Genomic DNA, 60948 nt, shown 5'->3' on the forward strand with positions numbered 1-60948 from the left:
GAGTTTGTTGCGGGGGAAACCAGGAAATGGACCAAAAACAAAATGAACTTATCGGGAGATGACGGAAGAAGACGGATTCAATTTTACGAGCTGTGGTCGTGAAGCGATTTGCTTCATGGGGTGGAAAATTTTCAATTATAATTTGGTTCAAGGGCAGCTTGGGCAACTTGATTTGAAAATTTATCCCGTTCAATAAATTTTTAAACTCTTGATTATTTGCACGATCGTTTTAGAGAATACTAATGATCCAGGGTATCTGATAATTTTCTTTTGAACTTAAAAATTAAATTATTTTTTTTAGGATTCATGGAACAAAAACCAATTTTGAGCAATTTTAAACCATAAAAAAGTAAAGGCAAACATTTTTTCGTTTAGTTATGATTTTGTAATAAAGTGGACCGTTTTTGAGATATAGCCACAAAAAGTTAGATTTTTACAAAAAAAAATGCAATTTAGTGCCCATGAGTGACCATTTCTGAAAGTACTATTTGTTTCGAAAGGTTCAGAAAACTTCCTGAAATTTCGCCTAAAAACATTGAAACAACAAAAAAAAATTGAACATTTGAGCAACTCTCTACGAAATCGGCCGATTTCGACCATTTTTATTTTTTGTATTTTTTGATTTGACTCAAACTTTGTGGAGGCCTTCCCTATGACCAAATAAGCTATTTTGCGTCATTGGTTCACCCATACAAGTCTCCATACAATTTTGGCTGCTGTCCATACAAAAATGGTATGTAAATATTCGCTAAAATCAAACTTTCGGTGGCTATATCTTGAAAACGGAACCCTTTATCAAAAAATCTGTTAAGTACTTTTCGATTGCAAATTCAATTTTGCATTAAAAAATAATGTCAAACTTGTTTTTGCATGAAACTTCAATTTTTTTTCCAAAAATCACTATTTTTTCAAAAATTCATAACTCGGCGGCAGATTTTTCGACCATGTTTTTCTATGGCTCAAAAGTTGCGGATTTTTGTCCCCTAAAACATATAAAAAAATCTCGAAAATCAAAAAATACGTATTTTGAGAATTTGAGTTTTAGTGAAAAAAAAGTTTATAAAAAAATCTGCAAATTTTTTTTTCCGTGTACCTATTTTTTCACAAAAGTCCTCAACAATACCTACAACTTTGCCGAAGACACCAAATTGATCAGAAAATTCACTCAAAAGTTACAGCTGTTTGAATATTTACGTACCATTTTTGTATGGACAGCAGCCAAAATTGTATGGAGACTTGTATGGGTGAACCAATGGCACAAAATAGCATATTTGGTCATAGGGAAGGCCCCCACAAAGTTTGAGCCAAATCAAAAAATACAAATAAAATCCATTTCCGGTTTTGGTAGAGAATTGCTCATTTGTGAAATTTTCTGATATTTTAAAAATTTTGAAATCAACCTTATATTTTAAATTAGTAGAAAATTCAATATTTGACCCTTTGCAATTGATTTTTAAAGGATCAGAAAATTTCACGAATGTTTTTTAGCTTTGAAAATTGGACCATAAGATGCTGAGATATTGGCAGTAAAACATGGGAGGTTGTTGGAGTGAGACCTACAAAACTTTCATTATCCTGTTTCTTTTATCCGCTCAATTCAATGTTTCTTAGACAAGTTTATAGGATATTTTCTGAACCTGTAAAAATATCTTCTGAAATGGGAACTAAACCGCATTTTTTGTGTATTCCGAAAACTGTCCACTCTAACAACATTTCTGTATAGATTTTTTCGATTGAAAATTCAACTTCATATTTTAAAATTGTTATAAAATAATGATTGCAATTTTTTTTAAACGAGTTATATTGAAACACGAAAAAGTTACTCGAACTTATATATTTATTTAGTAATCAAGACATTTTTCAAACAAATTTCACAATTCTTAGAAAGAACAGTAATCATGTTTCAAGCGTTCTTTGATTAAACAAAAAAATAAAATTAAGAATACAATTTTAAATACAGTTATCAATACAACTTATCATACATTTTTTGCAATTTTCAGTTAAAACGAGGTATTCAAAACTAAATGTTTGCCAATTTTAAAAATACACATGGAAATTTTAAGTATTGTAAAGCTTTCGCTTTTTTTTTTTTTTTTTCAAGGATTGATTGTTTATGTTTGTAATCTGAATGAAAATAATGAGTGCTTCCATTTTTGAAGTATTTTTTTAAATTAGTTGTTAATTTTCTGGTTTGAAGGAAATTTTCAATAGTTTTATTTTTTAAATTCATCAAATAATTTTCGATTGTTGATATTAACTTTTTTATAAAGAGTTTTTTGTTTGAAATCATTCTTTAGATAAGAAAAGCCTATTATTTTAGTTTCTGGAAAAGTCTGGAATTTAAAAAGGGATTTGAGTGGTCACCCTGGAACTATGTTTTAGATCGCAAAAATTACAGATTTTGTCAAATCGAGTTCTGAAAAGTTCTAGGGTCATCTAGATATCCTTACAAATCACTGGAAAATAGAACCGTCCCGATTGGTTGAGTTATGCCCGACTTTTTTGGGGGGTTGGGAGTTGAAATGTTAAAAAAAGCCAATTACAAAAATATCAATTATCAAACACAATTTGCGATAAAGTTTAGCTTCAGTTAAACCTCATGCAAACACATGATTTTTTTATGTATGCTGTGTTATTTTATCATGAGATGAGGTGATATAGGGAAACATACAAAACACTTGTTTGTTCATTACACGAGTATTCCATTTTATTATTGCTCACTTCCTAAAACCAAGTCCACCTCCTATAATTCATCCTTAGCCACTTCATTCACCATCGACCCCGCCGGATGGTGAGCCTTCAACTTCCTCCAAAACTCAGCCCGTTCCTCCATGAAACCCTGCTCGACCGCGAAAAGCGGCTCCCGGTCGGGGTTCAAACTACCAATCCGCAGGTATGTTAGCGGAAACCGATCCGTCGGTGGCCACCGGGGCACCTTTCCACCATCGGAATCCACCGGCGTCGGATGACCCGTCCGGGCAAAGTCAACCCACAGCTTGGTGATGGCGCGGCGAACCTCAAGCTCTTCGGGGGTCGGCACGGCCGTTACAAACAGGTCCTTCGCGATTGGGAACAAAAACTGCAACTCCTCGGCGTGGCAAACCCCTGAAAGAAGAGAAAATGTTTGGTCTTCATTCCATGGCTTCCATGGTAAATTGGCTGACCAGCAGGGGTCCACTTACCGTAGTAGTTCTCCTTGCCACCCTCGAAAATCTCGGTGAAGCTGGCCGCCGTGCGCTGGGCAAACAGGTACACAAACGTGGGACCCACCGGAGTTTTCCGTCCGCCCTCCAGCCGGATGCGCAAATATTCGTCCATTCCGGCGAGGAACCAAGCGTCCGAGTAAAGCTGCCAAAAAAAGAAACTGTTAGTCGAAAGAGACCAAATGAAAAAAAGGGGGCAAACATTTAATTAAATCTCTTCCCCCTCTTCTAAGGAGAGCGAGCACCGGTGCTGGAGGTCAACGTGTAACGAAATTGGTGGACTTTTTCTTTTTTGTGGGAACAAATTTTGGACTTTTCATTTCACAAACCGGTTGGTTAGTTTGCAAAGACAAAAATGGCTCCATTGGAACCGACCTGCGAACGGAATGTGGAGGACACTAATGAAATTTTATCTGATTTCGGGGAGTCTCGCTAAACAGAAGATATGAATATTGGCTTAATCAATTCAATCTAGTGTTGTGAGGGTTCTAAGTGTTGTCAGTAAAACAAGAAATTTGGATAAAAGATATAAAAAAAGTAAGAAATACATATCAACTGCCTCTGTCAAATGACCCATTTTTGATAAAAGAACTAAAATACTCTTCAAATATTTCGTGAAGATTCAAAATCTGGTCATACCTTGTCTCAAAATGTGACCCAAGGAGATAATAACGTAGATCTGGTGACCCTGCATTAGCTATGAGCACATAAGTGAGATTTTGAACAAGAAAACATCTGTGTCTCGAATTCAAAAATTGTATGCTATAGTAATTCTCTCGGTTTTTTTAAATCGTTTTTTACATTAAAAAAATATGATTTTCAAAAACAAGTTGTCAAATGGTACACAATTTTTAAAATCTTCTATACAAATTTAGATTTTTGCAAAAAAATAACCTGAAAATAGACATAACTCGGAAAAGGTGCACATGATTCAAATTTCACTGAAAATTAAAATATATTAATTGAATAAAATTTAATTTAATTTTGAATTTTATTTCCTTATATTTAATTTATTTTATTTATTTCTCCGCCAACTCACACAGCAGTTGCCCCGACCCATCTTCGATTTGCGTGAAACTTTGTCATAAGGGGTAACTTTTGTCCCTGATCACGAAACCGAGGTCCGTTTTTTGATATCTCGTGACGGAGGGGCGGTACGACCCCTTCCATTTTGAACATGCGAAAAAAGAGGTGTTTTTCAATAATTTGCAGCCTGAAACGGTGATGAGATAGAAATTTGGTGTCAAAGGGACTTTTATGTAAAATTAGACGCCCGATTTGATGGCGTACTCAGAATTCCGAAAAAACGTATTTTTCATCGAAAAAAACACTAAAAAAGTTTTAAAAATTCTCCCATTTTCCGTTACCCGACATTAAAAAAATTTGGAGCATGTCATTTTATGGGAAATTTAATGTTCTTTTCGAATCTACATTAACCCAGAAGGGTCATTTTTTCATTTAGAACAAAATTTTTGATTTTAAAATTTCGTGTTTTTTCTAACTTTGCAGGGTTATTTTTTAGAGTAAAACAATATTCTACAAAGTTGTAGAGCAGACAATTACAAAAATGTTGATATATAGACATAAGGGGTTTGCTTATAAGCATCACGAGTTATCGCGATTTTACGAAAAAAAGTTTTGAAAAAGTTACTACTACGAAAACAATTAAATACTCAAAATTTTGACAGAATTACGTACTTCGACGGTAACATTTCAAAAGGCATCATGTACATTTTGACACTTTCTGGGTTATTGAATAATCTGAAAGTACTCCTTATAAGCTACCTCTCCACCAAAAATGAGCAAAAATTACTTCAGTAAAGTCTGTTTAATCATGATTTTAAATAAAGTAACATAAACAAAATCTCTGCCATCAGCAGTCCCTGTTTATATAGCCCTGTCAACCTGTCAAATAAAAAACTACAGAACCTCGTGACGAAAAAAAAGCAACATGAACAAAGCGCCATGTACATTCGGCGAAGAAAAACGAATCATAACAAAGCGTACCCCTCAATGACAGCAGGGTGATATAAACGTTGGTGATTTCAAAAGAAGTTATGTTTGTTTTTCTCAAATAAAATTACGGAAATAATGTTTTATTGAATTTGGATGATCAAGTATCAATAAAAGCAACGTTTTTCATCGTTTGTTATCATTAGAACATCTTATTTTGCTTTTATATTAAAATGGGAATTGAAAATGGATGTTCAACATATAAATGCGTTTTTCTCAAAAAGGATGGTGTGTACATGACGCTTTTTGAAATGTTGGCATCGACTTTTGAAAAAAATACTCAACATTTCAGTTTTTATTATACGGGTATCATACAATCGGATTTTTGCTTATATAAAACTGAAATTTATATTTAAAAAAAATTGAAAACATGTAGCGTTGTGAAAATTTTGAGTGTTTTCAAAAATTTGTGTTATTATTTTTGGATTGTATGAAAAAATCCCGAACATTTGATGCCCAATATAAAAAAAACTTGAATTATTAGTTTTTTTTTCGAAAAAAGGTGAAAAACGTGAAATTTTTTACTACATTCAAAATTTTTTGTTATAATTTTTGAATTGTATGAAAAATTCCGATCATTTGTAAAAAAAATCAATTTTTTTTTTTCGAAAATACGTAGTTTTGTGAAAATGTTGAGTATTTCACAACAAATTATTATAACTGTCGAAATGAATGAATTTAGAGTGACATACTTTATTGATGACGCCTATTGTTTTTTATATGTCATTTATTCATCAAAATTGAGTTTTAACTGAGTTTTGAATATTTGAAATTTATTCTGCCACTGTTAATAATTGTGTAGATTCGAAAGCTGTAATTTTGGAAGGAACCCAGAACTGGGCATCGGCATACGAGAGGATAAAGAGCACGATTCGGTAGTAAAATGGTACTGTGTGCGGACGGAGAGGGTAAATCCCGAAATTATCGAGAGTACTTTACTCATGGGTTCATCTTCAAAAAAAGTTCATCTGTCAAAAAAAAGTACCGGTACCGAGACTCCAACCCAAGACCTTCGGCATATTGAAACGTGCCTTTGCCGTATGGGCCACCATGGTTCGGTGACTAAGTGGTGGTCATTTGTCCATATAAGCCACTCAATATGATGAACTGTTTCAATGAACGAATGAACACGCGAGAGGACTATACTCTCGCGAAATAGCACTTTCCTCGCGTTTCTTTTCGTGAGGACTATCTTCTCGTTCTTTAACTTTGGGTGTACAAAAATGCTTGCGATGTTTTTTTTTTAATTCTGCATTGAAAATACTCAACTTTTATTAACTTCTACTTTGAATTGCATTTTCAACAGTAACAAATTTTATAAAACTTTATCTTTATTTTATACTCATGGAAAATATGATTTTTGAAGCATGCAAACAGTAATTTGTAGTCTATTTTCGATTTAAAAACATGTTTCGAGATCCACGCTTTTTTTTTAAATTCCCCTAAAAGAGCACGCAGCTAGCATAACCTAAACTCAAAAATATGAACTAATCTCAGTTGAAAGGTTTTCCAAATCTCTGAATTGCAGATGTAACATCCTGGAGCAGAACTGTGAAATTCTAATGAAACACTAATTAAAAAAATATATTTAGTATCCATGCACCATTACATGAACAGGGAATTGCTCTTTTTTATATGAAAGTAAGTCACGATTGTCATTACTTTGCCATGCTCATTTCCGAGAAATAAATGGCAATTGAGCTAATATTATCTCTAGAAAATCGGAAATTACAACGGATGCGCTGGAGTTGATTTGCCGAGCAAAGGTAGCGATTTCATTTCCCAATTTAAATTGATTTTCCAACCATCTCCTGTCTCCATCGCAAAATTCATTCCGAACAAAGCTTCGCGAAATCAATTGATATTATTGTAATTTGTTTGAGTTCCCTGCAAAGTTCCCCCCTTCACCAGAACCGCCGCCCCCACTTCACTTACGTTCGTTAGGTTCTGTTCCGTTTCCTTAATTAACTTTCGGCCGTTAAAGTAGAAGCTTCCGATCGCACCGGTAATGTCCTCGACGCGGGCCCGGTCCGGAAGGTGGTGGTTGTAGTACAGCGACACGGGCAGCGCCCGTTCCCAGTTTTCGTTCAGGCTGGCCCGCAGCTCCGACAGGTTGATGAGGGCTGTGGGGGGAGGGGGGTTGAAGAAAAAGGTGGAAATTTAGTAAAATGCGAAAGTAATGAGTGCGAAAAAAGCTGGCTCATTTTTGCACGTTTACGCGTAATGGCGTGAAAATTGTTATGGAGGCTACTTGGCACCTCTGAGGAATCAATTTCATTTTTTATAAGTCACGTTTCAATATTTTTTGTTTAAATTTTTTAGATATTAACAGTTAAGCAGTTCTTTACGGAATCGGTCTTTTTTCTTTAATTTTAATCTTTGTATTTTTTAATCCGTCTGAAACTTTTTTGGTGCTTTCGGTATGCCCAAAGAAGCCATTTTGCATCATTGATTCATTCATATAATTTTCCATACAAATTTGGCAGCTGTCCATACAAAGATGATATGTGAAAATACAACAAAAAACTGTATCTTTTGAAGGAATTTTTTGATCGCTTTGGTGTCTTGGGAAAAGTTGTAGGTATGGATAAGGACTACACTGAAAAAAATGATACACGGTAAATTTTTTTTGTGATTTTTAATTTCACTTTTTGTCAATAACACTTGATTTGCAAATAAATCATATTTTTATTTTTTTATTTTATGATATCTTTTAGAGGACATCAAATGCCAACTTTTCAGAAATTTCCAGAATGGGCAAAAAATCTTTGACCGAGTTATGATTTTTTGAATCAATACCGACTTTAAAAAAAGCGAAATATTGATCTCTTTTTAACTTCAATTTTCGATGTCAAATCGAATTTACAATCAAAAAGTACTTTAGTGAAATTTTGATAAATTGCACCGTTTTCAAGTTAATGCCATTTTTAGGTAACTCTTTTGAAAATAGTCGCAGTTATTCAATTATTTAAATTAGTGTCCATGTTTGTCCACTATTGAAAAACATATTTTTGAAAAGCTGAGAAAATTCTCAATATATTGCTTTTTTGAACTTTGTTGATACGATCCTTAGTTGCTGAGATGCCATGCAAAGGTTTAAAAACAGGAAAATTGAAGTTTTTTAAGTCTCACCCAAACAATCTACCATTTTCTAATGTCGATATCTCAACAACTAATGGTCCGATTTACAATGTTAAAACATGAAATATTTGTGAAATTTTCCGATCTTTTCGAAAACAATATTTTCAAAAAATTTAAATCAAGACTAACATTTCAAAAGGGCCAAACATTCAATATTACGCCCTTTTGAAATGTTAGCCTTGATTTAATTTTTTTGAAAATATTGTTTTCGAAAAGATCGGAAAATTTTGCGAATGTTTCATATTTTAACATTGTAAATCGGACCATTAGTTGCTGAGGTATCAACATTAGAAAATTGTGGATTGTTTGGGTGAGACTTAGAAAACATCAATTTTTCTGTTTTTAAACCATTGCATGGCAATATCTCAGTAACTAAGAAGAAGAAGAATTTTCTCAGCTTTCCAAAAATATTTTTTTCTAAGGTGGGCAAACATGGGCACTTATTTAAAAAAAAATGAATAACTGCGACTATTTTGAAAAAAGTTACCTAAAAATGGATATAACTTGAAAACGGTGCACTTTATCAAAATTTCACTGAAGTACTTTTTGATTGCAAATTTGGTTTTATATTGAACAATGAAGTGGAAATTTTTTGCGACCAATATTTCGATTTTTTGAAAAAATCTGTATGGATTCAAAAATTTATAACTCGGTCAAAGATTTTTTGCCCATTCTGGAAATTTATGAAAAGTTGGCATTTGATGTCTCCTAAAACTTATCAGAAAATAAAAAAATATAAAAATAGTGTTTTTTGCAAATCAAATTTTAGCGACAAAAAATTAAATTAAAAATCACCAAAAAAAAATTACCGTGTATCTTTTGTCAGTGTAGTCCTTATCCATAAATACAACTTTGCCGAAGACACCAAATCGATCAAAAAATTCCTTCAAAAGATACAGATTTTTTGAATTTTCATACGTCATTTTTGTATGGACAGCTGCCAAATGTGTATGGAAAATTATATGAACAAACTAATGATGCTTCTTTGGGCATACCGAAGGCACCAAAAAAGTTTCAGCAGGTTTAAAAGTAAAAAAAAATCGAATGACCGAAATCTCAGAGAATTGCTCAGTTAATTAAATCAAAAAAATTAAAAAATCTTCCAGAATAACTATGCAGATGAAGGTTAAAAATAAGCAAAAGGTCTGTAACTAATTGCTTGATAACGATAAGTACACTCTGCCTAGTTAGTCTCCACTAAACGACTCATTTGAATTCTTTCCTCTGAAACGGTTGCCATTGCAGTACCATGTGGTTTCTGCTAACCTTCGCCAGTGTCCTCTTCCCATGGCCAGTGCTAGGTAAATCGGAAGCTTTAAATTTAAAGGGCAAACAGATATCATGTGAGATCCATCTCCATTTCAGCGGCCACTTTCAATTGCACTCAATGCAAATCCACCATCAGCTGGACGGATTGCGCCCAGAACGCGACGGTCCAGGATTGCTCCGGAAAGGACGGTTCATTTAACGCCTGCTTCCGGGCAGAACTAGCGATTGTCAAACCCGCCAACTCCACCACCTTCCAGCAGGGTTGCACCACGCGGCAGAACTTTTGCACCGATTGGGACACCACCAACGTGACCGTCCGCCAGTGCTCGCTGTGTCCGCAGGGAAGCCCCCAGGAACCGTGTTCCGCCAGGGCTGGCCAGCTTAACGCGATTGATTTGGGCGACGGCGAGCAGGTGGAAATCAACGTAATGGTCACGAAACATCCCGCCATGGACGAAACGGAACAAATTGTGGCCAAAGCCCCCAATGGACAGCCGATTGTGTTTTTGTTTATGAACAACAGTGCGAATCCATCGACGGAATGGCGGCATCCGGTGGGACCTCCAAAAGTGATTGATTTTTCGAAACTGCCGGGATCGTATGAGATTTTCCCCTACGGGTGGAACGAAACGGTTACGGGTGGAGCTGAGCGGGTTGGGTTTGAAGTGTGTTTTACAGTGCTAGTGGCGATAATAACGATTGCTGTAACCAATTACTGTTGACATTTTGCGATAATAAAGCTTAAACTTAATTCGTAATTTCTGATGGATTTCTATGACTGTAAATTGATATAATTGATTATTAAACCCTTTTAATAGTAGTTTATGCAACAAGTTGCAAAAAGAGGATTTTTTCAGCACGAGTCGTACATTTATCCAACGAGGTTCACCGAGTTGGATAAATACGAAGAGTGCTGAAAAAATCAAGTTTTGCAACGAGTTCCATACAACATTTTTTGCAATTCCGAAAAACACCCATTGAGTGAAATTTTAAGTAAAATTTTCATGTATTTTGTTAATAAATCGTTTAAATAAAAAAAAAGTTGAAAAGTGTTACTTTTCGAAACAAGTGCTGAAAAGTTCAACTTTTCAGCACCCATTTCAGTGCTGAAAAGTAGAACTTTTCAGCATTTATTTTGAAAAGTGTTGCTATTCGATTCTTTTATTTTTGGTACAGAAAAGTAGGCTATTTCGTCGTTCAAGAATGACAGGAAAAATAAGTAGTTTCACGACGGAATTGCAAAAAATATATTTTGCATTTTTTTAATGCAAATTTAATATATTTTTATTTAAAGGTTTTTAAAAGGTAATCGCAACATCCTAGATGAAAACTGGGCTTGACGGTGGAAAATATATGGTTCGAAAAATCAGTGAGCAAAAAAAACCTTTTTTCAAAAAACTTAAAAATTTCAATGAAAATATGCATTTTTCTACATTAATAATCATTTGAAGCATGTTTGAAACTCGTTTAAAAATATTTTTAAATTTTAATGAAATTCAAATGTAAAGCACCCCAAAAAGATTTTTTTCCCAAAAAAATCGTCAATATTTAAATATTTTACAATTCGGCAGGTGTATGATGCATTTCAAACCACTTTTTGCATACAAATGTTGAAACTGTGAATTGCAATTTCATTTTTTTGCCTTCCTCACCTTACTGAGGAAAGGCTATAAAATCACTCGAAAAATAAAACTTCTTTATTCGACCTCGTAGACCCACCTTCACGTATATCTATCGCCAAATCAAATTGTCTGTAATTGCGTGTGTATGTCTGTAAGTCCGTGCACCGAAAAATATGCACACGATTATCTCCGGACTGGCTTAACCGATTTGGACCGTTCATTCGATCCGTCTTGGGGTCCCACAAGACCCTAGATAATATTATGAAGTTTAGAAAAGTACTTCAAAAGTTATGCTAAAAAAACGATTTTAACAAAAGTCCGGAAGATTGTAAGAATGTTATACATTTTTAGACGAAGTTGACTTTATAGCTGTCGGCCACCATTGCTAGTACCAACCACTAGTGTCTTCATTTTTATCTACAAGGACTTCGCCGCCCTGGGCTCCTAAATGTATGAAAGTATGGCACGGAGCGACGGCGCCGAATACCCATATTTACACAAAGAATTTTAGAGCGCCCGCCGCGGGATTCGAACCGGCGACCTCTGGATTGTGAATCCAGAGCGCGGTCCGATTGATCCACACGGGCGGGACTTTTTTTAGAAATGTTTTTAAAAGACCTTTCCAATGAGCCTGAAACACCGAAGATCTGATAGCCATATCAAAAGTTATTAGCACTTAAGTGGTATTTATACACTATAAAGAGGCCGGATCTCGGATATTTCGTTAAATGATGTTCGGGTCCATTATGCGACCCGTCGTCAGTTAGATAATTGAAAGACCTTTCAAATGAGTCTAAAACATCAAAGTTATGATAACCCTATCAAAAGTTATATGCACTTAAGTGTTGTTTATACACACAGATATTTTGATAAAAACGCTGTCCGGATCTATCATGTGACCCATCGATAGATGGGTAATAAAAAAACCTTACCGACAAGCCAAAAAGATTGAAGATATGGCAACACTATCAAAAGTTATGAGCACTTAAGTGTAAATATAACACTTATCAGAGGCTGGATCTCAGATATTTTGATGAAAACGTTGTCCGGATCTATCATGCGCACTATCGTTGGATAGGTCATCAAAAGACCTTACCGATGAGCCAAAAAGATTGAAGATCTGAAAACCCTATCGAAAGAAATGAGTAATTAAGCTTAATACATTAAACATGTTAAGGGGGAATGATGCAATTCTGAATGAAGATATTCACTATATGAATGTGAGGAAAGAACCAACCACCTAAAGATGCAATGTTTTTTTTTATTTGCAGCGGCCTAAAAAAAATTACAAGGCATGGTTTCAACATTTAAATGAAAAAAATCATTTAAAATACAGTTAACACCTGCCTGTTTATTTTGCAATCATTTTTCAAAATATCTAAGCATCCACAATTTTTTTTTTGCCGAAAAAACGGACAACGGAATTTCACAAAAATTCAAAATATTGTTGATAAATATGATTTTAAACGGAGGAAAATGCATTTCGAAATGTTTTTAGTTAATTAGACTTCTAACTCCATTAAAAATTAAAAAAAAATGTTGCTAAAAACACTTTTCCCTACATTTGAATCATTTGGAAATTTGATTTAAATTTGCCAAAAAAATACCCCGCTCATTCCTTATTGAATTTCTATATTTTTGTATACCTCCTCAAGCAATGTTGAGTAACTAAAACTTATTTTTTTTCAGTTTTAATATTTTTTTAAAGTTATTGATTACTGCATTTACGAGAAACAAAAACAGTATAATTGTATAGAATTTTAAATAAGATTAAACAAAAAATATTTTTCGCAGGTTTTCTCATTCATTCACTTTAATAATTAAATATATCTGAGAATTCTCAAAAAAAATCGCAAATCGACTTTTCACTGTATTTGTTTAACTGTATAAACATTGACCATGTCTTAATAAACCATTTTGCATTATTAGTTTCTTCATACAAGTCTCCATGCGAATTTGAGGGCAGTCCTTAAAAATATTCGAAAATATGTGTTTCGAGGAGAAGGAATTTTCTGATAGATTTGGTATCTTCTGCAAAGTTGTAGGTTGTAGTTGTAGTCTAAATAAAAACTATTTTTATTTTTATTTTATTGAATAGCTTTTTATCAAAAAAAAAAAAACATTGTTTTGCATGTTTTGGTGAACACAAAGTGCCACATTTTAAGCTATAGGGTGTGACGGACGATTTGTTATTGGTCAAGCATTTTTTTTTTTTGTTTTAAATAGTGTTATTTGGAAAGTATTTAAAATGCTCAAACAAAACTTAATCGAAAGTACTTTTGTAAAATTTGATAAAGTAAACCTTTTTTGAGTTATAGCCATTTTTAAGGTAAAATTTCAACAAAATTGTCCTTTTTTAATTTAAAAAAAAAACAGTGTGCATCCTTATCCTGCATTGAAACAATATATTCAAAAACCTGAAAAATATTCTACAATTTTGCAAAGAATGAAAATTACCAAAAATGATTTTTTTAATAGTTCCACCCAAAAAAAAACGAAACTATTGGCACTACGCCCCCCGGGGCATGGCCTTCCTCTAACGTGGGATTTCTGCTCCAGCGCCTCTGACGAGACAGGAGAAACCGGGACCGACGTTTTACTTCACCATCCGATAGAAGCTCAGTGGATAAGGCGGGAATCCACCCAATTGACCCTCAATTTTCAGTCGATGATATCTTGGAAATCATTGATCAGATTTCTAATGTTAAAAAGTAAAACATGTGTGACATTTTTTCAACTCCTTAAAAATAGTAGTTTATGCAACAAGTTACAAAAAAACAACGGAATTGCAAAAAAAAATATTTTCGACTTTTTAAATCATGATTTACATTGCAAACGGGCTTAAACTTAGTTTAGCCCTTTTGAAATGAAAGTCCAATTTTAAAAAATCTAAAATGCAAAACAAAAAAAAATTACTGTTCGAATAAACAACGCAATTTTGAAAGATTGTTACGAAAGATAAAAATAGTATCTCGATGCCTCTGTGCCCTTTTGTACTAAGCTTGCTGGTTTTCCTATCTAGTTAGCATAAGAAAGCACAGAGGCATCGATCTGTCAAAAGCATTGTTGGAATTCGAGCGAGAAGAAGGAAAGCATTTCTCGCTCGCGAACGAGGGAGAGAACTTGTAGTACTTCTCTCTTCTCGCTCGCGCTCGCATTTTCGTTCGCGTTCTCGCTCTCGCCGCGAGCGCCTCGTGCTAGACGTTCGTCCCAAGCTAGAAATTTGTTTATCAGGCTTATGAATACGAACCAGGCGATGGTATAGAGGTGTAACTTCAATCGCTGTGTTGTTTTTTGTTCGTTTCTAACACGTTCAACTTCTCGCGAACGGGCAATTCTGGCTCGCGAGAAAGCCCGTTCGCGAGCGGAGGAGAGCACGGGAAATCGGTGAGTTTCTCTCGGCAGCTCGAGACTCGCGGCGAGAACTCGAGAGAGAGAAAATTTTCTCGCGAGAGCGCAATAATACCAACACTGGTCAAAAGGAAACAAAAAAATACTCACAGGCACTCTTCAGCGCTCCCTCGTCCAGCGTCAGCCCGGTCATCCAAGGTAGACCAAGCGCGTGCGGTTCGTACTCATCGCGGGGATGTTTGGTGATGAACGCCCCCGGGAGATCCGGCTCCACCACCGGCGGAAACGGTATCATCGGATCGGTGTCCCAGGTCTAAAATTCCAAATCAGTGTTAATTTATTTGAAATTTTACTGATTGTTCAGGGAAAACTCACAAAGAACCCGTAGAATGCCTTGGTAACTTCCGCCGCCGGAACCTGTCGCAGACAATCCATCATCTCGGCAAACTTTCCTTCCTTTCCTTGGGGACATTTTAGCATCTCACCCAGTTCAACGGACCTCTTGCGAGCCACTCCAGTGTGCGCAGGTTGCGCCCACGCATCCAGATTAACTCCGGACTGCGAAATTACCCGATGGAACAGCCCCTTCGACATTGGTGACATCATATGGTAAGTTCCACTAGCTCCACCGGCACTTTCCCCAAAGATCGTAACCGAGTCCGGATCACCCCCAAAGGCGGCAATGTTGTCCCGAATCCACCGCAGAACCAGATTCTGATCCTTGAGACCGTTGTTCCCGGGGCAGTCCTCCTGTTCGGTGCTCAGGAACCCAAGTGGTCCCAACCGGAAGTTGGCTCCAACGTACACCACGTCATGATCCAGCAGGAAGTCCGGTCCGTAGAACATCCTGTTTCCGGAACCGCACTGCCAGCCACCGCCGTGGAAGAACACCATCACCGGAAGTGGACCCACCTGCGCAGGTCGCTCCGGAACGTACACGTTCAACTGCAGGCAGTCCTCGACGCCGGAGATGTCCATGTCACGCCGGTAGGGGTCGCGTTGGCTGCAGAGGGGCGCATCGGTTAGGGCGGTCCTAACACCTGTCCAGTCACCGAACGGAAGGGGGGCCTGTGGATGAAGTGGGCAGAGAAATAAATAACTCTGATTAGTTCAGGGCGGCAGCAGCTAACAGTTTAAAATGCAGTTAAAAAAGCTAAATCAACACCAATTAGCATAAATTTCACAAGGCAATTCACGAGTTCTCGGGTGTTCATGGGTAGAGAAATATATCTGAATTGATTTGAAGCTCGTCCATTAAAGTGGTAACAATGGTTTTCAATAACTTCAACTAAAATGAGGCCCCTTTTATGGGCGACCCCCATACTGCAAGGAAACTAGTCAAGCGGCCTGGCACTTTTAATTTAATGAATAATAATTATATTTCAACCTAGACCGTGTTTGGCCACCATTCCACCAGTGGTGACAATTTGAGCAATGCATTGGTGGCGATGGCACCCCACAGAGTGCACAAGTACAGGTATGAAAACGCGCATTGCAATTTATGTACTTGAGTGTGTGTGGATTTAAACCAGAACATCGGGGAGCGAAATCGAATTTCGAGCGAGTTGAGCGACCAGACGCGAGTAATGAATAAGTTTTGTGTTTTTATTCATGAAATGCCTGCAAAAGTAATGCTTAGTGAATTGAGTTATTATGACAAGGTAAAATGCTCAACGAAGGCGTTGATTTACTTGCTAGAACTCACTGGGTTTCGGGTTTCACTTGACTTTTCGTTGTTTTTTTATTGTTTTGTAGTATTTTTGAAAGTCTGTTTTATGTTTAACTTGCTTTTCCGATATGTTAAAGTCTTTTTTATAACGGTCAAACATTATCATAATTTTTTTTCCGTAAATGAACACTATTGAACATTGAACAGTCACTTGAAGTTTTTTTTTTTACAATTAAAATCATTGTTTGCAGCATATACAAAATTAAAACCTGCATAAAATTAAACAGTGCTCAAAACTGGTCTAAAACGTGATTGCCGAGCAATAAACACGTTTTAGACCAGTTTTTAGGACGCTGTATCTTTAAATTTTAGAGAATTTTCTCAACTTTAACGCTGTTGTGTTGGTTTGAAAAAAGTAGTAAGGTGAGGAAGGCAAAAAGTATTTTTTCCGTGTAGGGGTCATCTATAAACCGTGTGAGGGAGGGTGTTGGCGATTGTTTGGCGATTGAACAATTGTCTGCTTTTCCTCGTTTTTAAATTTTGATTTTTATCATTTTTATATAAAAATGATAAAAATCAAAATTTAAAAACGAGGAAAAGCAGACAATTGTTCATTGATTGAAAAAAAACCAAAATAATTTTTTTTCGAGATTTTTTGTGAAATATCGAAAATGTAGTAAAACAAAAATTTAATACTTATTTTTAATGCAAAATTAAGATGTAATCGAAAATTACATAACGTCTGTTGTGTGCTATCTTGTTACAACGACCATATAGTTTTAGTCAAAAAAATCGATTTTTAAAGTTTGATGATAAATATTTTCAAAACTATGAATGATAAAGCCAAACTTTTTGAAGCAATCGGTTCGTATACTATCGCTTAACAAACGCTCCAAGTTCCAACTAATTTGGTAACACCAGTTAAAAGATACAGTAAATTATGTAAACAAAATCTGAAAAGCACGTGTCACAAATGTGCTTTGAAAGTAAAATTGTACTACGTGTCACAAGTGTGCACAGAATTCCCATACAAACTAAAATAGGCTTAAATCAATAGTTTAACCGACTTAATCAGTATATTTTCAAAAACAAAAGATTGCATTGTCTTTAGAAAGTGTGTATCAACAAATCAAAATAAACATGAAACAAGCAAAATTTACCACATTTTCCAACAACATGTATGACGTGTCACAAGTGTGCACGATCATTTTGATGATAAATTGGTCTAAGTCACAAGTTTGTATTGCGATATCCGGGAAACGGAAGCGAGTTCCCAAAATCGGGTTTAATGCACCTTGTAGTGTTTGTTAAGTATAGCAAAACGTCATTTTCGACCAAAATGGTCTGTGTCACAAGATAGCACACAGCAGCCGATAACACATTTTTCCATGAAATGCAGCGTTTTAAATTTAATGGATTTATTTTATTTAGATATTCATCCTTTTTCAGTGATGAGGCTTGAATTCAAACTTTGATGATGCTTTTTTTTTGTTGAAATGTTACAAAATATCATGAATGTGTAATTTTTATCACTTAAAAAACCGGTCAATCGTTTTTTTGTAACTGTTTCTTTTCTTTAAACTTTGAACTATTGGAATTTGTTTGAAATTATCTATACAACATTTAAGACTAGGACAACTATGAGCACCATTAAAAAAAATTAAAAATGGTATCAAATTTTACATGGTGGTACACCTTACAAAAAAAAAATCTGTGAAATACTTTTTTAATTTTCAATAAGTCATTTCGCCCCAACTGTACACAAATTCGAAATCAACTTATTCTGATCATGCTCAAATTAAGCAGAGCTGTTTATGCTATTGACCAGAGTTGCTAGGTTGCCTGATAAATCTGGAAATGCCAGATTTTTCTAGTGTCTGCCAGAATTAAGAATCGCCCTTCATGGTGCCAGATATTGTCAGATTTTGCCAGATTTATCCCGGCTCGTTTTGAACTACTTTTTGGTTAAAATGAAAGAATTTAGCTGAAAAATAATGTTTTTTCTGATAGAACATAAAAAAAAAACACATTTTTGAGACCATGACATCAGTTAACCCATCTGAAATCTACAATCTTTTGAATTTATTTAGATCCTCCTTCCCCTTCATCATTCAGAATTATTTGATTTCAGTTCACCAGATTTTTCCAGATTTTTATTCGATACTTTGCCAATTTTTTTCAAATTTTGACCTGGTAACTCTGCTATTGACACATTCAAGAATCCCGAATTTGAGCAAGATCGGACCGCACCTTCTTTTTGGACACCAGCCCAAAATTAAGTTTTACGATTTTCGTCATTCTTAAAAAAATGGATTTTAAATGGCCATATCTTGGAAACAAAAAATGAGCTGCAAAATTCGTCGGCTTTTTTTTAAAGGAAATTGATTGCTAAATTGAATGACGTCATCAGATCTTCGATTTTTTTTATCAAACTTTGGTGCATATTGTGCAACTGAAAACTTTGCATGCAATTTTCTCAGTATACATGCGATTTATTTTCACCGTCGTGTCCCCAGACTATTTTACATAAGAATCATGTTTTTTCTTGATGTTGCAGGATTTACATACAACACGATGTATTATGTGCATTTTTGCATAACTTTCCATTTTTCTGATTTGTGTACAATTATGTTTTGCCTTTGCTGGCTTATAGCTAAAAAGTTGCCTTTATTTATCCTCCAAACCATATAAAAAAAATTGAAAAAAGTATGATGCGAAAATCGACTTCTATGTCAGGAATTCCGTTCTCAAGATACAGATTCTATTATATTTGGATATCATTTTTTTATGGACGGCTGTCATCGGTTAAATTAATTAAAGTCGCAACTTTTGGTACCCTAACATGTATATGTCATTGCTGAAATTTTGAAGTTATCGCAGTTTTAGTGAAAAAGTTGATTTTTTGCCGATTTCGTCATTTTCCTGTTTTTGCGCGTGGCGCGTCGAAAAACCCAGTTTTTATTTTGAAAAAACCATTTCTCGGAAACGTACAGTTCAACATCGCAAATTTTTTGATATGTTATATGAAATTTTCCGAGGATTCCGATAAAAATATTTGGTCCAGACACGGTCAAAACGCCACTTAAAGTTTTCATAGGACTTTTTCACATGTTAACACTCCTCCGTCCAAGGCGGAAAAAAAGTTGGAACGCTAACTTCAACTCGCTGGTTCTCAGCCAAAACTCAACCAATCTGGATGATTCCTTTTTCCAGAGATTTGTACGGATCTCCAGATGAGCCTAGAACTTTGCAGATCTCGATTTGATCAATCCTCTAATAACTACGACTAAATTAGTCGGAGCAACTTTTTTTCCGCGTGTATTTCCGAAAAGCGACTCAAGCGGGAACATTTTTGCTACGCTGCAAAAACACAATAACTTTGCTAAAATGTTAGCAAAACCCATAAAATTATATATCAAAATTTCCGTTATGATCTCAGGATTATGATGAACTTCTCAAATTTCCATTATTTTCACAAAAAAAATCACAAAACTACGTAAAACTACAGAAAAAATAAAAATGCCTCATTTTATGACTAGATCTTTATGGTAAAATCATTGATTTCATTGATTTTTTTATGAAAATGTTTCAAATGATCTAAATTATATGTTTCCGAATCATTCTGAGTGTGTTTTTTCCTGAATACTACAAAGTTTTACCAAAACTACGTAAAATACAGAAAATTTGATACATTCCTTTAGAACTTTATTTGCTTCATGATAAAATTATGATTTATTTTATGAAAATGTTTCAAATGATCTAAATTACAAGTTTCCGAATTATTCTGAGTGTGATTCTTACTGAGTACTACAAAATTTTACCAAAACTACGTAAAATACAGAAAATTTGATATTTTCCTTTAGAACTTTATTTGCTTCATGATAAAATTATGATTTATTTTATGAAAATGTTTCAAATGATCTAAATTACAAGTTTCCGAATTATTCTGAGTGTGATTCTTCCTGAATACTAAAAAATTCTCCCAAAACTACGTAAAATACAGAAAATTTGATACTTTCCTTTAGAACTTTATTTGCTTCATGGTAAAATCATTGATTTATTTTATGAAAATGTTTCAAATGATCTAAATTACAAGTTTCCAAATTATTCTGAGTGTGATTCTTCCTGAATACTAAAAAATTCTACCAAAACTACGTAAAATACAGAAAATTTGATACTTTCCTTTAGAACTTTATTTGCTTCATGATAAAATCATTGATTTAGTTTGTGAATATGTTTCAAATGATCTTAATTACAAGTTTCCGAATTATTCTGAGTGTGATTCTTCCTGAGTACTACAAAATTTTTCCAAAACAACGTAAAATACAGAAAATTTGATACATTCCTTTAGAACTTTATTTGCTTCATGATAAATTCATTGATTTATTTTATGAAAATGTTTCAAATGATCTAAATTACAAGTTTCCGAATTATTCTGAGTGTGATTCTTCCTGAATACTAAAAAATTCTCCCAAAACTACGTAAAATACAGAAAATTTGATACTTTCCTTTAGAACTTTATTTGCTTCATGGTAAAATCATTGATTTATTTTATGAAAATGTTTCAAATGATCTAAATTACAAGTTTCCAAATTATTCTGAGTGTGATTCTTCCTGAATACTAAAAAATTCTACCAAAACTACGTAAAATACAGAAAATTTGATACTTTCCTTTAGAACTTTATTTGCTTCATGATAAAATCATTGATTTAGTTTGTGAATATGTTTCAAATGATCTTAATTACAAGTTTCCGAATTATTCTGAGTGTGATTCTTACTGAGTACTACAAAATTTTACCAAAACTACGTAAAATACAGAAAATTTGATATTTTCCTTTAGAACTTTATTTGCTTCATGATAAAATTATGATTTATTTTATGAAAATGTTTCAAATGATCTAAATTACAAGTTTCCGAATTATTCTGAGTGTGATTCTTCCTGAATACTAAAAAATTCTACCAAAACTACGTTAAATACAGGAAGTTTGATACCTTCCTTTAGAACTTTATTTGCTTCATGATAAAATCATTGATTTATTTTATGAAAATGTTTCAAATGATCCAAATTATAAGTTTCCGAATTATTCTGAGTGTGATTCTTCCTGAATACTGAAAAATTCTACCAAAACTACGTAAAATACAGAAAATTTGATACATTCCTTTAGAACTTTATTTGCTTCATGATAAATTCATTGATTTATTTTATGAAAATGTTTCAAATGATCTAAATTATAAGTTTCCGAATTATTCTGAGTGTGATTCTTCCTGAATACTAAAAAATTCTACCAAAACTACGTTAAATACAGGAAGTTTGATACCTTCCTTTAGAACTTTATTTGCTTCATGATAAAATCATTGATTTATTTTATGAAAATGTTTCAAATGATCCAAATTATAAGTTTCCGAATTATTCTGAGTGTGATTCTTCCTGAATACTGAAAAATTCTACCAAAACTACGTAAAATACAGAAAATTTGATACATTCCTTTAGAACTTTATTTGCTTCATGATAAAATCATTGATTTATTTTATGAAAATGTTTCAAATGATCTAAATTACAAGTTTCCGAATTATTCTGAGTGTGATTCTTCCTGAATACTAAAAAATTCTCCCAAAACTACGTAAAATACAGAAAATTTGATACTTTCCTTTAGAACTTTATTTGCTTCATGATAAAATTATGATTTATTTTATGAAAATGTTTCAAATGATCTAAATTACAAGTTTCCGAATTATTCTGAGTGTGATTCTTACTGAGTACTACAAAATTTTACCAAAACTACGTAAAATACAGAAAATTTGATACCTTCCTTTAGAACTTTATTTGCTTCATGAATACTACAAAATATCACCAAAACTACGTAAAATACAGAAAATTTGATACTTTCCTTTAGAACTTTATTTGCTTTATGATAAAATCATTGATTTATTTTATGAAAATGTTTCAACTGATCTAAATTACAAGTTTCCGAATTATTCTGAGTGTGATTCTTCCTGAATACTACAAAATTCTACCAAAACTACGTAAAATACAGAAAATTTGATACTTTCCTTTAGAACTTTATTTGCTTCATGATAAAATCATTGATTTATTTTATGAAAATGTTTCAAATGATCTAAATTACAAGTTTCCGAATTATTCTGAGTGTGATTCTTCCTGAATACTGAAAAATTCTCCCAAAACTACGTAAAATACAGAAAATTTGATACATTCCTTTAGAACTTTATTTGCTTCATGATAAAATCATTGATTTATTTTATGAAAATGTTTCAAATGATCTAAATTACAAGTTTCCGAATTATTCTGAGTGTGATTCTTCCTGAATACTAAAAAATTCTCCCAAAACTACGTAAAATACAGAAAATTTGATACTTTCCTTTAGAACTTTATTTGCTTCATGATAAAATTATGATTTATTTTATGAAAATGTTTCAAATGATCTAAATTACAAGTTTCCGAATTATTCTGAGTGTGATTCTTACTGAGTACTACAAAATTTTACGTAAAATACAGAAAATTTGATACCTTCCTTTAGAACTTTATTTGCTTGATGATAAAATCATTGATTTATTTTATGAAAATGTTTCAAATGATCCAAATTATAAGTTTCCGAATTATTCTGAGTGTGTTTCTTCCTGAATACTACAAAATATCACCAAAACTACGTAAAATACAGAAAATTTGATACTTTCCTTTAAAACTGTATTTGCTTCATGATAAAATCTCTGATTTATTTTATGAAAATGTTTCAAATGATCTAAATTACAAGTTTCCGAATTATTCTGAGTGTGATTCTTCCTGAATACTAAAAAATTCTACCAAAACTACGTAAAATACAGAAAATTTGATACTTTCCTTTAGAACTTTATTTGCTTCATGATAAAATCATTGATTTATTTTATGAAAATGTTCCAAATGATCTAAATTACAAGTTTCCGAATTATTCTGAGTGTAATTCTTCCTGAATACTAAAAAATTCTCCCAAAACTACGTAAAATACAGAAAATTTGATACTTTCCTTTAGAACTTTATTTGCTTCATGATAAAATCATTGATTTATTTTATGAAAATGTTTCAAATGATCTAAATTACAAGTTTCCGAATTATTCTGAGTGTGATTCTTCCTGAATACTAAAAAATTCTACCAAAACTACGTTAAATACAGGAAGTTTGATACCTTCCTTTAGAACTTTATTTGCTTCATGATAAAATCATTGATTTATTTTATGAAAATGTTTCAAATGATCCAAATTATAAGTTTCCGAATTATTCTGAGTGTGATTCTTCCTGAATACTGAAAAATTCTACCAAAACTACGTAAAATACAGAAAATTTGATACATTCCTTTAGAACTTTATTTGCTTCATGATAAAATCATTGATTTATTTTATGAAAATGTTTCAAATGATCTAAATTACAAGTTTCCGAATTATTCTGAGTGTGATTCTTCCTGAATACTAAAAAATTCTCCCAAAACTACGTAAAATACAGAAAATTTGATACTTTCCTTTAGAACTTTATTTGCTTCATGATAAAATTATGATTTATTTTATGAAAATGTTTCAAATGATCTAAATTACAAGTTTCCGAATTATTCTGAGTGTGATTCTTACTGAGTACTACAAAATTTTACCAAAACTACGTAAAATACAGAAAATTTGATACCTTCCTTTTGAACTTTATTTGCTTCATGATAAAATCATTGATTTATTTTATGAAAATGTTTCAAATGATCTAAATTACAAGTTTCCGAATTATTCTGAGTGTAATTCTTCCTGAATACTAAAAAATTCTACCAAAACTACGTAAAATACAGAAAATTTGATACTTTCCTTTAAAACTTTATTTGCTTCATGATAAAATCTCTGATTTATTTTATGAAAATGTTTCAAATGATCTAAATTACAAGTTTCCGAATTATTCTGAGTGTGATTCTTCCTGAATACTAAAAAATTCTACCAAAACTACGTAAAATACAGAAAATTTGATACTTTCCTTTAGAACTTTATTTGCTTCATGATAAAATCATTGATTTATTTTATGAAAATGTTTCAAATGATCTAAATTACAAGTTTCCGAATTATTCTGAGTGTAATTCTTCCTGAATACTAAAAAATTCTCCCAAAACTACATAAAATACAGAAAATTTGATACTTTCCTTTAGAACTTTATTTGCTTCATGATAAAATCATTGATTTATTTTATGAAAATGTTTCAAATGATCTAAATTACAAGTTTCCGAATTATTCTGAGTGTGATTCTTACTGAGTACTACAAAATTTTACCAAAACTACGTTAAATACAGAAAATTTGATACATTCCTTTAGAACTTTATTTGCTTCATGATAAAATCATTGATTTATTTTATGAAAATGTTTCAAATGATCTAAATTACAAGTTTCCGAATTATTCTGAGTGTGATTCTTACTGAGTACTACAAAATTTTACCAAAACTACGTAAAATACAGAAAATTTGATACCTTCCTTTAGAACTTTATTTGCTTCATGATAAAATCATTGATTTAGTTTATGAAAATGTTTCAAATGATCCAAATTATAAGTTTCCGAATCATTCTGAGTGTGATTCTTCCTGAATACTACAAAATATCACCAAAACTACGTAAAATACAGAAAATTTCACAGTTCTGTAAAAAAATCATCTGTTGTAGGAAAATTTGATAAATTTTTTTATGAAAATCTTTCAAAACACCCATGAGCAAGTCACTGAGATTTCGGTCATTTTATTTTTTGTTTTTTTAATCCGGCTGAAACTATTTTGGTGCCTTCGGTATGCCCAAAGAAGCCATTTTGCATCATTAGTTCGTTCATATAATTTTTCATACAAATTTGTCAGCTGTTCATACAAAAATGATATTCGAAAATTCAAAAATCTGTATCATTTGATGAAATTTTTTGATTGGTTTGGTGTCTTCGGCAAAGTTGTAGGTATGGAAATAGACTACACTGAAAAAAAGTTATACACGGTAAACAAAAATTTGGTGATTTTCAATTTCACTTTTTGTCACTAAAACTTGATTTGCAAAAGACACTATTTTTATTTTTTTTTTATTTTCTGATATGTTTTAGAGGACTTCAAATGCCAACTTTTCAGAAATTTACAGAATGGGCAAAAAAAAATCTTTGACCGAGTTATACATTTTGAATCAATATAGATTTAAAAAAAAATCGAAACATTCGTCGCAAAAATGTTTCATCTTCATTTATCGATGTAAAATCGAATTTTCAATCTTAAAATATGTTAGTGATTTTTTTATATAGTGCACCGTTTTCAAGTTATAGTCATTTTTAGGTAACTTTTTTGAAAAGAAGTCGCAGTTGTTCATTTTTAAAATTAGTGCCCATATTTTTGAAAAGCTGAGAAAATTTTCTATATTTTTGAACTTTGTTGATACGACCCTTAGTTGCTGAGATATTGCCATTCAAAGGTTAAAAAACAGGAAAATTCATGTTTTCTAAGTCTCACCCAAACAACCCACCATTTTCTAATGTCGATATCTCAGCAACTAATGGTCCGATTTACAATGTTGGAATATGAAACATTTATGAAATTTTTCGATCTTTTCGAAAAAAATATTTTCAAAAATTTAAAATCAAGACTAACATTTCAAAAGGGTATAATATTGAATGTTAGGCCCTTTTAAAAATATTTTCAGCTTTTCAAAAATATTTTTTTCAAATGTGGGCAAACATGGGCACTTATTTAAAAAAATGAATAACTGCGACTTTTTTTCAAAAAAGTTACCTAAAAATAGCTTGACTTGAAAACTTGCACTTTATAAAAAAAATCACTGAAGCTCTTTTCGATTGCAAATTCGATTTTACATCGAAAAATGAAGATGAAAGTTTTTTGGGAACAATATTTCGATTTGTTGAAAAAATCTGTATTGCTTCAAAAAATCATAGCTCGGTCAAAGATGTTTTGTCCATTCTGGAAATTTCTGAAAAGTTGGCATTTGATATCCTCTAAAACATATCAAAACATAAAAAAAATAAAAATAGTGTTTTTTTTGCAAATCAAGTTTTAGTGACAAAAAGTGAAATAAAAAATCACCAAATTTTTTTTTTCTGTAGAGAACTGCTCCCATACAATAAGTTTCCAAAACAATGCTCTACATTCTAATACCAACATAAAATTATAAAAATTATAAAACTTTCTGTATTTTACGAAGTTTTGGTAATTTATTTTTAGTATTCAGGAAGAAACGCACTGAGAATGATTCAGGAACTTATAATTTAGATCATTTGAAAAAGCATTATGAAATAAATCAATGATTTTACCATGAAGCAAATAAAGTTCTAAAGGGACCATCCATAAACCACGTGGACACTTTTTTGGTAATCTCGAACCCCCCCCCCCTCTTCGTGGACAATTGTCCATACAATAAAAATCTTTTTTGTATGGAGCGTGGACAATCGCCATACCCCCCCCCCCCAAAGTGTCCACGTGGTTTATGGATGGTCCCAAAGGAAAGTATCAAATTTTCTGTATTTTACGTAGTTTTGGTAGAATTTTTTAGTATTCAGGAAGAATCACACTCAGAATAATTCGGAAACTTATAATTTAGATCATTTGAAACATTTTCATAAACTAAATCAATGATTTTATCATGAAGCAAATAGAGTTCTAAAGGAATGTATGAAATTTTCTGTATTTTACGTAGTTTTGGTAAAATTTTGTAGTATTCAGGATGAAAACACACTCAGAATGATTCGGAAACTTATAATTTATATCATTTGAAACATTTTCATAAGCTAAATCAATGATTTTATCATGAAGCAAATAAAGTTCTAAAGGAAAATATCAAATTTTCTGTATTTTACGTAGTTTTGATAAAATTTTGTACTACTCAGTAAGAATCACACTCAGAATAATTCGGAAACTTGTCATTTAGATCATTTGAAACATTTTCATAAAATAAATCAATGATTTTAACATGAAGCAAATAAAGTTCTAAACGAATGTATCAAAATTTCTGTATTTTACGTAGTTTTGGGAGAATTTTTTAGTATTCAGGAAGAATCACACTCAGAATAATTCGGAAACTTATAATTTAGATCATTTGAAACATTTTCGTAAACTAAATCAATGATTTTATCATGAAGCAAATAAAGTTCTAAAGGAAAGTATAAAATTTTCTGTATTTTACGTAGTTTTGGTAAAATTTTGTAGTACTCAGTAAGAATCACACTCAGAATAATTCGGAAACTTGTAATTTAGATCGTTTGAAACATTTTCATAAAATAAATCAATGATTTTATCATGAAGCAAATAAAGTTCTAAAGGAAGGTATCAAACTTCCTGTATTTAACGTAGTTTTGGTAGAATTTTTTAGTATTCAGGAAGAATCACACTCAGAATAATTCGGAAACTTATAATTTAGATCATTTGAAACATTTTCATAAAATAAATCAATGAATTTATCATGAAGCAAATAAAGTTCTAAAGGAATGTATCAAATTTTCTGTATTTTACGTTGTTTTGGAAAAATTTTGTAGTACTCAGGAAGAATCACACTCAGAATAATTCGGAAACTTGTAATTAAGATCATTTGAAACATATTCACAAACTAAATCAATGATTTTATCATGAAGCAAATAAAGTTCTAAAGGAAAGTATCAAATTTTCTGTATTTTACGTAGTTTTGGTAGAATTTTTTAGTATTCAGGAAGAATCACACTCAGAATAATTTGGAAACTTGTAATTTAGATCATTTGAAACATTTTCATAAAATAAATCAATGATTTTACCATGAAGCAAATAAAGTTCTAAAGGAAAGTATCAAATTTTCTGTATTTTACGTAGTTTTGGGAGAATTTTTTAGTATTCAGGAAGAATCACACTCAGAATAATTCGGAAACTTGTAATTTAGATCATTTGAAACATTTTCATAAAATAAATCATAATTTTATCATGAAGCAAATAAAGTTCTAAAGGAAAATATCAAATTTTCTGTATTTTACGTAGTTTTGGTAAAATTTTGTAGTACTCAGTAAGAATCACACTCAGAATAATTCGGAAACTTGTAATTTAGATCATTTGAAACATTTTCATAAAATAAATCAATGATTTTATCATGAAGCAAATAAAGTTCTAAAGGAATGTATCAAATTTTCTGTATTTTACGTAGTTTTGGTAAAATTTTGTAGTATTCAGGAAAAAACACACTCAGAATGATTCGGAAACATATAATTTAGATCATTTGAAACATTTTCATAAAAAAATCAATGAAATCAATGATTTTACCATAAAGATCTAGTCATAAAATGAGGCATTTTTATTTTTTCTGTAGTTTTACGTAGTTTTGTGATTTTTTTTGTGAAAATAATGGAAATTTGAGAAGTTCATCATAATCCTGAGATCATAACGGAAATTTTGATATATAATTTTATGGGTTTTGCTAACATTTTAGCAAAGTTATTGTGTTTTTGCAGCGTAGCAAAAATGTTCCCGCTTGAGTCGCTTTTCGGAAATACACGCGGAAAAAAAGTTGCTCCGACTAATTTAGTCGTAGTTATTAGAGGATTGATCAAATCGAGATCTGCAAAGTTCTAGGCTCATCTGGAGATCCGTACAAATCTCTGGAAAAAGGAATCATCCAGATTGGTTGAGTTTTGGCTGAGAACCAGCGAGTTGAAGTTAGCGTTCCAACTTTTTTTCCGCCTTGGTCGTTCGTGTAAGTACGGGATGCCTTGGACGGAGGAGTGTTAAGCTAGATTTTTGAAACTTCTTACTATTTTTCTCAAATAGCCAAACTAATCACATTTCTTTTGCATTCTTTTGCACTAAGACAGCTATAATCGGATAAAATGACGCGGAGATATGATTTTTTGGTTTTTGCGAAAAATTACGAAAATTGTCATTTTTTGAACCACCCTAGCACGATGTAGGTCACCCTAATGGCCGAACAAAAAAATACGGGCCTAATTATTTTGGTCAAGGCCAATTTGTAGCCCGATCGGAGAACTTTTTTTTTTCGGTTTAGGCTCTTTTCAAATGGAATTGCTGAAATACTTTTGAAAATTTCAAAGTGCACGTGTTTTTTGGCGACCCCGAAGTTCATGTTTCCCCTCGAGTTAAACCTGCGCGGGAATTTTTGTTAATTTTTGTAGTTCATGTGTAGACCCTAGCTCCCACGGGTCAGGACTCCGGACGTGGCCGAGATGCCACCAGATTGAATGACTGCTGAACAGGGACTGAGGCCGTGCTGCCGTGCGCTGACAGCTGTGTGTGTTGACGTGCGGAGACAGGGGGTTGATGCCCGTGCACGCATATTGCGAACCATAGACAGGGGGGCGCTATACGGGCCCACACATCTCCCCCCTTCTCTAGAAAAAAATACAGCAACGCTGGTGCTTCTCATTTGAGGGTACCTTCCTGCTGAAAACTGACATGCACTTTCCTCTAAGCTTTAAATTCGGGACAAGGATATAATCTTCAAATCATTGTGGAGACGCTAAATTGTTGCCGACACCCTTGCAGCCACCACGATGAACACGCCTCGACGACGACCGTCCGATGAAAGAGGAAGACGCTGCTCGCGAATTGTTTTTTTATTTCGATTATTATCGATTATCCTTTCTTTTGATGTATTTCCCAACACATTTTTACAAAACCATTTCTTTCTTCTCTCTTTCTTCCACTTGTTCGCTATGGTGCCATACACATTTGTACCTCCCCACTTTTTCTACTTTAACTCTTTCCTTACCTTTACCAGGCATGAGCCAGCGAGTGTTCACCAGTCGTTGCGGCCTTTCAGTGAGATCACAAGCCAGAAAGGCCTTTCAGTGAGAGATCACAAGCCGTTGATGTCTTCCGTTTAGCTCACAAGCCAGACAGGCCTTTCAGTGAGTGTTCACCAGTCGTTGTGGCCTTTCAGTGAGTTCACAAGCCGTTGTAGAATCGTTGCGGCCTATTCAGTGAGTTCACAAGCCGGAAGGGCCTTTCAGTGAGAGCTCACAAGCCGTTGTTGAAGTCGTTGCGGCCTATTCAGTGAGTTCACAAGCCGGAAGGGCCTTTCAGTGAGAGCTCACAAGCCGTTGTTGAAGTCGTTGCGGCCTATTCAGTGAGTTCACAAGCCGGAAGGGCCTTTCAGTGAGAGCTCACAAGCCGTTGTTGAAGTCGTTGCGGCCTATTCAGTGAGTTCACAAGCCGGAAGGGCCTTTCAGTGAGAGCTCACAAGCCGTTGTTGAAGTCGTTGCGGCCTATTCAGTGAGTTCACAAGCCGGAAGGGCCTTTCAGTGAGAGCTCACAAGCCGTTGCTATCTTCTCCGAATCGTTGCTTAGACATGCACTTACAAACCTTTCCCCCACAGGTCTTACTGAAGATATTCACAAGCCAGTCTACGCCAGACATGATAGAACATTCACAAACCTCCTCTTCCATAGGCCTTCCAGTGAAGCTATCTCTACCTCTGGAATGAGTGACATTTACAAGCCATTTCCTTCTTTTCCCCGAAAAAGATAGGAAAAAAAACTTCGACCGCTTTTTACACAGCCCACATTTTAATCTTCTGTATTTAGCGGTATTTAGTTACCGAGAGCTTAAATTACTAAGCAGAAGGAACATTTTGTTCTTGATTTTTCCTTAAACTTTATGTTGTGGTTACGCACGACCAAACTTTTTTCAAAATATGAGCAAAAGTCAATGAAATTACTAAATTGGGATCTGCAGACAAAGTCACAGATATTGTACAGATATCAAAAATCTGGCATCACTTCCAAAAGTGTCAACATAAATTTTCTTTCTCTTTCTCGCAGTTCAACTTTTTTTCAGTATCCCGCTCATTTTTCTTACCACAGCAAAACAAACTATGCTAATGGTGCAGAAATCAAAAATTTCAGCCAAAAGTCCACGCTCTCCGCGCGACAGGCAAACCAAAATTTCGATTTTGAGCAGCATCCGGCCGATCCTCCTCTACAACCGAAAATCAACTCACCAATTTCCTTTTTTTACTTCACTCACCTGTCACTTAACGCGCTTGGCGTGCACCGAAAACGAAAAAAAACTAGAGCTAAGCGAAAACAACAAACGCTCTCCTGGCAGGATTCGCCATTGTGTAGACCCTAGCTCCCACGGGTCAGGACTCCGGACGTGGCCGAGATGCCACCAGATTGAATGACTGCTGAACAGGGACTGAGGCCGTGCTGCCGTGCGCTGACAGCTGTGTGTGTTGACGTGCGGAGACAGGGGGTTGATGCCCGTGCACGCATATTGCGAACCATAGACAGGGGGGCGCTATACGGGCCCACACAGTTCAGTGTAGTTAAACTCTGCTCAATTTTTAAATCACAATCAAAATCGCATATCACTAAGAACCATTCTTCTCACAGGTAGGCCACCGTAAATTCTCATGAGAGTAACCTTTTTTGTCATATCCTCACACCTTAAAAAGCAGTTTATGCTGATGGGATGAGAACACCGACGACGATGACGATGATGATGATGTTGATCGAATCGGCTTATGTGCTAATTTATGCCAACCCAACTCCCACCCCGCTTCCCCATCAGCACAGCCAGGTTTTAAATTTCCCACCCGTGGCAAACTGGGTTTAGATGAGGGGGGAGACCAGACTGGCATGTGTTTTTGCACCACTGATGTGGAAAATTTAGTGCTAAAATGGGAAAATTATCATGTCAACACAATTGACGCAGTGTCATCCTTTGTGAGGGGGTGGGTGATTTTGAAGGGGGGAAATAATGATGTTTGCTTTTAATTGATTTTGGAGTCACATGTCACATTTCTGCGCTAAATTCAACGAAAATTTTAACTTTGTAACTGTTTCAAATTTAAGTCATCACCTGCTTCATTCACGCAGGGCTCAAAAAGTTCTAAGAAGCTTACTATTTTCGAAACGCGATGAGAAATCAATTATGGAGCAAGTAATTAAACTTTTAAATGGAAATTTATGCTAATGCCTCAAACGGGAGCACAAAAAAAAGATTGGGGGTGGGAAAGACAAAAGCACACGACGCCGACGTTGTCAGTCTGGTGGAAATTATTACGTAAATACCACCCCCCTAATTGGATTATTGTTTTCGTTGGCCCCCGAGCGTTTCAATTAGGACTACTTTGGTGAATTAAGATAAAATAACCGACGAACCCTCGCGTGTGGGTGTATGTGCGGGAACGTGCCAATTTAATTGAGTCGGAAGTCGATGGTGGCTGAGGGTGTGTGTGTGTTGGTGACTGCTTCCGGATTAGCTTCACTCGGATTTGAATTTGAATTTGCGATGATTGCATTAATTACCATTCGATTGATCTCGAGCTGAGCCTGCAAAAAGCTTCTTTGAGCGGGATAACGTATTGAGCGACGATAGGTAATTATGTATTTTCGAAATAATCTCTGTGAAACGAACTGCCGAAAATTCTCAAAACAAGTATCTCAAAAGTACTTAAAATTCCACCACATCTTGTTAAGAGCAAACCCCACTTGAAGCGATTACGAGGAATACAAAACAATTATAAACTTCCAAAAATGCTAAACCCCAACACCCACAAATTAATTTCTATGCAAAAACCACCAAAAAAGAAACTTTTCCACTTGATCCCCGCAAGGGGATGCTGGCCGGAAAAGTTCAGAGTTCGGAGTTGTCATTTTCCTTAAAAATTTTATTTGTCAGCTCGCTCGTTTCCCCACTTTGTCACGGATTCTTACGGTATGCTTTTCTAAATGTGAATTTATTAAACTGAAAAAAAAAAACAACTTTCAGTGCTGTTCGCCCCGAAGCAAAGCGCAGAAATTTCAAAGTTACACAGAAAAAAAAATGATGGTAATATTCATCAGGAAATGGTGACAGATTTTGCGGCAAAAAAAATTATTAATTTTACCCCAGAAAATGATGAATTTTCATCAGTTTTTGATGAATATTCATCAGGTTCACATTTTTACACATTTTTTATGTAATATTAATCATAAAAAGAGGTAATATTCAACCTACCAAATTTTCAACATTCCAAAATTCAACTTTTTTTTCTGTGTATTTTAACATTGCACAAGAATGTCCTTCTTTTCTTCTTGCCTTTGCTCCGCAAAACTCTTAGAACGTCACTTACACCCTCAACTGCCTCATGATGGGATGAAAACGGTAATAATGACAAAAATGAATATACAAGGCATTCGCAGGTAACGAGATAAAAGCTGTGAGCGAACCAACTTTTTGAAAAATGGCGAGGTGGGTGGGAGTGGTGCAATGGAACGCAACTTTTCCCCCCTCTCAAGCCAAATTCCTTTCCCTCCCCCCACCAATTAAGAGAGGTGGAATGAAAAGACAAATAGCAACCAGCGCAAAATTGCAACCTTCTCCCACCTACTACTCTCTCAGTGACGATATGAATTTTTGCGCATAAATTCAACTTAAAAAACTTTACTGGATGTTATATCATTGGTGCTCTCTCGTTCATTGTTTTAGCTGGGTTTCCTTTTTTAGTTTCAGGTGCAGGAGGAAAATTTTGAGTGAATGATGAGAGCATGAACTGCAAAAACTGTAGTGGAAAAAAAACCGAAAAGAAAAGCATGAAAATGCGATAAGGATTCCTGCAAACAGCATACCTTGAGGGCACTGCTTCTTGGCTGGGACGGGGAGGGCACTGAGAAAAATGGGAAAACTATTTTGATCTTGACCGTTTTTTGGAAATTCGATTTCTAAATCTACAAAACTCCAATTAAACCAGCTTAGGCAGCCAAATTAGAAACAAGATTATTAGTTTTCAGTCGTTAGGATTTCCTTTCAAAATTCAAAAAAGTTTTAAAAAGATACAGCAATTCCATTTGAAAAGGTCACAAACCAAAAAAAGGTCTCCGATCGGGCTCAAAATTTTGATGGGGGTTCCTTGGCCAAAATATATATTTTTTTGTTTCTCCGTTAGGGTGACCTACACCGTGCTAGGGTGGTCCCAAAAGTGTCAATTTTCGTCAGTTTTCGCAAAAACGACTTTTTTCAACAAAATATAACTCCGCACCTATTCAACCGATTTTAGCTGTATTAGATGCAAATGAGAAAGGGTTAATTGGCCTTTCAAGGAAAAATAATTTATGAACCGAAAAAACAAGCCAAACATTTGAAAAAGTTGTATGGAAACTTAAATTAAAGTTTTGACCGTGTCTGGACCGAAGAGCCCATGTCTGAAAATATTTTTATCGGATTCCTCGGAAAATTTTACAAAACATACTCAAAAACTGGAGATGTTTATTAACAGGATTCTGAGATATGATTTTTTGAAAATAAAAAGTGGGATTTTCAGCGCGCCGCGCGCAGGTTCAAGAAGATGACAAAAACGGGAAAAAAACAACTTTTTTCACTAAAACTGCGATAACTTTAAAATTTCAGCGATACATGCTTTCTCGGGGCTATCCCCTGAAATCAAAGATTGACCCATCACTAGGGCTTCATCCATAAAGTACGTCACGCTAAAATCAGCCAAAATTTACCCCCCCCTCCCCCCTTTTGTCACACTTTTCCAATACTTATAACATGCAATGTCACACTTGCTCAGACCCCCCCTCCCCCCCTAGAGCGTGACATACTTTATGGATGACGCCTAGGCTAAATTCCGAATTTGAGCTCACTTTGACCGCGGGAACCCCTCCCTCAAATTGCTTGAAGTTTGTATGGGAAAAGTCGTCAAAATGTATTGAGAAAAGCAACTGCTACAGTTTTTTACCTGTGGAGGGCGCATAGTCGTCCAATCTTTATCAATCCTGAGATGTATGTGTCCCGAAGACACCATATTTTTAGTTTTTTTTTTTTTTTGCTGAAATGTTATTAGCTTCTGAAAATGGTCATTTTTGCGTAGATGGCTCTAAATGAACAAAAAAACACTTGAAAACCAGAAATTATGTTGAATAAATCAAGTTTCATATCAATAGAAACTAAAATTCAATAAGATCTATTTATACTTTTTCTCATTTTTTTTTAAGCTTTGTTCATGTTTGAAACAATAAGTCACAATAAAAACTGAGACAAGAAATCAAATGGTTTGAAAAAAAAATTTAAAAATAACTATTTTAAACACTTCTTTTATTTAAAAGAATGGAAATTTAATCGAAAAATGTTTAAGTTCAATCTTTTTCATAAACTTTTTAAGGAACTGCTCATGTTTGAAAGAATGAAAACACTTACAAAAGGGACCATCCATAAACCACGTGGACACTTTTTTGGAAATTTAAACCCCCTTCCCCCCTTCGTGGACAATTGCCCATACAAAAATTTTGTTTTGCATGGACCGTGGACAATCGCCATAACCCCCCCCCCCCTCCTAAAGTGTCCACGTGGTTTATGGACGGTCCCAAAAGAGCATTTCTCTACGAAATCGGCCGATTTCGACCATTTTCATTTTTTTGTATTTTTTGATTTGGCTCAAACTTTGTGGAGGCCTTACTTATGACCAAAGAAGCTTTTTCGTGTCATAAACGAAACGAAGTTGACTTTATAGCTGTCGGCCACCATTGCTAGTACCAACCACTAGTGTCTTCCTTTTTAACTACAAGGACTTCGCCGCCCTGGGCTCCTAAGTGTATGAAAGTATGGCACGGAGCGACGGTGCCGAATACCCATATTTACACAAAGGATTTTAGAGCGCCCGCCGCGGGATTCGAACCAGCAACCTCTGAATTGTGAGTCCAGTGCGCGGTCCGATTGATCCACACGGGCGGGACGTCATTGGTTGTGTCATTGGTCCACCTATACAAGTTTCCATACAATTTTGGCAGCTGTCAAAACTAACATTTCAAAAGGGCGTGATATTGAATGTTTGAGCCAAATCAAAAAACATAAATAAAATCCATTTCCAGTTTTGGTAGACAATTGCTCAAAGAGAAAACTTATAGAAAAATCATAGAGATAAGAATAAAACATTTCAATTAAACATACAACTCTTGGAAAAAGTTTGAATGATTGATAAAATTGCATTGTTTGAAATAAAAAAATAGAAAAATTCAAAGAGAAGTAGAAATTTAAAAATTTAATCAATGTTCAAACCTTTTCTTTTGAAACTTTTTAAAGATTCATGTTTAAAAGAATGGAAAAACATAACACACAAACTGAGACAAGAGTAAATTATTTTGAAAGAATTTAAAAATATGTTTGAATCCAAAAATAAGCGAAAATAAAACTGTTGAAAAACTGATCATGTTTAAAAGAATGCAAAACTCACCAAAATATTACAAAAACCATCAAAAATCATTTTGAATGAATATAATATAATTTGAAATATTTTAGAGCACAGAGTTTTTCTCACACAACTTTTCAAAAAAACTTCTGATGTTTGAATGAAACGAATAGATTTTTTTTTAATTTTCAATGAATTAGAATTTTTCCAATTTTCCCACTTTCGACAATTGACTTTTTGTCTTTTTGCCTTTCGATCTTTGTTTCATTTTGCCCTAAGGGCTTCATCAAACGGGGAAAGGGTTCCAGGTTAAACGGAATTTGCTACATAATAAGAATATAAAGTTGTACTGGAAATCGTATTTCGTGGCTTTCTTGAACTGGTAGGTCAGCTGGTCCTGACATTAATTTTTGATGTTCAAGAATATTGTACAGATTGTACTGGTCTTCATGTTTGGGGGCTCAAAAAGTACTTTTCCTGTTGTAGAAATGTCGTCACAGTGGCCAAATCTGAATTTTAAGGTGGATTTCGGGAAGGTATTTTTTTTTTGTTTTGAGTTTGTGGTCAAAAAGACCAACAATACCGTATGTATTTTTTTTTTTTTTTTTTTAATTTATATTTATTCAGTTTTCTTTTCCATGTACATTCATTCAGTTAAAATATTATTGAGTGTCCAATCACAATCGATGACTTTTCACCTCAATTTTAAATACAAGCAACTTTCATTTATTCATGAAATATTGTAGCTTTCGCTATTCAGTGATTTCAAATGCAGGAGGTCCTACATGTACAAAAGGGAAAAGGGATACCTTAAAACTAACTTATAAACTATATAAAGAGCGGATCAATGCAGCTGAAGACTGCAATGATTTTTGTCGAAATGCATCAATTATCTTATTGGACATAACATCCAAAGTGTCAACTTCGGCTAATTGATGAAGTTCACTGGTGCTGAACCAGGGAGGAAGTTTCAGAATCATTTTCAGAATTTTGTTCTGAATCCTCTGAAGTTTTTTCTTCCTGGTTAAGCAACAGCTTGTCCAGATCGGCACAGCATAAAGCATGGCAGGTCTGAAAATTTGTTTATAAATTAACAGTTTATTCTTGAGACAAAGTCTAGAATTCCTGTTTATAAGTGGATACAAACATTTAATATATTTGTTACATTTAACCTGGATACTTTCAATGTGATCCTTGTAAGTAAGGTTTTTGTCAAAAGCAAGTCCAAGATATTTCACTTGATCCTCCCACTTTAAATTTACCTCATTCATCTTTATAATGTGATGACTTTTTGGTTTAAGAAAATCAGCCCTTGGTTTGTGAGGGAAAATAATAAGTTGAGTTTTTGCAGCATTTGGAGTAATTTTCCATTCTTTCAAATAAGAATTGAAAATATCCAAGCTTTTTTGTAATCTTCTCGTGATGACACGAAGGCTTCTACCTTTGGCGGAGATGCTTGTATCATCAGCAAAAAGTGATTTCTGACATCCTGGGGGCAAATCAGGCAAGTCAGAAGTAAAAATATTGTATAAAATTGGACCCAAAATGCTTCCTTGAGGGACGCCAGCACGTACAGGTAGTTGATCAGATTTGCTATTCTGATAACATACCTGCAGAGTACGATCCGTCAAATAATTTTCACGATATAAATCGGAAAATTAAACCTTTTTAATTTCGCAATCAAACCTTTATGCCAAACACTGTCAAATGCTTTTTCTATGTCTAGAAGAGCAGCGCCAGTAGAATAGCCCTCAGATTTGTTGCTCCGAATCAAATTTGAAACTCTCAGCAACTGATGAGTAGTTGAATGCCCAAGGCGAAATCCAAACTGCTCATCAGCGAAAATTGAATTTTCATTAATGTGTGTCATCATTCTATTAAGAATTATTCTTTCGAATAATTTACTAATAGATGAAAGCAAACTAATGGGCCGATAGCTTGAGGCTTCAGCAGGATTTTTGTCCGGTTTCAAAATCGGAACTACTTTAGCATTTTTCCAACTACTGGGAAAATATGCCAAATCAAAACATTTGTTGCAAATTTTGACCAAGCTACTTAAAGTTGCTTCAGGTAATTTTTTAATTAAAATGTAAAAAATGCCATCCTCGCCAGGGGCTTTCATATTTTTAAATTTTTTGATAATAGATTTTATTTCATTCAGATCCGTATTAAAAACTTCATCTGATGAAAATTCTTGTTCAACAATATTCTGAAATTCTATTGAAATTTGATCTTCAATAGGACTCAAAACATTTAAGTTGAAATTATGAGCACTCTCAAACTGCTGAGCAAGTTTTTGAGCTTTCTCCCCATTAGTTAATAGAATATTATCACCATCTTTAAAAGAAGGGATTGGTTTTTGAGGTTTCTTAAGAACTTTTGAAAGTTTCCAAAAAGGTTTGGAATAAGGTTTAATTTGTTCGACATCTCTTGCGAACTTTTCATTTCGCAGGAGAGTGAATCTGTGGTCAATAACCTTTTGCAAATCTTTTTGAATTCGCTTCAGTGCAGGATCACGAGAACGTTGATACTGTCTTCGGCGAACATTTTTCAGACGAATCAAAAGCTGAAGATCGTCATCAATAATGGGAGAATCAAATTTGACTTGGACTTTAGGAATAGCTATATTCCTTGCATCCAAAATTGCATTAGTTAAAGATTCCAAGGCTGAATCAATATCAGCTTTGGTTTCTAAAACAAAATCATGATTTAAATTATTCTCAATATGATGCTGATACCTGTCCCAATTAGCTTTGTGGTAATTAAACACAGAACTATTGGGTCTGGTAACTGCTTCATGAGAAAGTGAAAAAGTTACTGGAAGGTGATCAGAATCAAAATCACCATGAGTCACTAAAGGACCACAATACTGACTTTGATTTGTCAAAACCAAATCAATTGTTGATGGATTTCTAACAGAAGAAAAGCAAGTTGGCCCATTCGGGTATAAAACCGAATAAAGACCAGAAGTGCAATCTCTGAATAGAATTTTACCATTGGAATTTACTTTTGAATTATTCCAAGATTGGTGTTTGGCATTAAAATCACCGATGATCAAAAATCGAGATCTATGCCGAGTAAGTTTATTCAAATCCCCTTTGAAATAATTTTTATTTTCCCCAGTGCATTGGAAAGGCAAATATGCAGCTGCAATCATAATTTTCCCAAAAGAAGTTTCAAGTTCAATGCCCAAACTTTCAATAACTTTTAACTTAAAGTCACGTAACGTGCTATAAGTCATGCTACGGTGGATAACTATTGCAACTCCACCGCCATTTCGATTCATTCTGTTATTGGTTATAACTTTATAATCTGGATCACTTTTCAAATAAGTGCCAGTTTTTAAAAATGTTTCGGTTATAACAGCAACATGCACGTTATGAACTCGTAAAAAGTTGAAAAATTCATTTTCTTTCGCTTTTAAAGAGCGAGCATTAAAATTCATAATATTGATGGAATTACTTAGATCCATGATTAAACTTCAGGGTAAGAACAACATCATTCGCAAATTTTAATCCAATCTGGATTGCTTCCATCATGGATGTAGCATTACTCATTGTTTGAATCAAACCAAACAGTGAGTTTTGCAAAAAAGTCATTTTTTCAAACGTAACATCGCCGAGATCAGAAGATCCCAAAGCGTTGCCAGCAGAAACATTTTCAAATGAGATTTGAGGTACCTGCCCAATTTCAGAAAGATTGGTAGAGGATTTAAAATTCTTGGATGAACCCGAACCCGAAACGACGTTAGCATAAGAAATGCCATTGTTGTTACCTAACTTTTCCACGGTAGGGGTATTTCTAGAATTGTTCGAGTGAGACAGCACGAACGTTTGATTTAAAGATGCAGGTACAACCTGACTTTGAGAAAATTTCGGTTTGGATTTCGGCTGATGCTTAGCACGAGAATCCAAAACCTTTTTTCTGATGGGGCAATCCCAGAAATTTGATTTGTGATTTCCACCACAATTTGCACATTTAAATTGGGTGACTTCTTTCACGGGACAACTGTCCTTGTCGTGAGAAGAATCCCCGCAAACCATGCATTTTGGAACCATGGCGCAATGATCAGTACCGTGACCGAATGCCTGGCAACGCCGGCACTGGGTCAGATTCTGGCCATTACCGCCATGTTTCTTAAAATGCTCCCACTTTACCCGTACATGGAACAAAAACTGTACTTTGTCCAAAAGTTTCAAATTGTTGATTTCATTTCTGTTGAAATGAATCAGATAAAATTGTGAAGTCAAACCAAAGCGAGAAATATTCCCGTTTGATTTTTTCTTCATTGGTATTACTTGGGATGGGGCAAAACCAAGCAACACCTTAAGTTCGTTTTTGATCTCATCCACCGACAAGTCGTTGGAGAGACCTTTCAGGACCGCCTTGAATGGACGAGCATTCTTGGTCTCATACGTGTAGAAATTGTGTTTGTGGTTTTTCAAATAACCAACAAAAGTTTGGTGATCTTGTAAAGATTCCGTCAACAAGCGACATTCTCCTCTTTGACCAAGCTGGAACGAAACCTTCAAATTGCAAGTTTCCTTGCAATTCTTCAGTTGCGTTCGAAAGCTGGCCAAATCGGAGACGGAAGTCACTACAATTGGCGGAGCCTTTACTCGTTTCTCGACGGCAGAAGGCTCAGTACGAGGAGAAGGATCCTTGTCAACAGTTTCGGATAAAACACCGAAACTGTTTGTCAATGGAATTGGAGGATTGACCTCACTTTCAGAATCAGAATCAGACCTCAGAAGAGGCTGTTTTCTTTTTCTGTTTCCGTTAGCCGGTTTAGCGTTCAAACGCTTCACCGACGTAACGATCAAATCTTCAGAAGATTTGCGTTTACCTTTGTTTTGACGCATTTTGCAAGCAAAGTTCTCTTAAAAAGATGGCTTCGTTTGTAAAATACAACAAAATTTCAGGTGGGGTTAGTCTTGAAAAGACTGTTTAGAATTTGGGAAAATAACTCAGGTAGTCTTTAAAAAGACTGTGAATTTTGTTTGAAATAACTCTGAGCTTAGGTAGTAAAAATACCGCAGCTCTAGTGTCCGTTCACCTCGAAGGTTCGCAAGACACTGAATACCGTATGTATGATTTTGTTCATACTATGGTAATGTTAAAAGATTGCTTCCAAATAGTGAAGAAGATTTAGTAACAAATCTCTTTTGCTCCCTGTTGAATAACGTTTCTACAACTCTTTTTATGTCCAGAATTGTAATTTTTCCTAACACTTGCCAAAGTCACTTGTAGCAAATCATATTGCCAAATCTATCATTTTTTCTAAGAACCCAATGACTTCTCCAAAATCATCAAAACCCCCATTTCGTCAAAACTGTTTTCTGCGTGCAAATCCCTTCCCAAACTTGTCGGCACGTTCCACGTCTCAAGTGATTGAGAGAGAAAAGCTGCTGCTGTTCTTTCTTGCTTTCTTTCATTCATTCATTTTTATTCTGCTCGACGCAAAATACAATTATTATGTTTTCACTTGCACATTCATCTCGCCAAATAATTCACTCAAAGGGATTTTCAGTGGCGAGGGAGAGCGCGAGGGTGGGGTTAAAATAATGCCCAACTTGATTCTCTTGGCACTTCTGCAAGACCCCCTGACAGCAATAAGTAAAAGAGCTACTTTTCGGCGCTGCGGTCGGATGATCTTCGTCGCAGGGAATAAAGAGAGGGGGAATTTCCATCCAATAACTTTCAGGGGAAAACAATATGAGTAGCAGCTCAGCTTCTTTCTAGGAGATGAGCGGCAGACAAGAGACAAGTTGAGATAAGAGAACGAGGAGAAGTTGAGCGCAGAAATTCATAAAGCAAAGCACGGATTTCGGTTTATTAACGCCGTGGCACCCTCTTGGCTCGATGGATGGATGGTGATGATGAAAGTTTTGTTTGCTAATTCGTAAAGCCACTCCAAGTTTTACCCCTTTCTCTAGCGATGGATGAGATGGAAGTGGGAGTGGAAATTAAGGGGAAAATCTTCACAGTTCTGCACAGTTGGTACGAGTAGCTTTGTCCCGAATAGTACCATTGTTTTTTGTTTTTTGTTTTTTGTTTTTTGTTTTTTGTTTTTTGTTTTTTGTTTTTTGTTTTTTGTTTTTTGTTTTTTGTTTTTTGTTTTTTGTTTTTTGTTTTTTGTTTTTTGTTTTTTGTTTTTTGTTTTTTGTTTTTTGTTTTTTGTTTTTTGTTTTTTGTTTTTTGTTTTTTGTTTTTTGTTTTTTGTTTTTTGTTTTTAGTTTTTTGTTTTTTGTTTTTTTGTTTTTTGTTTTTTGTTTTTTGTTTTTTTTTCCCAAACCAACACCACTGAACGCTCTTTTAGCTCTTTCCCAACAGATTTATCTTGAAACGCTCGTTCAGTCGTGAGCTGCTAATTCAGTGTTGCCAAAGGACTGTGCGATGGCAGCTCGTTTTTCATGTCCCTAGCCGTAGCGTATTCCTACGAGGAGGGCCAAGTGCGTCTCAAGAAAACCCAAATCCCAATCCCACTCCAACTCGTCGGGGTGGCTTGCTCGAACGTGACTTGGGCGAAAACACGCGCTTATGAAAATTCCCTCCCAAAAACCAGGTGAAAATTAGCGTGGCTGTTGTTCTCTGTCATCCTCGTTTCTTCTCGGGGGCAAATCTTGTCCTGCCACCCAGTGCTACAACTTCAGAAGCAGCAGCAGCAGATGCCCTGGTAATTGCTGAGGTAATTTGTTAAATCTAATTGCTCCACGCAGCAGACGGCAGAGCTAAATTGGGTTGCCAGTACTAATTTGTGATTCCTTAGGAGGGATGATATTTTCTTTGGGCTCGGAGTGGGTGAGGGGACGGAGTGTGACTTTTAAGTGTTGAACAAATATGCAAATGTAAATATGAGTGTGCTGGAACTTTTAATTAGAGAAGAAAGCTTCGTCTTGATTCGCTGCTTTTCTGAAAATGAAAAAGTTGTTTCAAAAGGAGTTTTTTTTTTATTTGAAGCGAGCTTTTCACTTGTATGGAAACGCAAAACCACCAGTTGAGTTCATAAAACTCAAATAAAACTTTCCACTTGCAACACCACGCTCTATTTATCCTTTCAGAACTGAGCTACCAACTACAGGACTGTTCCGAGGAGCTTAAACTTCTGTTTGCGTGTGGTTTTTCCCCCCCAAACCTGCTCTCGAAGCCATTCATCATCATATCCGAGTGCCCTGGTTCAGTGCATGTTTCACTGCCATTTACGGCGCCACGACTTTACTGACTTTACTCCTCTTGACCACAACAACCTGGCCATGGTGCGGTAGACGGTAGCTTCCCCCCGGTGTACACTTGCTTATCGTGGTTCCTGGCATCATCAACAGCTTCGTTAATTACTATCCGAGTCTGAGGGGGGGGACCAACAGCACCGTTGACCTTGACCGGCGGGATGTTTTTTCGCTGTTAGTCTAACGCATTAGCGGGTATTAGCCCTCAAGTGCCTGAAAATGTTTAAGATTTCTTTAAAATGATACAAACTACTTTTGGTCGACTGATCGTAAATGGTCGAATGATCAAAAAGTAATAAATGTCTCCGTTAATTCACACAGCAAATGCCCCATCTCCTCTTCGATTTGCGTGAAACTTTGTCCTAAGGGGTAACTTTTGTCCCTGATCACGTATCCAAGCTCAATTTTTCAATTTTTCGTGGCGGAGGGGCGGTGCGATTCCTTCCATTTTTGAATATTGGAAAAAAGATGTGTTTTTCTACAATCTGCAGCCTTAAATGGTGATGAGATGGAAATTTGGTGTCAAAAATACTTTTATGTAAAATTGGACGCCCGATTTGATGGCGTACTCCAAATTCCGAAAAAACGTACGTTTCATCGAAAAAAAACACAAATAAAGTAAAGAAAACCCTGCCATTTTTCGTTTCTCAACCGTAATTTTTTTTGGCACAAGTCATTTTATGGGAAATTTAATGAACTTTTTGAATCTGCAGTGACCCAAAATGTCATTTTTTATAGTTGGACAATTTTTGAATCTCGTTAGGGTGGTCCTATACACATTTCCCTTGAAAATTAGACATTTTCAAATGAAGATATCTCGAGTTTAAAGAAAAATACCAATGGGATTTTTTCAGCGTTTAAAGTAATAGATCTCCTCTTTCGAATGCAACCTGGCGCTAAAAATTTGTCTTTTTCAAATATTTAAGTTTTAAATTTCCATCTTTTTCACCTTAAAATGGCTCTAACTTTTTACCCTTAAGTTCAAATTGACTAATCAAAAAATAAAAAATATATATATTTTTTAGCTCTAAAAGTGTCCTGAACATCACTTTACTCTTAAACTTAACCCTGAATTGCTACCTTTAGAAAACTATTTTTTGTAGGTTTGCTGAGATGCCTTTTTTTAAACTTATATTTATTCTGATTTTCTTTTCCATGTACATTCATTCATTTAAAATATTATGGAGTGTCCAATCACAATCGATGATTTTTCACCTCAATTTTAAATACTAGCAACTTTAATTTATTCATGAAATATTGTAGCTTTCGCTATTCAGTGATTTCAAATGCAGGAGGTCCTGCTTGTACAAGTCAGGTGCTTTTTATAAATTTGGTCGTAGAAGGCGTAGATTACGAGATATAATTTTGGTGTCTTCGACAAAGTTGCTTGGGTTAGCCAACAACTTTTTAGAAGTCGAAAAAATTCCCAAACATATTCTTGAAATGTTCGATTTTCAAAATCACCCTAATCGTGAACCACCCTAACTTTCAACCAAACCAAAAGTTACCCCTTTCTATTTGCAACAAATTTTCTTTGGTGTCTTCTCCGAAACTTCACTATTTTTTGGAAAATCAATTTTCCACTTAATTTTGCGATCTGGACCACTGTGGAATGGTTTAACTCAGGTACCGTGCTTTCGATCATAATTTGGCTAAAATACTTTATAATAATACTTTGGTCAGATTATAAAGCACTATAAAAAAAAACCAGCTTAAAAAATCCAAACCAGCCGAAAAAATCGTCATGCACTGCAGCTCAAAAGTAGCTGATTTTTCAAACGTTTCTATAGAAATTTATTATGGACAGCTCCAAAGTTTGTATGGAGACAAATGATGCAAAAAAGCCTAATGAGACAAAAGGAAAAATCGCGAATAAAATGAGAAAAACTAGAAAATTGCTCATTTATTGATTTGAATGGCAAAATTAAGATACAGATTTAAGAAGAAATTTTCTATTCAATTTGGTGTATTTGGTAATGAGGTAATAAGGAGTAAAATTTAAAAAAATACACTTAAAAATACGCCTTGATTAGATTTTTAATCAAACAGGATAATTAGAAAAACTGTATTTGTTTTAGTAGAAAGAGATAGGAGAACATTACCCTTTTTCAGCCTAATTCTATTATCGGCCTATCATCTTTGATCGTGAATTACAGCTTTCATAAAGTGTTTTTGACTGTTCCAAAGTAATAAATAGCTCACATTAAATTGAGGAAGCAACTCTCCATTGTTGATACATCTGAAAATGTTGATTTAATAGCGGAAACGGCAAAAGTGATAAGAATTGGTCGAACGGCTTAGGGTGATTAAAATGGGTATATTTCCCCTATGTTTTGTGCTAAGCAAAAGTATGGACAGAAGTTTTAGTCGGAGATAGACCGTTAAAAATATGTTTCACAGTTTACGTCCGTTGACTTTAAAAGAAATCAAGGGAAGATGTGGGAGGGGATTTGATTTTAAAATAATAATTAAACTAAAATTTCAAGCTAAGACTTAAAAATTTGAAAGCAAAATTGTCCATAAACAATATTCCAGTTGTATTGCAATCATTATTTTCCCAATAATCTCAGGTCTAGCAAAAATAACACATAAGAAAAAATAACCTCTTTTATCAGAATTTCACTAATAGTCAAATTCTTTTGAAAAGATACAAAACATGCTAAATATGATTGAAAGTGCAGAAAGATTGATTATAAATTGTCTTAAGTTGCAATTGTTTTTCATTTCTAATAATGAATTTTTAGAGCAATTTTATGTTGCACTTAGGCCATTGCAAATATTTTATAAAGTTTATGTCACCCGACTCTGAAGTCGAGGGAAATTACAGGTCACGGTTTCTACATTCGAATGAAAAAGGTGCAGGTGGTTATGTTACACATGACCAGTATGACAAAGAACTTTGCAAGATGATTGTTGAAATTTTCGATTAGAATGTCCGGTCCAAATTTCTCCATGATTCCCATATAATTACGTCCTATCAAACTGAGGGGACGGAAATTGCAAGTGGAGCTAAAATAGAATTCAAGGTGAAATCAATCGACTTTCACTCACCACTCGAAAGTTACCAAGATGCTGAAATGTTTTTGCAAGGCTGTTGCAAGCAATCGGCGGCAGGAAAGTAAATTTTAACAGCAAACATCAAAACTGCCCTTTTCAGGGTTCTAATTGATTACAAAATAGTTTTTTTTTCAATTTCCAGAAACAGATTTTCGCAGCGGCACAAAAAAAAATGCTTCGCAGCAATCTATTTATTACTTCAATTTATTTTTACTGCTTAGTTTTAGATAATGGCCAAATGCAACTTTTCATGTCCAGTATCGGAAACCATAAAGTTTGATACCCATATTGCCCCAACTCTTATGGTTCGGCAAATGTCCGCCATCGGAACATCCGCGGGGCCTTCGGCCACTTCGCATAGTGGCCACTACTGCCGAAATGTCAAATTTCATGTCCAGTATCAAAAACCATAAAGTTTGATACCCATATTGCCCTAACTCTTATGGTTCGGCAAATGTCCCCCATCGGAACATCCGCGGGGCCTCCGGCCACTCCGGATAGTTGCCACTATTGCCGAAATGTCAAATTTCATGTCCAGTATCAAAAACCATAAAGTTTGATACCCATATTGCCCTAACTCTTATGGTTCGGCAAATGTCCCCCATCGGAACATCCGCGGGGCCTCCGGCCACTCCGGATAGTTGCCACTACTGCCGAAATGTCAAATTTCATGTCCAGTATCAAAAACCATAAAGTTTGATACCCATATTGCCCCAACTTTTATGGTTCGGCAAATGCCCCCCTTCGGAACATCCGCGGGGCCTTCGGCCACTTCGCATAGTGGCCACTACTGCCGATATGTCAAATTTCATGTCCAGTATCAAAAACCATAAAGTTTGATACCCATATTGCCCCAACTCTTATGGTTCGGCAAATGTCCCCCATCGGAACATCCGCGGGGCCTCCGGCTACTCCGGATTGTGGCCACTACTGCCGAAATGTCAAATTTCATGTCCAGTATCAAAAACCATAAAGTTTGATACCCATATTGCCCCAACTCTTATGGTTCGGAAAATTTTCCCTCATCGGAACACCCCCCGGGGACTCGGGCCCCTCCGAATTGTGGCCACTAGGTGTGAGCAAACTCGTGTAGGGCGACAGGTAGCTGCACTGCAGAAACCAGATGCACACAAATGAAGCGCTCCAGCCCGCGTTTGTGTGTATGCGTAATTCGGTGCTCTTTCAAGCACCAAACTTGCCTCTCGATTTCCCTTCCGCACACACAAACACTCACTACCGTACACACCAAACTCTCATTACTGAATTCAGTTAATTTTACTGAAATCTGCACTGCTGAAATTTTCAGTAAATGAAAACTTGCTTAAATTTCAGCAAACTTTGACAGCTCCATACAAATTTTAACTGAAGTTCAGCGAAAAACTAACTGAAAATTTCAGTTGTGCAGTTTTCAGTAAATATTAACTGAAAACGAACATCAGAATTTGCTGTGTACCCAACCAGATTTTTGAAGAATACTCTTTCGTGTGAATTGGCTCTGAAAAGGGCCATTTTAACGTCCTATGACGTTGATAAAACCATGCGATGATGACACTCCAAGTTTGCTCCAAGTTGCCGGCAATTTTCCCTCCAGCGCCTGCTCTGCCTCTCTTTCCAGAACAATTCTCTCCTTCCTCTCGGCGGCTCTGCTGTGCTGCTGCTGCTTCTCGATCCTCCTCGTGCAAAGCTTCTGACTTGTTTGAGCTTCGACCGGTGGCGCGGCGCTCTTTAATAACCTCGCTTGGCTGCAGTGTTGGTATTATTGCGCTCTCGCGAGAAAATTTTCTCTCTCTCGAGTTCTCGCCGCGAGTCTCGAGCTGCCGAGAGAAACTCACCGATTTCCCGTGCTCTCCTCCGCTCGCGAACGGGCTTTCTCGCGAGCCAGAATTGCCCGTTCGCGAGAAGTTGAACGTGTTAGAAACGAACAAAAAACAACACAGCGATTGAAGTTACACCTCTATACCATCGCCTGGTTCGTATTCATAAGCCTGATAAACAAATTTCTAGCTTGGGACGAACGTCTAGCACGAGGCGCTCGCGAGCGCTCGCGGCGAGAGCGAGAACGCGAACGAAAATGCGAGCGCGAGCGAGAAGAGAGAAGTACTACAAGTTCTCTCCCTCGTTCGCGAGCGAGAAATGCTTTCCTTCTTCTCGCTCGAATTCCAACAATGCTTGGCTGTGACGGCTCGACACTTTCGAAGCAGTGGCAGAGAGCAAAATTTGCTGCTAGATACTTGAATCTGATTAATGTGTTCGGGAAAGGTTGCGCTCAACCAATCAGCGACCGGGATTACTCCGGTCTGATTTTTTATTTTCGTCTTAACTTTTAAGTACTTCAACAAAGTTTTATCAACTTTACGAGGTAGTCTACTTGTACTTTAAGACTTCCTCTTTCGTTTGGTGGGTAAAACATAAAGATTGTTTGATAGGGGGGGAAGATATAAGCATTTGAAAGACGACACAAATCGTTACACTTTCGCTTCGCGAAATTTTGGATTGACACCCGTAGACAGTGCCCTTAGGACAAAGTTCTTTGTCAAAAAATATTTTAAAATGCATTATACACCTGTCCCGTTGTTTTGCAATGATTGGTTTCCAAAATTTCTAAATATTGACGAAAATTTTATTTTTGCGGGAAAAAAAAAGTTTTTGCGGTGCTATACATTGTAATTTCATAAAAGTTCAAAATATTTTTAAACGAGCCAAAAAATTCTACATATGATTATCATCATAACATTTTCTATTTCCATTGAAATTTTCAAGTTTTTTGAAACTAAAAATAATGTTTTGCTTTCTAATTTTTCGAACAAATTTTGAAGGGGGAAGACATAAACTTTGAAAAATATTTGCAAAGGCCTTATTCACTTCACTCATTATTCTAAGGACCTCTACACCACCATTTAAAACATTCAATAAATGCTGTGAGTAAAAGGGTTAAACACCATTTTACATAATAAGTCCTTTCCGGAACATGCATCCAGCTTCGCTCTACCCCTCAAAAAGGAGTGAAAAGTAAAATAAATTGAAATTTAATACGCGCTATTCATTTCCCCCTGTAACCATCAAGGAACTCAGCTCCAAAAGCTCTGAATAAAATTACGCTGGAAAATGCATACATTCTTGAGCTTTATCAACGCGATCCACACCGTCGACGACGGCGTTGATGAGGATGAAGCTTTTAATTGCGTTTTGCGTCAACTCGCGCTTTTATGGCGCACACACACTTTGAATAGATGAGAGAAGGAATCTTTATGACATAGTCAGCGCTAAGGGGTTTTGTGCAAAACTTGATGCACTCAAAAAAGGTTTTGGCTAATTTCACAAAATTATTTGCTGATAGTAATTAAAATTTACCAGATTTTTTTAGACTGATATTTCAAAAAATCAAATTTATGGCATATATTTTACTGGAAATAGTAAGGGTGCATATTCCTGATGACTTCCATCGTTTCAACGAGATGAATGTATGCTAATGCAGATAAGCTAAAAGGAGTTCTCAAATGTGACTGAGATTGTCCTTGCCAGTTTTATGACACTTTAGAAAAAAGAACTTTAATTAGGATCTTTATGAACGCTGACTTCAACTTTAATGGTATTTTTTATGGGTTCGATTAGTCTTGCAATCTAGAACTTTTATTATCATGTTATTCAAAGCGTTCAATTTGGTTATTTATTATATTTTTAAAATAATTTAGTTCACCTCAAAAACATCGCAAAATATACGTCTCAATAAATCAAACTACCATTAAATAATTGCGTCAAACGAAACCGGCTTCGGGCATCCGTCCACCGGTAATGCCACCAGCACTATAATTGACACCCCCCCCGGGTGGAGAACCCTCAAACCCTCAACCTTGACCACATCTAGCACGTGCTCCTGGTCCTACCACATTTTGCATGCTTGCACTGCAATTACATTTTTGCTCCTAATGACACTTACCAGCAGTGACCATTGGGCGGTCGCGATCGTCCACGCCGTGCTCTTTTGACGGAGGTGACGTTTCGGTTATTTGATTAAAATGTCACAAACAAAGAAGTACAACCTCGAATTTTCGTATCACCTCATGAAAAATCATGAAAATTATTCTCAAATTCAGGAATTTTGAGCACGAATACATGAATAAAATTCAAGATTTCATGAACAAAACTCACGATTTCGTGAACTTATCGTGAAAGTTTATTTACGCTGACTAAATGTCAATTGCACCAAGAGAGCACGTAAACAACTAGTTGATAATTGTCGCCCAAGCCGCAGAACGTTCGGTTCGTTCAATTACCGCGGCAGAGTGTCCCTCCCTCGTTAGTTGTCCGACCTGCGTAATACAGTTGTAACCCCCGCACTGCTAGATCGACAAACGATGACGTCGAGGACCGGTTTGATTGACCGGTTCAACACTACAAAAAACACACAGAGTTACACGTGGCGAGGTGCCATAATGGCGTTCCGCTCTCCTGTTTGTTTACCATCATCTTAACAACTTTGTATTTCGCAACCGCAGCAGTCGTTGAACCAAGCGGCGAATGCGTCATGACAAATTGATTGTAAACAGCAATATAACAGTGTCATATGTCAAAGATCGCGGCCATTATGGCGAACAGCACTTTTGATGGCGGCCATTATGGCACATTCGTGACAGGTGGTAATTTGGGTAATTTAAGCATATTTGGCATTATCGATCGCGTTCTCAAAAGTCATAACAGTTAGATGCCAAAAACAAATCATCTTTTATGTTCGATGTTATAGACATTTTCATGTTTTTTGTATGGATTTGAAAAAAAAATCAAGCTAGAAGGTGTCCAAGTATCGGAGTGTTGCTGGATGGAGTTTTATTGCGGTAAAACCATTGATCAATCGATTTGTAATCTCAACAAATCATAGTCAGAGACAAACAGGCGTAAGTCTTCCATAAATTTTGTGCGCTTCGCTAATTCCCCCAATGGTGACTCAACGATTTCCGTCTGTTTGTCTGTGGTGCGGTTGTGGCGACAAGAACAAGTTAATTCTGCAAAACCATAAACTGCAACCACCACTCGTGACAGGGCAGAAGTAAATACAGCCGCGTACGCGCACGTGTGTGTCTTAATCTGTCAAAAGCAAGTTATTATATCCCGGTGCGGCGTGACTTTGCGAACTTCATTAGTGGAAAATGGTGCCCTGATAATGTGTTGGCTAGTTAATTATGATTCTTTTCGCAGGAGCATCAATGTGGTTATATGCCTAACAATCCACGTAAAGTGACATTTATTCCAAAACAAAAGAAAGCCCAAATTTGAAAATGTCCAATCTCAGCATGTAAAAAAAATACTTTTGATTCTAAAAAGTTCTAATTATTTTTAAAGAACAAATTAAGAAAATTTCACAAAACTTTTATTTTTCGTGATTTTAAATCAAACTAATAGGTAGTGTCCGCGATATCGCGATTAAAAGAATCACCGCCAAATAGATGCTATTAAGAAAAAAAAACATGTTTCTATATATTTTACTGAAAGACCCTTATTACAACCACAGCCATCATAACTTTGCCGAAGACATTAAATCGATTAGAAAATCCGATCTCAAGCTACAGATTTTCAAATATTCGCATGCCCATTTTGTATGACCAGCTCGCAAAATTGTATGAAAAAACTCCTTATGACATAGGGAAAGTATCGACAAAGTTTCATCGTAATAAAAAAATACAAAAATTAAAAAACTTCAAAAAATTTGCCCGATTCTGGAATATTACTCATTTAGAATGTAGAAATCGAACGACCCCGAATTTAATATAAATGTTCAATTTATTAGATTATTATTATGTTGCCCCGACCCCTATTCGATTTGCTTGAAGCTTTGTCCTAAGTGGTAACTTTTGTCCCTGATCACGAATTCGATGTCCTTTTTTTGATTTCTCGAAACGGAGGGGTGGTAAGACCCCTTAAATTTTTGAACATGCGAAAAAAGAGGTGGTTTTCAATAATTTGCAGCCTGAAACGGTGATGAGATAGAAATTTGGTGTCAAAGGGACTTTTATGAAAAATTAGACCCCGGTTTGATGGCGTACTCAGAATTCCGAAAAAAACGAATTTTTCATCGAAAAAAAAACTTAAAAAGTTTTAAAAACTTTGCCATTTACCGTTACTCAACTGTAAAAAAAATTGGAACATGTCATTTTATAGGAAATTTAATGTACTTTTCAAATCAACATTGACTCAGAACAAAAAAAAATCATTTTAAAATTTCGTGTTTTTTCTATAACAATGCAGGGTTATTTTCAAGAGTATAACAATGTTCTACAAAGTTGTAGATCAGACAATTAAAAACAAATTTATTTGTAAACATAAGGGGTTTGCTTATAAACATCATGAGTTATCGCGATTTTACGAAAAAAAAGTTTTAAAAAAGTTAATCATCATCAAAGAAAATCATTGGACGTTCATCGTGAGAAAAAATCCGAAGGGAGTATGGCTCTTCTCTCTCTCGCACGAAAGATCGGTAAAAGGAATCTAAAAAAATCATCATCTTGTTTATTCGGCGGAATTTCTTTTTCACTACTACACTAGCAAGTGTAACGTCACACGTCGAAATATGACCTGTCACTAGAGCGTCCAATTTCCCGGGGTTACAAATTTCCCGGGAAACGGGAAATTTTCAACCAATTTCCCGGGAAATCCCGGGAATTCCCGGGAAATTTAAATTTATTGAAAATTGTTTTGATCTTGGTTCTGCTGCAACTAAGTTGTTTAGAACAGCGACTGAAAGGCTAAAACAAGTGTGAAGATCAATTAACAGCTTAACTGCATGTAAAAAATCATAAAACTGCAAGAAAATGTTATTTTTTTCTTATTTTATAAGCTCCAATAGTACAATAAATCAAAAAATAATGTCATTTATTTTTTTATCAAGGTAATTAGACAGTGAGTAGTGGAACAGCATCTAATTCCGTCGTACCTCTTATGTTGGCAGGTCAGCACTTTGACGTTCAATTACAACTCATTGAAGGCGATTTCAACTGAAATAGAGTGATAAATAGCTCAATAAGAAGTGAGCAAGCAAGTTACTTTTAAAAGTTTTGCAAAATTAGTTGTTTAAATAGAAAAAAAATAGCAAATTGGATGGAGTTAGGAGCGAGTGCTTAACCTGCGAAACCTACGAGAATTTCCCCTAAAATGAATCCATACTCCACAATCATACAAATTATTTTCTTGCCTCTGTGACCAGTAAAAGAGAGCGTGGTTTGATACAAAAAGTTGAAAAAAAAACATGCAGAAATTATGTTTTTCATGACAAATAACTTTTCTAAAAAAAAAGTCATAATGGTTTCAGTTCTTGGACAAAATGGCAAAGCAAAAATCAAACTTCTCTTGTTTGTTTTACTTCAAACAACTCAATGTTTTCAAATATTTGGAATTAACATCATGTCACAATCAGTCTTACATGTTTTGATATTTAACCTTCTAACACCCATTGTTACAGCAGTGCTCCATTTTTCTTTTACTACATATTATAATTTCTTGTATACCAGGTATTTAACGAATTGAAATAATTCTTCTTGCACAAAACTATTTTAATTTAATCTTAATTTAATATATTTTTTATGAAATAACTCCAATTATTCTTGAAAAATCTTACGTGATTTTCCCGTAGCTTCAAAAATTAATATTATCAGATATCAAAGTGTCTGATAATCTGATTAATTGTATATAAATTTAATTGAACAAAATCATCTTCATTTATTTTTCTCTGAGCATCTAAAAAAATGGTTCCAAAAAGTATAGAAAATGTGTACTTTTGCTTAAATTTCGGGAATTCCCGGGAAATTTGTAAACGGGAAATATATTTTTTCGGGAAATCCCGGGAATTCCCGGGAAATTTTTTCCCGGGACGGGAAATTGGACGCTCTACCTGTCACATTTTGTAGATGGGCAATGTGTGTAAACAAAGTGAAATAAATATTTTTAAGGTCGTAGATGGTGTCATTCACTCTTAGGGCAATTACTGTCAATGATGGTTCTGAATTCAGGGTCCAGAACTAGTAAATTTAAATGAAAATATAATCACGATATGTAAAACGCTTCTACAAACAACACAAAGAAACTAGTTTTTAGATTGATACATTCTGAATCAAGATTTGAATGTTTTTCTAAAACAAAGATGGCCGCCAAATGGCCGATCGAGAATGATGCCTTTCAGAGCCTCAAGTGGTGCTGACAAGGAAATTCACAAAAAATCATCAACAGATTGATTTTCTTGGAGAAGTTCGGGAGCGATTTTCTTTTGCGTGATTTGCCTCCTCTCTCTTTGGCGGGTGAAGAAAGTTTGCAAGCGAAATTGATTTTTATGCGATTATTCCATCCCTGCCTGTATCTTTCCGGGATTAATTTCTAACGCTTTGTGATGTTCTGCAAAGTTGTTCCCCGGATCAAAACCTATAAGAAACGTCTATTTTGAGAAAAAATCATCGGGCATAGAAAAACTTTCTCGAAGAAGAGTTAAAAAATTTTATAACTTCAGGTCAAGAGTGGAACAACTAAACATTAATCAAATGCGCCCAAAATTTCAGGCAAGCTTCTGGGGCTATAATGCTACAAAATTCCGGTCGAGGCGTTCGAAATTGAACACTTTTGTCTTTTTCTTATATTCGTGAGCCACGCTAATACACATATAACACATTTAAATACATATTTTGTGATTTTTTTTTTGAACAGGTTAAAGTCGGACGATAAAATTATCAGCAATAACAAATTGAAAAGTTTGTTTACCAAACTAATTTAAATTAGGTTGTTTTCGGCTCAGCAGTAACACTTACCGATTGCTCAGCCGAAAACAACCCAATTGAGTTATACTTCAGTCGATAACAAATTCCAAACTTAATTGAGTCACTACAGTAGCCAAGCTTCTACGATGTAATTTTATCACACGGCCGCCTTGATTCAAATAGATAAATCACCGCTTTGCCACTTTAAACTAAACACATCAAATCCTCTAAAACCAGTTTATTCCAAGTTGGTAAATACAAATTTAACTGCAGATGCACGCATTTGTCATTTCATTTAATGGCATTAGTTGATGTTGTTTTTGTTCCTGCTGGACAACTTTGTTTTTGAACATAGAATATCAACTCGGGTACAATCATGCATGAGCTCAGTATAGTTTAGTCATAATATGAGTAAGAAATCTAATTATTTGCCTTGCCTAAAAAATACTATAGATATCAAAACAAAATTGCCATTGAGACACTTTAAGTAAAACAAAATTAGATTTCAGTCTGTTAAAAGTTGGAAGTAAAATGGTATAAATGACAAAAAACTGTCCAAGATATTGAGTTCAAAATGCCTAAATTCACCTTCAAACCGTTTATTTCACACTCACGATATTAAACTCAGGAAACGAAAAGTTGCACTAAATTTGCATTAAGATTGCCAATTAAATCACGACTTTACGATTACGGAGGGGTGCTCGGCAAACACGCAATGGGGAAACCGCAGCAAACAGTTCCATGCACAAGTAGAAGAAAACTTTTCCAATATCAGAACCTCACATCATATATTCAGTGGTGTAAAGTTTTGCGATCGAGATTGAGGGTTGGGAATTTGCATGTTTTTTTTATTAGTGAACAAACTGGCATTTTGTAACAAGGTCTTTTTTAACTAAATATCTAATTTTACGGAAATATCAAGTTTATGAGATGAATGCAAGTTTCCTGGAAAATTCAAGACCTGAAGTGGGACATTGATAGTGAAGCATATTCAAACCATAAATTAATTGAGTATAACCGCAGCATTTTCTCCTCAAGTGGTTATGACTATTTCTTAAGTAACTTTTGAAAAAGAATGTTATTTACACTGTAACTCAAAATTTTCAAACTAAATTCAAACATAAACCAAAAATGATACTCGAGAGAAAAAAAAGCCTCAAGCCCTTCCCAAACATCCCTCCAGATGCAGCCAAGATGCACTTTTGCGCAAAGTTCCCACTCTGCAGATCCTGTCAAGAGTTCTCAGCGGAGAAAAGTGGTCTGCTGCACAGCGGAAAGTAGCTCGGCAAATCAGCAAACAAAGGAAAGTTTTCCTCCTCGTCTTGAAGTGGTGCCAGCGTTTTTCATTAACGACGAAGCAGATAAGGACAGCTTACACATAGTCGGAGAGGTATAGTTTACCTGGGCCAGAAGCTTTCTCTCTCTGTGCTTAATTTTTAAGTTTCTGCTTTCGACAATTCAAGGGAGGAAACTGAGATGGTATAACTCTGTAAAAGTTTGAGAAATGAAGATGATTTGGCTACAGATAAACGGGTGAAACAATTTTTTTTAAATTGTTTAATTCGATCAGCAACATTATTTTGCGTGAATATTGCTTAATTTTTAAAGCTAAACAAAAAATGAAAACTTCCTTTAGAAGTACTTTGAACATTTCTCTACCACGGTCAGTATGATTCCATACCATTCAATGCGTATTTTATTTGTACTCTTCATTTTGCTGAAAAATGTCAAACAAAGTCACCCCGCTTTACGGTACAGCTTCTGTGTAAGAATAAACGTGTAATTTCACCTCTAAAAATGTGTAATTTTACCACTTTCCTGGTATAATGTAACTTTTTCAGTCTAAATTGAGGTAAAATTACATCATGAAAGAGGTAATATTCAACCTTTCAAAATTACACCTTCAAAATTTACACATTTTTTTACTGTGAGTGACAAATTGTCGTCACTAAAAATAACAATGCTAACAATTTCATTTGAGTACAAAAATGGGATAAAACGTTTCTCTGAAAAAAATCCAATTTAAAACTGTTTTTCGAAAATATAAACGAATGTTGTATCCAAATCAATGCAAAATTCGAATTTTTCAGCACTCGTCGAACACAATAAAAAATTTATATATTTGGAAGGTGTAATTTTGGAAGGCTGAATATTACCTCTTTTATGATGTAATTTTACATCAATTTAGACTGAAAAAATGACATTACACCAGAAAAGTGGTAAAATTACACATTTTCATAGGTAAAATTACACATTTTGTCTGACATAAAATATGTACACAGTAAAAAATAATGTAAATTTGGAAGGTGTAATTTTGGAAGGTTGAATATTACTTCTTTAATGTTGTAATTTTACCTCAATTAAGACTGAAAAAGTGGCAGTACACCAGAAAAGTGGTAAAATTTCACATTTCCAGAAGTAAAATTACACATTTTTTCTGACATAAAAGATGTAATATTACCATGATTTTTTTTTACTGTATATTTAAAAATGTGCTAAAAAATGTGATCCCTAGATCTAAAACATAATTCCTACAACCTTTTCAAAGACATCAAATAGATTTGATTATCTTTGATTAAAAAAGCCGATCCCGATTCCCGAGACACAGATTTTTGAATACTTACTAAATTTGTGTATGTAGAATAAAAATAGTAAAATACAAAATCTACCTTTTCACGGAAACGGCTGATTTGTTTTTATTATGAATGCAATACCAAATAAATAGCACATCTGTTGTCTATGCTATAAATGGGTAGAAACAAATGGCAAGAGATCTTTAAGAGCAGTCATGCTGCTTGCAGAAGTTCCGAGTAAGTTTCTGGACAAGTTGTTGAAATTTCTATCTGAAACAATCGCTTAAAGTTATGCTAACTTGTTTTCAGCAAAATGACTTTTGAGAAGACATAATCGAAATTACCTTAAACCTCAGCTCGCCAACTGGTGGCTTCGCGTACGGAACTCCCAGAAACGCCAGAATGCCCCGTCCGGTAAAGGAGTGCAAATACCGTCCCACCAGCACTCCACCGTGGGGCATCGTCACCTTAAGCCGGTCCGAAGTCCTAGCGCGAACGAAGACATCGTGATTTAGCACCACCAGTAGTGACAATAACCAGAGCAGAGATCTACTCCAATTTCCGAACATCTTCTTTTGAGACATATTCACTTCAACTGTTAGATCATGACCACTTCAAAACTAACACTAAACAGCACTTCTTCAAATCTCCACGAAACGTAGAAACTAACAGTTGAAGATCACCAAACCGGTTCCACCTGGGCAAACCCCGAAAGCACTTTGACACCGTTTTCTCTCGAACCGAACCCGTATTGCACAATTCTTCACAATAATCCAGCAAAAGATCTGGCCTGCAGCTCGCAACTTCACGCACGTCAATTAATTAAACGCTCCTTAGGTCCATTTGGGTCTCCCCAAACGGTCAAAATTAGACAACCTCACGCCGCGGACTAACCATCCAGCGCGATCGACGCCTCAGTTTTATATGAGCGGCGTTAGACGTCTCGAATCTCGTCGAAGGCTCTCCAAGCCGGCAACTACTAAAACGAACATCGCCCAACTGACTCAACCTCATCGAGCTGACAAAGTGAGCCTCCACGATCACTCTCGATCTCGACACACGCGAGGATTAATTGCCACTCCGCGAGGTGTCGCTACCTGAATGCACAAGCAGCAAGCGACTAGTACAAAACTAACCTAGAATTTCCAGCAATCAAGGCGTTCAGAAAACGGTTGAGGGTTAATCTCCCGCAGTGCTTTCGATTTCGAAATTTGTTTTTCTCGCACTCGATCTAACAATTTTGTTCTAAGATCTAGTTTGTCCACTTCCAACGCTCCAGAAGTAAAGCACTATTCAACAAACTTGATTCTATAACTCGTTAATTCCAGTAAAGATTAATCAGTTTGATAGATGGTCTTCGCACTGCGTTGCTCTATTCTAAAGAGTCAACAGAGACTCCGAAAAAACCCGTATTTTTGGTGGGAAACCTGTCGCGGCGAGCAGAACTTCACTTTCCATGGAACCTGCCCCAACACGGAATCGTCGTTATGTTCTACAGGTGAGTTGCGTTATGGGAACCGGTTTAATAAATCGGCGTAGACGTTTGAAAGATCTCCGAAGCTACAGCAGAATTTATGGTAATAAGTTATGACTTCTTACATTAAATGTCGGGATTTGCTCTGGTTACAATTTAAACGTCGTAGACGAATTGCTAGGATATTTAATTTCAGTAGATCTAGTGTTAATTGCAATTCAGCAGCCAGGTGAATGAATTTCATTAGAGAAATTCTTTGGAGAATCAGTGTTTATCTAAATAGGAACTAAAAACTAAAAACTAAAAAATAAAAACTAAAAACTAAAAACTAAAAACTAAAAACTAAAAACTAAAAACTAAAAACTGAAAACTAAAAACAAAAAACTAAAAACTAAAAACTAAAAATTTTATTTCTAAGACTTTTTCATCATTTAAACATATTTTTGATGTTTTTTTTTTTTTTTGCTTGCTCATGGATTTTAAAATTGAGATTCGAGAAAAAAGTTACAAAGGATTAAAAATCTCTGAAAAAAATCAATTCAAAAAATGCTTCGATACATGCTTAATAATTGGATAAAAGCTCGCACAAAGCGAATCATTTTTATGAGCTTTTTTCATACCAGTATGAAAAAGCTACAAATCTCGGGTTAGTTTTCAAAAGGTCGTAAGCGCCAGTTGTTCAAAATTGAGTTTTTGGCACGGTTGCACTCTTCTAGCGCACTACTAATGATCTACTCGAGCAGAATTTCCAAAAAAATAAATTTAAACAAAAATATCGCCCGCATATAAAAGGTCGAATGTGCTTTTCATACGGAGAAGTCACATACGTCCTTGGTGATGCAAGGTCGTAAGTACTGATAATTTCGAAAATGTACTTACGCTCATAGAAAAAGGACGTAAGGTCAGTTTTAATTGCTTTATGATTATGCGCACATGAGTTTTAACGAAAAATGATGAAAATTTGGCATCCCGTTAAAAACATTGCGCTGATTATATGACTTAAAGGATGCGCGAAGAATATTTTCCAATTTGCCAGCCAGCTAAACCCAGTTTCAGTCATTTATTCCGGAAGAGACGGCTAGCTTCCCCCAAAATCATCATTTTGTGTGGCAGCCTAAACCAACACAAAATCAAGTTGCTTAATCTGTTCAGGAACAAGCGATAATGACCGCAACCATCTTATCACGCATAAACGTCCTCTCAAAACTCCAGGAACCCCGAGTTCTTCAAGGTCCTATAGACCACTGAAGAAAAGATAAACAAATCAGTGGTAATTCGTCATTTTGTTCGTGCTCTCAGCAAGCGTATGAGCCAACGCGAGAGAGGGAGAATAAAATCTGTCAGTTGGACCTTTCTCCCCTGCGATGTTTTCTCCCAATCTCCTCCAAAAACACAAAACATCGACTGCCCTCTTCGCGGGGGGTGTTGAAACGATGTTCAAAATAATAATGTTTGATTTAAATGTGGTTTAGTCATAAAATAAATAA

General features: G+C 35.1%; 2 protein-coding genes across 2 annotated transcripts; one reads left to right on the top strand and one right to left on the bottom strand.

Moving 5' to 3' along the window:
- Nucleotides 1-2693: 2693 nt before the first annotated feature.
- On the bottom strand, nt 2694-58994 carry LOC120413689 (venom carboxylesterase-6). Its single transcript, XM_039574616.2, has 6 exons — nt 58332-58994; nt 14975-15667; nt 14750-14912; nt 7152-7339; nt 3183-3348; nt 2694-3105 (listed from the first exon to the last, which is right to left on the bottom strand). Exons 1-6 carry the CDS (start codon nt 58569-58571, stop codon nt 2744-2746), a joined length of 1812 nt encoding a protein of 603 aa, XP_039430550.1. The 5' UTR covers nt 58572-58994; the 3' UTR covers nt 2694-2743.
- On the top strand, nt 9592-10387 carry LOC120413690 (uncharacterized). Its single transcript, XM_039574617.2, has 2 exons — nt 9592-9658; nt 9723-10387. The coding sequence occupies exons 1-2, from the start codon at nt 9607-9609 to the stop codon at nt 10346-10348; spliced, it is 678 nt and encodes a 225-aa protein (XP_039430551.1). The 5' UTR covers nt 9592-9606; the 3' UTR covers nt 10349-10387.
- Nucleotides 58995-60948: the final 1954 nt, after the last annotated feature.

The sequence above is a fragment of the Culex pipiens genome, chromosome 3 (genome assembly GCF_016801865.2).
Source record: "Culex pipiens pallens isolate TS chromosome 3, TS_CPP_V2, whole genome shotgun sequence".
Lineage (NCBI taxonomy): Eukaryota > Metazoa > Arthropoda > Insecta > Diptera > Culicidae > Culex > Culex pipiens.

Bases quoted from the DNA above. Each gene is read 5' to 3' on its own strand.
- LOC120413690 (XM_039574617.2), top strand. From the start codon at position 9,607: ATGTGGTTTCTGCTAACCTTCGCCAGTGTCCTCTTCCCATGGCCAGTG. The intron at 9,659-9,722 runs GTAAATCGGAAG...TCTCCATTTCAG, and splicing joins CTTCCCATGGCCAGTGCTAG to CGGCCACTTTCAATTGCACT.
- LOC120413689 (XM_039574616.2), bottom strand. From the start codon at position 58,571: ATGTCTCAAAAGAAGATGTTCGGAAATTGGAGTAGATCTCTGCTCTGG. The intron at 15,668-58,331 runs GTAATTTCGATT...CTTCATCCACAG, and splicing joins TTGGCGAGCTGAGGTTTAAG to GCCCCCCTTCCGTTCGGTGA. The intron at 3,349-7,151 runs GTAAGTGAAGTG...TTTTTTTGGCAG, and splicing joins CGGAACAGAACCTAACGAAC to CTTTACTCGGACGCTTGGTT.